The sequence below is a fragment of the Oenanthe melanoleuca genome, chromosome 3, assembly GCF_029582105.1.
Source record: "Oenanthe melanoleuca isolate GR-GAL-2019-014 chromosome 3, OMel1.0, whole genome shotgun sequence".
Taxonomy (NCBI): Eukaryota; Metazoa; Chordata; class Aves; order Passeriformes; family Muscicapidae; genus Oenanthe; species Oenanthe melanoleuca.
The window spans coordinates 37,009,184-37,081,272 of NC_079336.1; the positions used below are offsets into that span (position 1 = coordinate 37,009,184).

Here is a 72,089-nt window from a genome sequence, read left to right on the forward strand (position 1 = left end):
TGGTGTTTGTGTTCCTAAGTCACTATTACGTGTGATGGAGCCCTATTTTCCTGGCAATGGCTGAACACCTGCCAGCCAAATGAAAGCGATGAATTAATTCCTTGTTTTACTTCACTTGTGTGCATGGCTTTTGCTTTACTTGTCAAACCATCTTTATCTCAGGCCACGAGTTTTTTCACTTTTGCTCTTGTGATTTTTTCCCCCTTCCCACCCAGGGTGAGTGGGTGAGTGGCCATGTGGGGCTGACTTGCTGCATGGGGTTAAACTATGACATATATACAGTTCAATAAATCATTTAATAAACCCAGACATGAGCTGCATGACAGAAAATGAGTATGAGCTTTAATAAAGCTTGTTTATATTTGGAGTTTGAAGATCTATATATGTCCTAAGATGGCAGCCAGGTTATCCATCTGTGCATTACTGAAGTCAAATAATCAAAGCTTTCATTGCACTAAATCGTCTGTGCAGCCAGACTTTACTGTTTCAAAATTATCTTTTGATATTTGTAAAGAAGCAGGTGTATAGTTAGCCAAATTGAACTCGTTATTGTATTTTTCCTGCTACTGAAAACTTCCAATGAAAAATGGAACCTCACATTGCCACTGTTGTTTGTAGCATAAAAGAAAGGTTGTCTTTAGCTTCTGCTCATGAAAAATATGGGATGCAGTAGTAAAAGGCTCTGGGAAGAAAAATTCGAAGATATAAGATAAGGTGGCAGAGATTCACAAAACTTCAAAGGAGGAGCTCTGGCTTAAGAATTACTAGTGGAAGGAAAATAGAGATTTTCATGATTTGGAGACACATAGGACTATTGAAAATAGAAGGAAAGGCTACATGCACAGACTATTCCCTCTTCTAATCTGTTATTGAAGCGTGACATTTCTGAATCACTTACAACACACTCTGTTAGTGAAATTACTCAGATACATGGAAGAAATATGAGAAATTAGAATTACCGCAAATTACTGCAAATATTTTCCCCACTGGATCACTCAGCCAGCATAAAGAAAACATCACACCACAATTCCTTCAATTTTCTCAGAACTCAAGGAGAACCATGGGAGCTATTTAATTTACTTGTTTATATCTACAGTATGAGACATTCATTCCAAATCTTTTCATTCACATATGAGGTGAAATCCAGCCTCTGCTGAAATCAATGAGACTTTTGCTATTGATTTCAATGAAACCACACTTATGATCAGTTTTTGTACTCCCTCTCATGGCTTAGAGAGATTCTTTACAAAAACCAGGCAAACTACACCACAGGAATCCAATTAATTACAGCCATTTTTCATATGGCAGAGGGAAGAAATGTTTTGATTCAATGGGAAGATGGTGATGTTTACCTAGTTCAACAATTTGCCTTGAGTCAATCTGCAGTGTTCATACACAAGTGTTCTTCTGTTCACACTTCTGTTGTTACAGTTGACAATGAGAATATATTTATTTTATTGATTTGGTTATTTATTTCATTATGGCAACTCTTCATAGTCCATTTTCACTGCTTAGGAGAAAAGAATAAAGCACACATGAAATGCTAGTGCAGGAAAGATCAGTGAAACCATTTTTACAGCATTGCAATTATATGTAATTACAAAATGACTACATAACAGGATAATATTTAATATTAATAATAAATTAATATAAATAAAAATAAATACATTGTTAGTATTAAATATTTATTTATTTAACATCTAGTCGCATATTTTTTCCTAATTTATGCCCATATAGCTGACAGGGTATAAGGATGGGCAATTTCCTCAGCACACTGACTGTCTCAATGTATCAACGTATTGAACATCCTACTCTAATGTAAAATTGAAAAACCACTCTTAGGGTGGAGAGGTGCCATACACAACATGGCACACAGATTCAAGCTCCAGGCTTTATCCAGTCATTACATGCCCATCTCTGACTTGAATCCTAAGTGGCAGGTAACAAGTAACATTGCAACATGTGTGCAAGTAAAGCAAGCAAGGTAGCAAAGCCAGTGAGATAACAAGCGCCATCAAGAGCAAGATAGTTCTAACAGAATCTGCAAACTGCAAAATCAGCTAAAAACAAGTTAGACTGAAAAACAAGAAGCATCAGGCATGTGCTGAAAATAGAGGTAAAACATTCAAACGTGAGGAAAAGTACAGAAACCTTCACCAAAAGACCACCAGAAGACTGATGACCACCACAGAAGGAACTGACACAGCACAGAAGCTAAAATCTGTTATAAAACCATGACACAGCTTTGTGCAAATACGAGTATGCTAATGAGATGTTGTAATTGTGACAGTTTGCGGAAGGACTTTTAAAACGGAACTGAAAGCTAAAGAGGATTGATTGAGTTTTTGGCTGAAAGAAGCCCCTCGCTCCCAGCACTGAATAAACAAATACCTGCTCTGTAGCCATTTGACTATAGAGCTTTATTTTCTTGCCCAGTTCGGGCATCAGTCTAGAGAAGGGCAGCAGAGCAGGTGAAGGGCCTGGAGCACATGTTCCATGAGGAGCAGTTGAGGGAGCTGGGCCTGCTTAGCCGGGGGAAGGCCAGGGGTGAAAGGAGGGTGTAGCCATGTGGGGAGGTCAGCTTCTTCTCCAGGGCAGCCAGTGACAGGGTGAGATGGCATAAGCGTTAAGCGGCACGAAAGGGGATTCAGGTTGGACATTAGGAGGCATTTCTTCACAGAAAGGGTGATCAGGCATTGGAACCGACTGCCCAGGGAGGTGATGGAGCCACCATCCCTGGACGTGTTTAAAGAGACTGAGGTGTTTGGTCATAGCTTGGAGCCGATGATCTCATCCTAAACTGACTCTGTGACTACCATTTCGCAGCTGAAACCAACAATCCACAGGTGCTTGACTTTCGATTAAAAAAGCACAGAAGCCACAACAGCAAACACACTCCGAAAGCCCAGCAGCCGCGCAGGTGGCTGGTTCGCAGTGGAAAAGCCGGGAGCGCGGCACGTCCCTCCCCACAGGACAAACGGGCCCGGCCGCCGCCGCCCGCCTCGCGCATGCGCCCCGCCCGGCGCACGCGCCGCCGCCGCCCCGCCCCGGCGCAGCCCGCGCGGCCCCGGCCCGGCGCGCGCGGCTCCGGCAGGGGCACCCCGCGCGCGCGCCCGGCGGCTGCGGCCCTGCCTCCCGCGGGTGAGTAACGGCGCTGGGCCCGAGCCCGCCGGCCCCGGGCACGGGGAGAGGGCTCTCGGGGCTGGGAGAGGCCGGGAGAGCGGGGAACGGCGCCCGCCCCGCCCGCAGCCGCTGTCAGAGGGGCCGCGGCGGTCCCGGCGGTGCCGTCCCTCCTGCGGACCCCTCGCCGCGCCTCCCGCCCGCGGATGATGCTGCTCTGTGACGGGGGCTGGCGCTTGAGTGGGAGAGAAGTGTGAGCGCTCGGAGCTCGGCGCCTTGCTCAGCGGAGGGAGCAGCGCAGGTTCCGCTCCTGTCAAGCAGCCTGGCTCTGACAGTCTGCCCCGGGGAGCTCCCGGTGAGCGCTGGCTAAAGGTCGCTTTATTCACATGGCCTGCAGCCGCCCAGGGTTAGGTGTGTGTTTCCACGGCCTTCCGAGGCGCGAGAAGGCTGGCATGCCGAAGGCAAATACTCTAATGCTGCAAGCTCTCTTACCACGTTTACAGCAAAGAACCCAGCATTGTGTTTTGTTACTGCTGCTGCCTTAAATCACGTTTTCTGGTTGTCAGGTTTCAGATAGCTTTTTCTAAATTGGGTAGACCAAAAGAAATCTTCCATTGGAAGTGTTTAAAAAGTTGTCTTTGTAGCATGTAACACAGCTGTGAAGTGTCTGTGTGCCATATGTCTGCATGCCATACCTAATGTCTTCTTACATCTTCAATGATTTTCAAGCTATTTTTTAAAAAAAGGCTTTAGAAAAAAAAAAGCTTTTCATATACAGAGAGTTTTTGAGAAATTCCTTGTTTTTTTCTAATACTAGAAATGCTCACGAGATTTCCACGCATATGGTCAGCCTCTGTTGCTTTTTATTCTTTGTTATATCCAGGTCAGAATGTGCTATGTAAATGTGATGCTTTAAACACTCTTACTGGTCCTTAGTTTAGCAAACCTCACCTGGTCAATCACTTGAAAACTGAATAAAGTTTCTGGGTGTGCATCTGCACTGAAGCTCCAGAATCAGGACTTTAAGGCCTAGGAGCTTCAGCTCTATCTAGAGCTGATCTGTCACTTCAGAGTTTTCAGTTTCTTTGAGCTGGGGAAGCTTAGTAGAAAGTAAGCTTAGATAACTTAGCTGAGAATCTTTGATCCCATCCATGAGCTACCAGCCTCAGTGTCTTCTGGATGAGCTTACACTTAATCAATAAAATCAGATTTTCAGACCTCTCCCCTATATTGCATTTCCATTTGTTATGGTTAAGGAACATCAGAGCAAATAAATTATAGTATTTGCTGGTTTTTTACTAAACTAGATAAATCTTTTTTATCTGAACCTAATTTCTTTGCATGGTATATTTCTCTTTTGGAATTTGTAAAACTAAAAAAAGCAACCCACTGGGCAGGACACTGAAACTTGAGTTGTCTGACCAAAATCATCTTGAGTAATTAAGCTCCATCACCCCTTTAAACAACTTTTTTTATTGCTTTTCCTTCTCTGACTAAAGAAACATTCTTATTTGGGAAAACATATAAGGGGGAAAAAAAGCTCATGATCTGTATATCTGTATGCTTTTTTCATCATATAGTGGAAAGGACAAACAAGGTTTCCCTGCACAGTAACTTAAGGGTATAAAAAGCAGTAGTGAGGGAGGGAAAAAAATTGCTGTCAGGTAAGAGTTTGAGACATTCAATTAAATTTGCAGAATAGTTAGGAAAATACTTCAGATTTTTTCTCAGACCCTTTTCTTTCTTCATGGAGAAGTTGTTTTAAGAAGAACAGCTGAAAATTTTGCCTACTGTGATGAATTTCATGCTATTTATTACCAAAACACCCAAATTAATTTGGAACAGAGATGATCATAATGGGATAGACTTATATGTATTTTGTGCTTTTAATTCTGTATAGTAGCTTACAAACTAAAAAGTAAAACAGCTGTGTCATATGTTTTGGGGTTTTTTGAGAAGAGAACTGGATGTTGAGGAAATACAGGCTTTAACTTTTTCCGGTAAATCTTCATATTTTTCTCATGTTATGAAGGAAATTACTATCTGGATTCATTAAGGAGAAACTCTGACCTGTTACAGATGGGTTTTTTTTCTTCTTTTAAAATTGATTGAGTAGGCAAGAGAAAGAGCCCAAACTGTTTACATTTTTGTCTGGTACACCTATATGTGTCAGAAAACATGGAATTTAAATCCAAAAGCTTCTGAATCACTTAACTGCTTGTAAGATCTTAACCTTCAGAAAGCTGAAGTTATTCAGCCTGACTTTTTGCTGCTGTGAAAGTCAACTGCTGTTAGATCCAAGTGCACCCAGAAGTCCAAGGCAAGATATTTCCTAAGTCTAGAGGTGTGACATGTACCTCAGTAAATTGGAGTCAGACTCTAAAATTTGAATGTCCATGACAAATACAAAATCACAGTCTAATGACTGTTGAATCAGAAATATGTTTTTAATTTTATTCCACTTTAAAGGATAGACACAACTTCATGAAGCTGTTTCACAGCTACAGGTATTTCACAGGTATGTTTGCTCAGTCTGTTTCCCCAGTATTGCTGTTCTGCTGTGCCCCTAGCACTGATGAGGGTAATTTATCTGTCACTCTCTCTGCAAAGTAGATCTGAACAAGATTAAGTGACACATGAAGCACTGCCAACCTGTAGCTCTTCGATGCAGCTTTTACAGTATAGGTGTCTGTGCCAGGTCTAAATTATGTTATCATCATTGAGACTGATGGCTCCCCAAAACACAAGCCTTTACCATAGATATCACTTACTTGTTCTAGAAATTTTGCACTTTGTTGCTGAGCCTCTGGATAAGCTTAGCAGAAGTTCATAATATGATGTAGTAGACCAAGGTCTGTCTCAGTGCTAGTCAAATGATAGTAAGCATGCTGCTCATTTTTTAGTGTACTTGTGAATGTTCCATTTGAAAAATACTTGTTGAAATAATGTGGAGCACCAAGATTAATTCCTGAGACTTCAGACAAATGACTTAATGATAGTGAAATCTTGATCTAGACAGTAGGAATTGAGTAGCTGATAGGTCAACCAAGAATAAAAGGAACAGCTTCTTTGATATGGAGTAGGAAAACCCAAATGAAAAACCTTGTCAGCATTCCAATTATGGACATTGCAGTCATTAATTCTTTTTCATAGAAGAGATAAAAAGAGGTAGTTTATCTCTGGCAGTCCTATATGTTGTTTAATGAAGATCAGTGGCATCTGGGTTAAATTAAATGGTATACATTAATGCATTAGTCAGATGAATAATATTGTTTCCTTAAAAAAATACTCTTCAGAAAACTTCAGTTTATCTAATCTGAAAATTGAGGTAAATTACCAGGTAGGGGTAGCATAATATACTAGAAGGAAGACTGAAAAGGTAATGGATAATAGCAGGAGCAATTTGAGTGTATTTAAAATTAATTTCTTATTAAAGTAAGATGTTCTGTACTCCAAACATCTCTGACAGAATTCCAAAATCATGGGATGGATTGTTAGCCATAGAAAAAGAACCCTGTAATTTGACATAAAGCGATGTGAAATCCTCTAAGCATGTATGTTGTAAAATCATTTTCCCTGACAATAGCCAAACCTATGGTTTCAGAATCCAGTTGAGCAAAATGAACAACATCATTTTCATAGTCTTGCCTTGCTCCATCTATTCTTTGTTGGCTTTAGTGCTGTGATACTCAGTCAACTGAGTCCACTCTCTAACAAGGTAAAAGTGCATTGGGATTTTTGTGTTGTTTATTTTTCAAATGTTAACTGGGTTTTGCTTTTAAAGTAAATGCCTGACCTTACTGTGAAAACTAAATGAATCCCAGAAGTAAGAATAGACAGTAGGATGAGTGGATTAATATTGAAAATGAAAGCAGACGTTCCCTTTCTGGCAGTGTAATAGTCCTAATCCAATTCAGGCTCTATTGTTAAAAAGCATATTCTAAAATTTCTTATCTAAAATTATCATAGCAGTAGCAAGCAGCTTATTGTGACAACTGAGTTCTATGTTAATGCATTATAACATTGTTAGGAAACTAAAGTCAAATTATTTATAAGTATTTTGAAGTTAGCTGTGTATATCTCAGTAATTAAAATAAGATTCTAAAATTTGGAGGTCAGTGAAAGAAATGTGAATCAAAGCTATGCTATGTCTAATGATCCTTGTATCAGAAATTTATTCTTAGGTTTTCTAGTTTAGTGTTGTCAGTTTTATGCATAATCTTGTTCCACATAATTCTGTGGTAACCTAAATTTTGTTAATCCTTTTCTCTGGTTCTCTTGTGATAATGTTGTACAGGAATTAAAGTTATAAAAAAAGTAATCAGGCCTTCCGTTATACTGATTTTTTTTTGTTTTTTTTCCCCCTACTTTCATGGTTCAAATCTTGTTGTGTACCATTGGTCTTGTTTTGAATTTAGCCCTGGAACACTAATGAAGTGTCAGGCAGCTGTGACATTGTACTTACTGGCCGCCAGCAGCTAACTTGCAGGCTCTCTGCTTGAGGTACATCCTTAATGCTATGCTGAATTTTGCATTCATGATTCAGGAAAAAAATTAGATCTGTGAAGTTGTAAATGCTGAAAGCATCATGGTTTCAAAGTTAATTTGCCCGGGTATTTTGTTAATATATTGCTTAACAACACAAAGTGGTTGGTCTGAAGCCAGTAAATAGGTTAATAAATGAAATCTGCATTCTCAACAAGGTGTAGTTCTGTCATACCCCACTTTGTTTTTACTCTTCTTCTGCGATGTTATTCTCCTTTTATGGCTTCTGCATTTTTCATCTTTATTATTTCTACCTGAATCGCACTTACAAAACAATAGTTCTGCAATAATGTAACCAGAATTTCCATTTCATGGGATTTATCTGGGTTAGGATAAAAAGTAAGTTCAAAAGTAAAATACTGTATAAAATATTTGAGTCCTTGGTGGTAGAACCTCAGAATGTGACACGTTCTCAAAGAAAGCAATGAGGTTTTGTTTGTGTACCCCACTCTCCACAATTTCTGTTAGTTCTGCGGTCATTGTATCATCACATTTGTCTCTGTGGTATTTTTATTATGTGGAGATTTTATGAAGCATTTCATACTGCTGAATACTAGGTAATAAGAAATCTGACTTGAAAATATTTGTCTTTTGATCAGTTACAGCCAAAATCCTGTTGGGATTCTGAACTATGACATCATGGCAAGATTTCGCAGAAGAACATGCATCATTTTGTTGCTTTTTATTTTGTTTATTTGCTCCATAATGATGGCTTTGAAGACCCTGAGACCTGATAGAGCTGGCTTTGGGGATCCATTTGGACTTGGTTTGTTGCCAGAGCTTCAACAACGGACCGTGCTCTTAGACAGTAAACAGAATTTGCTAAATAGGGCTCAAGGAGATACTGTAACACGTGTCAGTAATTTGCATAGTATTGCTGTCAATACTATGAAAGCATCTATGTCTTCTGTAAAAAAGCTGGAAGAGGAGCTGTCTTCTCCTAATTACAACTTTCACATATTCTACTATACTTGGTATGGGAATCCACAGTTTGATGGTAAATATATTCACTGGAACCATCCGTTGTTGCCACATTGGGATCCCAAAATTGCAAACAATTATCCAAAGGGAAGGCATAATCCTCCTGAGGACATTGGGGCCAACTTTTATCCAGAACTTGGATCTTACAGTTCCAAAGACCCTACTGTCATAGAAGCCCACATGAAACAAATGCGTTCAGCTTCAACTGGTAATGAATGTTAGCGTTTCATCATGTTGTTCATTTATCCAGCCTTACATTTGTGAATGAGCACAACTGAGCTATCCTCCTGTTTTTCTGTCTAATTCAGGAAATGTGTGAAACTAGTAAATGTCTTTATATCTCTGAGTTTTAACCCCCAACTGAAACCTACATCTTCAAAGCTGTGTCTAATGAGTGTAACAGCACAGAAGCATAAGAATGGTATTTTTAATACTGTAGGTACATGTTTTTCATGACTTTCTGCTAAACACTGTTAACATAAATGAAAATACAGAAGGCTTGACTAGATTATATTTCTGTGTATTTTATTTTTGGAGATGAATACTTCAGTTTAAAGAACAGGTTTCAGTTAATCATGCTGACATAGTTAAGGAGCAGTCTGTTCAAATATGAATGGAGTTTTTTTCTCTGAATGCTGTGTGCGCAGTAACAATTAGGTATTAATTAATTAATGTCCAAAAGTAGCTTCTTAAAATAAAAATTGGTGTTCTCTTTTTGTAAATAAGATTAACTGTATACATAAGAATATTCAATATATTCCTAGTTGTTGGCCTTTATGGTCCTTTTTATGTCAATCTTCTATAAAATAAGCAGTCATACAGGCTAATAGTAAACTCTGAACAGCTTCTGTAAAATGTAATTAGAGCAACATGACCAAAGCTCATAGCATTACTGATACTGCTAATCACCTTGTATTGAATCTCCTTCATTCAGCTAATCATTCAGGTTTAATGTAGTTGTTATTTTTTGATTAGTGATGTTTACTTGTTTAGTGTTTACTTCTTGGTTGTTGTGATCTTGTGGGTTTTAACCTAACCTTCATTTTGTACAAGGGTTAATACAAACCTAGGAAATTTCTCGCCCTCTTCAGTAATATAACTCCATCCAGAGGAGTAACAAGACTGTTGCAGAGACATCTCAGATATAAGTTGCCAATAAGCACTGTTTGAGTCTTATCTAAAACAAAATAATGTGTGGTAGTGTGATGAAGACAAGAAGAATATGTGATGTTTCTCATCCTCTTAATGCTGGTGGAAAGGGTGCCAATTACTAGGAAAAATGCTTTGCATAATCAAGTTTTTTCATAACTTCAGTTAATTTTCCATTTAAAACTCAGCAATGTGAATGAGTAGTTCAGGCTTCCTGTGATACTCTTCATAACATAACTGATATTGATAAAGAGTCACCTTTTTTCCTGCTGTTATTCTGACTTAAGGATTTAAGTACAATTGAATTTGTTCTCTTCCATCTAGATTTGACTAACATTATTCATCAACTTTTTTTTAAGAATTATACTTTGTAAATTTTTTGTGTACTGTGAGGCTGACTATTTACAGTTTCTTCTTTTTCTCTCTTAGCCATTGTCTCATCCATTACTCTATTTTACAGCCACATAATCATTTTTTCTAGCCATTTTTGAGCTTTGTCAAGGATCTTAAGAAAAAATAAAATGTAAGTGGTTCTTTCAGCAAAGAGTGTTTAATGATTGAAGGCATATAAGAGATTTGGGCAACAGGAATCTCATGCAGTGCTTCCCTGTATTCTTCTTATACTTTACAATTCTTATTAATTAATTTCCTAATATTTTACAGGTGAATACAGCAAATTTTATTCATGAGATTGCTTGGGGAAATTTAGTTTTTTGCACCAGCATTTTTTTTTTTGTGATAGTCCACTTCTGTTTCTAGTGACTATTCTGGTTTTAAACATTTATGACACTGTTTTTAGTGTCAAGTCCATCTTTTTTTTCTTGAAGTGGCACATAACTTTTTCTTTTTTTAACCACAGGAAAGAAAACATGTAGTAGTCTTCCTCAGGAAATGACCAATGCAAATGTGAATTCAGGTCTTTGATCAACTATTCTGTCTCCTGAACTTTTATGTATTTCCTAAAGGTGTGAAAGAGGGTCTTGTCAGATGTATTCAAGATACCCAGATTTTTTTGCTCTTCTGCTTGTCCTTTACACCTTACTCATTTGCATTTAGTCCTTTTCTTCTGTGTAAAATAAAAGATAATCTGATAAAATGCAGTAAAATATTGTATTTTACTTTCCTTGAGCAGACTGTCACTTGTGACTAGCTGTTATTTATGATTTTCTGTTTGATAAAATGCAGAGATAATATATCTAAGGGTAGTTGAACTCCCCTCTGTGTGTATTGAGCACAAATTTCTGGTTTGAATATTTGTGTGATTATGTATTAACTGTAATATTTGGTTTCTTTTTCCTAATTTTGGAATTTTTTGTTGAAAATTATTAGTCAGAAATGTTAGTAAATTAGTCAGTAATTAGACAGTAAAATAGGTGGAATTTAGAATACAGACTTCCATAGCTCGGTGAATTTATTCATTTACTGAAATCATTACCTAGTTAAAAAGAACCACGTTGACTTATTCTTCTGTAGGCTCTGAATAGCATTTCTAGCAAAATATTTCTACATCAATATTTTATGTATTTCTTTCAGACTTAGCTTCTTTTTGATCTAAAAGATCTAATCTGTTTATATGACACCATTTTATTTTAGAAGGAAAGGGCTTAGCCTTTCTGAAGAGTGTTTTCTTTTGCTTTCTTGAAGAGCATCAGAAAAATTTACAATATGAGGACATGTTATTGGTTGTATTTTTTCTCCACAGCACTGGTAACATCCTTACAATTATTGAGAATTACTCAAGCATTTTGGAAGATGATAAATTTAAAAACTAATTTCACATGCTTGGAAGAGTGGATTACACCATAGTAACTGTACCAGCAAGAAAGAAGTTTGAAGTGACTATTGAAGTCACTGCTTCTAGTACTAAATGGTTGTTTTGCATTTGAGCCAGAGGTACAAAGAAGAAATGTGATGGGGAATAAACTTCTGTAACATAAGAATCTCCTTCATCACATGCACAGCTCTCATCCCTTGAGTGTTCTGTAACTTGTGTATCTTGATATTCTCTGTCTGTATCGTGGTGTAGCTATAATGCCTGAGTGAGGAGCAATCTTTTCCTCTTTACAGCCTGAAGGTTGGAATGCAGTGCTGAAAAGTGGGAGGAAACACCTCTTAAGTGTTAGGCTTAGGACACTGAGTACAGATTTGTTCCCTTGACAGATAATCTAACCACTGTTTGTTTTGCAGTCCTACAAAGAGAGAAGTTAAAATCCACTGTGAGAATACTGAGATTAAAAAGTAATTTGAGATTCTGATTTTTTGTAGATTTCACATCAGTAATTGTAACTCATTACAATGTTACAGTATACCTCTGATATGTTAAACAACATGATTTAAAACTCAAGTTTTGTATTTTCAGGTGTAATAGTGCTTTCATGGTACCCACCAGGTATGGCTGATGAAAATGGAGAACCAACTGATGATTTAGTGCCAATTGTTTTGGACTATGCACACAAATATAACCTAAAGGTAAAATATTTCTAGATACATATAACAGGACCAATTAGGAAAGTAGACCTTGCTATTATACTTTGTTTCCTTTTGGTCATGGAAATCTTTGATTTGCACTGAACTTCGGTAGGACCTGAGTAATATTGCCTTATAAGCAGAATAAATATTGTAATCTGATTTAGCTTGCAGAATCTAAGGCATAGTATTGTGGATGTTTATTTTTTAAAATTTCTTTTCAGGAAGCGGATTTTGAAATAAAACATTATGCTATTTTCCAGTGAGTTTTGGGAGTTGAGGGAAGTATTACATATTCCAAAATACTGTGAAATACAGTGAGCTATAAGCTAAGGACCTTTGAGAAAAAAAGGACTTATCTTCATTTTGCATTATTTCATAAATTGCTAGCACCTGATTGTAGAGGTCAGGAGCGAACATCTATGAGGAATAAAGACTGATTTGGAATATCTAGTTTGAGTTAATGTCTTTATTCCAGAAGGTACCAGGAACACTTGCCTTGGACTGTAAGGTTAGAGACATGCTGCTCAGATTTTAGGGTTACTTCCAGGCATGACAAGATAGAAAGGCTAAGTTATTGACTTCTTAAAATAGGTGAAATATCAGTTAAAGATTACATGAATTGATCAGTAGAATCTTAAATTGTGCTTTGGTTTTGTTTATTTTTTAGAATAAAACTTGTATTTCCCTTTTGTGATAATGAAAATGTGTATTTCATTTTAATTTCTCCCAAGTAATAGATTTTTTAAGTAGCTGCTTGCGTTTCATCCCTGGAGTGTGCTGTCTGTCCTGTGTACTGAAAACACAACCTGTTCATCTGCTTGGGTTTTAGTTGGTTGTGCAAGCTGCAGATTCTCAGTGAAATTTCTTGTCACTGGGGTAACTGTAGATTCTTTAGCAAGCAGTAAGAAAATAGGATGATTAAATCAGATACAGAAGTAGTTTTGAAACTGTTAAAAATACTGTGTGATTTGCATTATATGACATAGGTTGCACTCTGTCTAATAATTTCTTAAAAGACAGAAGAAGATATTATCCTTTCCCAAAATTTTCAGACTATCGAATAGAGTTTGCTCTCACCTAGAAAAACTTGTTAACATTCAAGTCTCAAAGGAGTCAAGGCCAAATGAAATAAGCTACTAAGGAAAATACAATAGAGTGTAATAGTATGATAATGATTGCAATATGGATGAAACTGCTGTTACCACTTGGAAGAATTACTGGAATACAGATAGGTGGTATAAATATTACAGATGTTACCTTCACTGTGATGGTTTTAAGCATTCTTGCACAAGTAAGTTATTACAATAAGTGTTAGTAGTCTCAGTAGACCAAAGCCAATATACAAAATACGTTTCGGTTATGTCTGCTAAGCAGAAGCCTGGGAGAAGATATGCCCTTTTGATTTGCCTGGTTTTGATTGTTGGAAATGAAAGATAAAATTATAGTGCTCCTCAGCCTCTACTGTCAGTCTTAGTGATTTAGTCTAATGCTATTTTTCTATAGTTTCTATTTAATAGAGAGAGAGATTGGCTCTGCAATGGAAATTTCTACTGTTGCAGAGTTGTCAAAGACTTTATTAAATACATTCTGCTCTAAAATTGCTTCTGAAAAAGTTGTTGCTTTGATTAATGTAATGTATTCTTCCATGATTGTCTATTTGAAAACAAATTCATTTTTACATTGGAATTCACACATACTGGTTAATCAATTCCATGAGCTCCAAGCTTGACATTCAGAGCAATAGCAGTATATTATATTAGATTTAGTTCCAAGAGCTTGTTGCTGTTGGTAAATCTAAAAAATTTTAAATTAAAGTTTTCATTTCCCATATCTCAAAATGTATTTTGACTCTGAAAACTATTATTGGAGCATTATCTTTAGCAAATTTTAATACATTAGTTAGAAATTAAATATTAAAATGTTGCATTAGTTTATTCATTCTAAGTTTTAAGTTTTGTAGCTTTTTAAATTTTCTGAAGCATGATTACCACTTGCTCTAGTCTAGGATAAACAAAAGCAGTGTTCTGTTTTAATGTAAAAAACCTAAGTATTTAATGCCAAACTTCCTGAAATCTGAAGCTTCTGATGTCAGTAGTGCAGGAATTGTTCTAGGGTTGGATTATTTTCAGTAGAGACTGATGAAATGTTTGGTCTGTAAATAATTATATTTTTTGTGACTGATACTTGCTTCATATAATACCCAGTGCCCATATATTCAGTAGTGTTTTATGTTTCTGTTGCTCTTACGTTTTCATCTTTCAGGTCACTTTTCATATCGAACCTTACAAAGACAGAGATGATCGCAGCATGTACCACAATGTCAAGTACATCATTGACAAGTGAGTTTTTTCAGAATGGTTTCCTTGGGGTTTCTTACATGCTGGTTTAGAGGACTTCTGTGTGTGAACTAAAGCTTATAAAAATATGTAAGAATGCCTGCTGGGACTGAAGAGAACTGAAAGGAACTTTGTTCATATTTCAGTGCTGCAAAACTCAGTCTGTTTTTTAAATACTGAAGTGTGAATTTTACATAGATTATCAAATTTAAATTGCTTTCTGTGTTCTTTAAAATCACAAGTCATACTTCAGATTAGCAACATGATCCATAAATTAAATTAAATGTACATTTTGATAGTGAAAAACCAGCAGATAGGGCTTTATTGTGCTGACCTCCAATGATTTTAATTGGTCTTGACAAATTCTGTACAGCTACTGGTTGTTTTGCTTATCGGTGCTGCTTAGACTGTCTTTAATTCATCCTGAATTAGAGAATTGTCCTTCAGAGGAAACTGATAACTGTAGCGCAGTTTGAGTTTGTCACAGTTTAACCTCAGCCAGCAACTAGGTATCACCAGCTGCCACTTACTTCCCCTCTCATCCCCCAGCACTGGGGAAATGAATCGGAAAAAATGGATAGACTTTGTGGGTTGAGATGAGAGCAATTTAATGACTGAAACAAAATAGTATTATAATAAGTACACCAATAGTATTATTAGGAATATTAATGGAAAGGAAAAGGAGAGAGAGTAACAGAACCCGAGATAAATTGCTAACTACATACAAAGCAAAACCCAGCTCAGACCTGGGCAATGTTCAGTCCCCTTCTAGGTAGCTCCTTCAGTTTATATATGGGCATGACATTCTGGGTGTGGCATATCTCTTTGGCCAGCTCAGGTCAACTGTCCTGGCCTTGCTTCCTCCCAGCTTTTTGTGCAGCTCCTCGCTGGCAGAGAAGGAGGCACTGAGAAATCCTCGACTTAGGGTAAGCACTACTTAGCAGCAGACAAAACATGAGTATGTTATCAATTTTATTCTCATGCTAAATAAAAAAAATAAAAAAACCCCAAAAACACAGCACTGGAGCAGCTACTAAGAACATTAAATCTGTCCCTGCCAAACCTAGGACAATTACTAATTTGTAGTAATTTAAAGGTTCTTTGAAGAGTCATTTGATAAAGTCATCTTTGAAGAGTCGTTTGATACTTCAGCAAAGACTGGACTGAAAGTGGGTATGTGCCGGTTTCAAAGTCCATGTCCTGTTTTTAAATTAATTTTTGGGAAAAGTCTTCAGCTCAGATTGTGCAACAGTATTTTCCAAATAACAAATTATGTTTTAACAATATTGTTTGCTTTATAGATATGGAAGCCATCCAGCCTTTTACAGGCATAAGACCAGCACAGGCAGACTTCTTCCTATGTTTTATGTTTATGACTCTTATGTAACAATTCCTGAAATATGGGCAAATCTATTAACTGTCTCTGGATCCCAGAGTATTCGGAATACTCCCTATGATGCATTATTCATTGCACTTCTTGTAGAAGAAAGACATAAGCATGACATTCACAGAAGTGGTTTTGATGGAATGTACACGTACTTTGCCACCAATGGCTTCTCCTACGGCTCGTCTCATCATAATTGGGCAGGTTTAAAAGCCTTTTGTGATAGTAACAACTTAATGTTTATTCCAAGTGTGGGGCCAGGTTATATTGATACCAGCATCCGACCGTGGAACAACCACAACACCCGGAACCGTGTCAATGGCAAGTACTATGAGACTGCCTTCAGTGCAGCCCTTCTGGTGCGGCCAGAAATTATTTCCATTACATCTTTTAATGAATGGCACGAGGGAACTCAGATTGAAAAAGCTGTCCCTAAACGGACTGGACAAGTGGTTTACCTTGATTATAAACCCCATAAACCAAATGTTTACCTAGAGCTTACTCAGAAGTGGTCTGAGAAGTACAGAAAAGAACAAGAGCAGTGGCTTATGTGAGCTGTCCCAGCTGCAGTTGTTTCCTAATGCATTGACTGTACTGAGCAAGAAATTGAAAGCTGAAGAATCTGTTATTAAATGTCTTTATTGTATCTTTTGAATGTATATGCACTACTACTGAATTTTAATTTTGAAAAGTAAAAAGATTATAAGAATATTGGCAATTTTGTCTTAACTGGATATTTTAGTTCAAAAATATTCAGGGAAAGCTGTTTGTTGTTCAGTTGTTTTTGGTTTTTTTAACTTTGTAACTTGCATGCTGAATTTTCAGAACATCTGCATGGGATAACGCTACATGACCAAAGTGAACAAAAAACTGGCACAGTTTCTTCCTTTATTCCTGTAGTTATGTTTCTAATCAAACTGATGCTGTTATCTAAATCCTCATAGTTTCTTGCAGGATGCATGTCTGAAGTGTGTGGAATAATCTACATTTATGCTTTTTGATGCTTTGCATACAGAGTTCTTGACATATGACTAGCTTGTGGTAAAAGCACTGAAGAGTTATGTGTGATGCAATACCACTGGGTTTTGTTTTAAAAAAAAAAGTATTTGAAAGTAAGTTCCAAAGAACTGCTGAAAGATTTCTAGTTTACTTACATTTTTTTCTGTTTGCTACGTGGTGTAGACTTTTACAGATTACTGGATACCAACCAGGAACATTGCTTTCTCTATTACTTTGAATTTAAAAAAAAAATAAAAGTTTTAATTAGAGTGGAAAATATTTTTGAGGGGGGGAAAAAAAGCCTCTAAAGATTCAAAAAGTTTAATTGTCTGCTCATGGACTGCATACACAAACCTGGTGTGCTTTTGTAAATTTTTAAAGTTTCTAAACCCAGTATCTTACTAGTCCTACAATAAATTAATTGTAGGAAATACTTTTTTTGTTTCTGACTTAGGAGCAACCTAGTTTGGTAGCAATGAGAACAGCTACCCATTTGTTTAATTTGAAATCTGAGATTTCTCTTTTTCATCTAGTCCATTTAGTTGTTCCAGGGTTCAGAATTGTAGATACTAAAATCTTGCTGTTACTCAGATAAGCATCCTACCAATGCTACCTGTAAGACTGTGGTATGGCTGGAAATGACTGTTTTCAGTCCTAAAATCTCACCTGTCAAATGTTGTGATTATTAACTGGCATTTTTTATGAGGTCTGAAAGGTTCAATCACACAGACATACCTCTTCAGCAATATATATTTTGGGATTTTCATAGAACTTCTTAACAAAGCCATGAACTTTGGAATAGTAGAAATTGCAGTACTTTGTTTAATTGCAGCAAGCGTTTAATCCTAGCACAAGTGGATTATTTGTTAGTTGATTATTTTATTTTTTTAATCTACATATAAGGTTCTGATCCTGTGTTTTAGTTAATATGCTCAGACTGTTGTGACCACTAATAGCAGCTAGAATTCCATTGAATTCAGCAAAACACATGAAAATTACATTCTTTACTCAGATCTCACTGTAGTCTGTCCATTAAGTGTAAGGTGAATGTGAGGACTTCTGTTAAAACAGAAACCAAACTAGTATATTTTTTTCCAGAAAACTTTGTCATTCCAAATAAATAGAAACCAGTTACCACTATAAATTTCTAGTCTTTCTGGTATGAAAAAGGTTTGGTTTTTATATCTCACTTATTTTCAGTTTAGTTTTTTTGTCATTTCTTTGTGGTGTTCCAAGTGGTGAGGTGTTATCCAATGCCCTCAGCTGCTTGAAAAAATACAGAAATTGGATGGCAGATATATAACCTGGCTTGCTGAAGTGTGCCTCTAGAGTTACTGGAGTCTTATTAATCCATCTTCATATTTTTTGCGTTTTCCTACTGCATTTCTACAAGGTCTGGAATGCTTCCAACAGACATGTTTGCTAGTGCTTATTTTGTTTTGCTGTACTCACGTGGGTAAACTGACATAGACGTAGGTATGACCACAGTCAAAAAATAATGTCTGAGACATATAAAGCACTTGTTAGATTTTCACCACTACCAAGTTAACTTGTCCCTTTTTTTAAGGAATCTGATATTACTTACTTTACTATAAATCCTTTAAATAGCTATACATAACTCATTTTTATAATTTGTTGTATATTTATGCTTTTACAGCCCAGAGTCCATATATTTATTTTAAATATGAGGGAGCAATTAAATGTTTTGCATATGTTATTAAAAAATCTTCTGAAGTCAAACCTTTTGAAAGGACAAGTCTCTGTTTTCCCTTTGCTTAAACTTTTGTCACCCACTGGTCTTTTCTCACTGTAGTTGTCTGAGCACTTTACTGGTCTTGACTACTTTGCACTGACCTTTCAGCCCTTACTTTCTCCTAGTGACGTTTTTTTTTCTCTGTGACTGTGAAAATCATTTGTTGTGTATAGAAACATTTGAAATCTGTTGTATGGTATTGTACAACTGAGGTGATCTGTCTTGTTTAAAATGCAATTTATGGTAACAATGTAATGAATCTTCATTACTCTGAAAGTCTTTTGGAATTGCTGTAAAGGTATCATTTAACCCTTGCCATGAAGTGGTTCGGGCCATGGCAGACGGATGTCTAATGGGACCTTCAGAAGAATTTACAGAATTTCTCTAGAAAAGAATGAAAATTAAGTGCCTAGAAATTCATCACCTCTGAACACTTACTGTATTTTTGTGTGCTTGATCGGATTTAAAATATAAATATGCAACCTCACATAATATTTCAGAGTTGAGAATCTAATTTGATGATCCTAAGGAAAGCTGATGGAATAGCACCTACTAGAACTACCCCACCTGCCTGACCAATACTTTCTCTGTACTTAAAACAAACCAATGTGCTGCTTCTTGTTATAGGGAGGGGAGAGTTTTACATATGGATTGTTGCTGCAGTCATGATACTTATTTGAAATTTGAGTAAAAATAGCTCTGTGGGAAAGGATTTGTACAAATGCAAAAGCATAAGGTGGTTACGAGGGCACAGTTACTGGGGCAAGGGAGAAGAAAAGTGGATGTATTTAAGAAGGTGCTTGCTCCAGGCTTTGAGATTGCAGTGGGGAAAAAAGGAGACTCCAGTATGCACCAAAATTGAGAGGCAGGGAAGAACATTTGTAATGATTTTGAGATATGAAATAGATTTAAGGAATATTCACTTTGGTGTCCCACCAGTTTTACTTCTTAGCCAGCCAGAAAAAAAGTACTGTAATGACGATTTTTAATATTTTTACACTAAATGCATTTGACTCATCATAAGTTGTTTCATAGTGCTTTGAGTGATATGGGAAGTTTTAAAAGAGATTGTGCCACCTTAGGGCTCTGCAAATACAGAAATACCTGGAGTAATCAATCACATGCTACTACTGACTGGGTATTGCCAGGGGGTAAATGGTTTCTAGACAAGTAGCAAGTCCTTGAGGTAAAAAGAGAATATACTTTTAAAAGAAAATCTATAGGTTCATTTCTGCTTCTGTGAGTTATGATCAAGTAAATTGTTTCAGTTCTGTGAGCTGTCTCAGAACTGAACTTAGTACATCAACTCTGAAATAAGAATGTGTATTAAATCTTGTATAGTAGTGCATGTTTGTCAGATCTATAATCTTGTACTGAATTTTGTGGGCAAACACGTGCTGATGCTGTTAGTATTTTAGTGGCAAGCTGTAGATTATAGTGAATAGAGTTTCTGCACTGATGTTCATCATATTTTCCTAGTGCACTTCTTTTGAGGTGCCAATGATTTGTCTCTTAAGAGGTTGTTGAAGCAGAAGGTTCTTCAGTGAAAATATTTTTGTTATGAGATTTGATATGTATATGCTCTGCATAGTTTGAATTAACACATTTCACACATGGTTCTTAGATTCAATTGAAAACATGTCTCAGGAGTGTTTTCAGTTTTATCTTGCCAGTGAATGTAGTTCTGGGTACATGGATAAGGACTTACTGGGATTTAGGCCACTTCTTTTTGCAAATCCCATGAACATAAAAAGAGGAAATAAAGAATTCTTTAGATTTAAAGATTTTGCCACTGAATATAAGATGAAAATTTGTCTCGAAGTCCTACAAGTACGTGTCTTCATCCTTCTACTTTGTCAAGTTTGTGTCAATGTTTTGTTTCTTTTTATCTTTTACTTTTGACCAGCATGTAAAAGGTTCTATAAATTTCTAAGGTGACTGTATTTCTAAGATTTCATAGTTGGAATATTCAGTAAAAAGAATCTACAAGATTAGTGGCACGGCAGAAAAGCCTTATGTGAATTTGATATTGTATAGGTGAATTTGTTGTGAATGGATAGTGTATCTTTGATATGCATTGAACATGAATAAAAAATACCTTTCTTTTAATACCCTACATGGCTGTGACAGAGATGAATTCGCTTACATAAAAATGAAAAATGTGTGTGTATTTAGATACGTACACATACCTGAAGTCATTATTTTTAAATACATAATTGTTAGAAAATTACAAACTGGATTCTGCTACTTTTAAGTAAGCAATGATTTTAATTCCCTATGATATTTACAGAAGACCTTTTTGAATATTTTAATGAACAATAAATATATGCCAGAAAATTATGATTTTTAAAGGAATGATAGTGGGATCTCTTCATAATATGAGTTTTGAAGGTTAATTTTTATTTTTCTATTACTATGTGTACATAGAATTTATTAGACTGAAAACAGCAGGCTTATCACAATTTTTTAAAATAGGAAACACTCTTGGAGTTTTTAGGCCTAATTTTATTATATCTTATTAAGCTGCTGAGTTTACTACTTCATGGTGTTGCAAGTGTCTTCTGAGTCCTGAAGTACAAGTGTATGTTAACAAAGTAAATTAAGAGGGAATGGGCACACAAATAATTAATCTTGCAGGAGAATGGTTTACAACTGATTACTACCGAGGGGTGAATGAAGCATTTGTTGCATTCTGATAGTATGTTGTGCTCTTCAGGTATAAAAGGTTTGGAAGGTAAGTGTTGCCATTTTATTTTTCACGGCAGAGTGAAATTACCTAGTTGGTCTTTAAAAAATGTATTTTGTCATTTCAACAGACTAACTGCACTGGTATGAAAGAAATTAAAGCTATTCACACATACAGTATTGTGTATTCTCTTCATACAGTTATCATACAGTATAATGATCTTACAGAAAGATGCAATTTCTATTTTGTATATTCCATTATTGCTAATATTCAAAGCTGGCTTAGTGCATACAAAAATGAGGAAGTTTTTAAAAATTAATTTAGATCTTAGAATATGTGTATGCAAATATGTGCACACACAATATTTTCTTCATGTCTTTGTGAAAAATGCTACTGCCCTTGTATGGATAGAAAAAATCTAGAGCAGTTTTAGTCAGTTCTCAGGTCTTGTCTTTGTTCATGGAGTGATTCAGAGTGGCTCACTTCTTGATCCTAGCAGTTAAGTAGTGTGGATAGTCAGAAATAATCAGAGTATTCAAGTTAATTTTCAATGGTCTTTTTTCTAAAGTTATGGGTAAAAATCTACTGAACTTTTCCAAATTAGAGAAGCTTAGAAATGGTAATTGAAACTGTTTTCAACATAGATTATAATATAGCAAAAGTATAACTAGCAAACTAAAGTCCATGTTGGAGAAAAGAAATGTTTTATTAGATAATCTTGATGCCTGCTATTGCATTCAGAGCTGGTATACCACTTTTAGAAAACAATTTTGTTTTTAAATTTGGTCTCTGCTTAGAATATTTAAGACATTTTTATTTATTTATTTATAATAAATAAAAGCTTGAAAAGGTGTATTGCTAGCTCTCCATAGAACCAACACCAAACACAGGTGTTTTTTTTTTTATTTTTGAGGGGGATATGTTTGTTTGTTTGTTTGTTTGTTTTAGTCCTTGAAAATGAGCACTATGTATCTGACAGCCAGACCCTGTCTTCAGAGTTGGTTTTATAGCCTGAAGTCATTGCTGTGGAAACAGCATGATCTCTCAAGATTAATTTCTCAAACTGCAGTGTGATTCAACAAAGAACCAGACATAATTTCAGTTGATTTTTAGATTACTAGTGAAAATTAGGATGTTGATTTGTTGCGATTTTAATGGAAGTTTCTTGGAAAATTCTAATATACTGTGGTAGAAAATACTTTTATCACAGAGATTGATAGTTCATTAAGATCAGATAGCCAGTTAAAGTTTGAGAAGTATTATTTTAAATAATAATATGTATTGTATTTCAATACATATTGTATTTCAATATATATATGTATTTCAATAACACAGTATTTCATAATACCATTGCCACTATTCAAAGTAATTTAATGACAGTGAACACTTATTTTAAAGGGGAAACTGAAGAAGAACTACAGAGGGCTTCTAAAGAAGCCGTTAACCTCAGGCAACAATGCTAATCAATGAGAAACAATATTAAGATTTTTCAGGGGAGAAAGAAGTAGGCAGCCATTTACTTTGTGAAAAGCTCTGCAGTCCTTATTTTGTCTCATGCGATTAGTGGTGAGTACTCCAATTTTATTCCAGGTCAGTGAAGAACCTTCTTTCAAAAAATAAAATTCTGAAAACACAAATGGTAAGTTTTATTACTTATACTCTTCTTGATTACTTACTCACTTGCAATTTCTTGCATACATTTGTACTTTTATGAAAACATTGGAGAAAAAGTACAAATCAGAATTTTAAAACTCCATTGCAGTAACATGACATAGAAAAAGATAAGGTGTATAGAAGGGAGGAAAGTAGTTAAGAGATGTCAAAACTATAAAATGTCTGGAGGCTTTATGCAGCATAACCATATTGAGATTATTATCAATCAAAAGATTTTGAAGAGACCTGGAAGAAGTTCACGTAGTTAAACAACAGAATAAAGAAAAGTATTAGAAATAAAAGATACTTTAAAATGCAGATTCTCTCCAAAGGATCAACAGAAAAGAGCTAAGTTCTGGCATTCATTCTAAAGCTAAAAAAAACCCAAACAATTCCCCTGCTAGGCTCGAAGGAACAACTTCCTAGACCTAAAATAAATAAAACCATAATTAATCTTCCCCCTATCCATCCCTCAGAAGTAAATACAGCAAACCATGGTAGACAAGACATAATACAATATTATGGAAAAAATACCTAAGCAACAATTTTTAAGAACTATATACTAGAGTGTTCTTTAAATGTTTCTAAAACATTTCACAAGTAGACAGAAAGTTGGTATTGTGCTAAAAGTGCTGGCAGGTAGCAGAGCAGTAAAAGGATCTTTCAAAGCTTTGATAAAACTGTAGTAGAGAAGTTTAAAGTGTTTTGTATCTATGTTTATTACAGGTTAGAGATCTTCGCGCTGGATCCAGTATCCATTGCTAGTTAATCAAGAAATATCCTAAGTTAAAATGTCATACGAGTGGTCTTGTGAATCAATCAATATAACAAACAGCAATAAATCACCGTGTCACAATAGTACTCATTCAGTACTCAAGTATGAAATTCTTAAAAATGTATATTTCGTTGTTTAAGTTAATGGTAGACACATGAAAGAACAAGGACAAATGTGGTATCCATTTTCAAAAGACTTCTTGGAGGGATGCTTGGAATGGTAAACAAGTCTGAAATCCATCCTCGATTCAAAAAATTTATAAGAATATACATTTAAGATAGATGTATTGGGCAATATCAATGTAGTTTTCCAAAGCAAAGTCATGCACCAAAAATCCATTACATTTTTGAAATTGTAATTAGAAATGTGGTCAAGGACAATAAAGCTTCCAGCAAAGTACTTGGCCTTCAAGAGATACTAAATTTTTAGGTAAGTAGATGGAAGAATTTTCAATACATTACTTGCCATTAAAAGTTAAGAAACAGATAATAAAAATACTAACTTTTTAAAGCAACAGGTAGGTACTTGTTAGGTCTCAGAGAAATCTGTTGTGGCATTAGTGCTGTTCAGAAAGTAATTTAAAAATATATGTACTAGTATCTAGAGATAATAAAAATTTAAAACCTAATTATGTAATAGTAACAAATTGGATGATAAAAGATCTGGAAAAATATGGAATAAAATGCATGTGTAGTGTCAGTACATAATATACATGCACAAAGCTGTACTATATTATAGTGGTCTACTGCTTAAAACAGATTTGGCTGTCCATTTGTTTAGTACTATGAAAAAAATAAACTCAAAGATAGTAAACAACAAATATATTATTAGGAAACACAATTGAAAACATAACTTTTCAATTGTATGAATGTGCATCATGCTTGTGTCTGGAATACAGGTTATCTATCTCCTTTTTAAAAAAGATCTGAAAAGATGCATGGAAAGACTCCAGAAATCAGAGTAAGAGAGATTTGATCCAAGGAAAATGTACATTAAAGATACTCAGCTTCAAGAAAAGCTGTTCCTCAGAATGTGCCGGTGGATCACTGAAGGTCATATAGAAAATCAATAGAGAACAGTAACAATTTTCTGGTTTTTATGCCAAAGAAAGGTCATCTAATTAAATTTTCAGATAATGTATTAAAACATAGAGTAAGAAATTGGGAATTTTTCACTCAATATAGTAAAACTATCAAATGTACTGCTACAGGATATTGTAGAAATTGAAAGTATAATAGGTACAAAGTCACAATAGCATTGATCAGACTTCCTAAGCAGGGTGGTCCAGGTGCAACTTTTGCTTCAAAAAAATCTCAACTCATTTTCAGAAAGCAAGAGAAAGTATTTTTGGAAATAAATGAGTTCTGTTGAATGTAATGCTTTAGATATTTTGCCAGACACTTTGACTTGCATGTGAAAATCAAAAACGTCTTCACCAGTTTCTGAAATTAAGAGGGATATTCATATTAGAAAGCAAGAAGCTGATTTAGTGGCAACTAATTAATATTTTAGTTTTCTTCTTTTTGTAAGGTTGAATCTAGCTGGCTTTAAAATCTGGACCATCATAGGAGTAAGCACGCATGCTATACTGAACTAATGCCATTTATTCTTAAAGCTATTAAAGGATTGTGGTGTTGCTGCTTATGTGTCGTGAAAACTGAACCCCAGAGGGTCTGGAGACAGACCCCACATATTGCAGAAAAGTTCAGACTACCTCTGTGTAGCTTCTTCAGCCTGGTGGTACAGATGATCAGTTTGGTTTCAGCAAGTTTTGGAGTTAAGCAGAGAAACTCTTTGGTATTAGGGGCCTTTGATTATAGATGTAAAAAAGGATAGAACCAGAACATTAATGATAGGACTTCCAGTGGATCCAGCACAGAAGCATGTAATTTGCTTTGTAACCCCACAAATTTCAGTTTAGAAGTGGGGAAATCGATAAAAGTTAATGACTCCTTATAAAGCATGAATGTTTATCTATTGACTTTCACCTAGAACTTTATTTCATTATAAAATTAAGTTTCATAAAGTCTTTTTTTCAGAATCTGTGCAATTCTGCAAGTTGGTCTGTGATTAATCCTAATTCATGAAAAGAGTAAATAAATTCTTTAATCATTATGTCCAAACTTTTTGGACTGCTCACTGCTAGTTACTATTTATGATAAAGCTAGATAAGGGTCTGTGGAATCACTTCTGGAAGATTTTAGTGTAAAGTAAAACATGGTTTAAATTGTCTTCAGCTACATTTCAGGTGAAAAACTGGATTAAATTAATTCAGTGGGAGTAGAAATATGTTAGATCTTCAATGTAACACAGCATTACATGAGAAATTCATGTTGTGAAGTAGCCAATTATAAGTGGAATGCTTTCAACCATATTTATTATTCATCCAAAGGGTTTTTTAATTTTTCTACAAAAACTAATAATTAGACTATCAATTTTAGCAATGTATTGTTTAGCAAATGGGTTATCCTGAGTTAAAATATTTATTTCTTCGTTATAGAGGTCTATATAGTTTCTTTTATTTGTATCAGGAAGGAAAGAGGGATTGCACATCCCATAGATGCATTTTGAATATGTGTAATACATAGGAGTATAGGGGGATAAAAAGGGCTTGTTGATAATTTTATGTAGATCGGTTCATACTTTTATCTCTCTCCAAATGTTATGCTTAAACAAATTTTCTCCACAGTAGCATACTACTAAATATTGTAAAACCAAATCTGTTCAGTAAACACATCGACAATTCATGATGCTAAAAAAATGTGCTATTTTCAATTATATTCATGTTGTCCTCTACATTTTTTGCCAAATGTTATTGTTCTATGTTCACTTAGATCTTTTTTGTAATTTGGAATCTTAAGTATATTTCTGTGCCAATTCTGTATTAATGAAAAATACATAAAAACTTACCATTCTGAGATAAATTGAAATATATAAAAAACCTCTTAGACCTATCTTGCTAATTTTTAATACTTAGCACGATTATAAAAGTTTTTTTCTTTGCCAGTATTCAACCTTCAGTGAAGACAAGAAAGTGAACAAGTGAAGAATGCAAAATATAGGGGGGTTTTCCTTTTTTTTCTGCCAGTTTTTGAAACCTACAAAGTAAGACTGTCATATGATACAGAATTCATGTGTTCATAGTTGAGATTTCATAAAATTTTAACCTGTAGCAAGTACAGAGCATCAGAATAATATGGCTTATTTGTGATTTTTTAACTTTGGTTTAGGCCCTAAACAGGTTTACCAAAATCTATTAAAATAAAGAGAAGCCAGAATATGGATGATACGAATGCTTAACATGCTGTGTACATAGAAGCATGATAGCAACAGCTAAGAAGCATTTTAAATGAGAACAAACATAAATAGAACATACAGGGTCAGTAACATCTATATGTAATGTGAATCTAATGCCAGAGATATGTTAGTGTAAGTTATATGGAAAATTTTGAGCGTAGTTCTGAAATGTTGGGGTTGTTTTATTATTAATCCCAAATCATGACATTATAGAAATGTTATGCTGTTCATAAATGTTTCCCATAAGCCCTTCCCCCTCTCTCTCCATCGTTGCAGGTGCATATTTTATTGCACCACAGATGCAGAAAAATAGCTATGTGATATCTTTTGGTGAGATTCTTAGAGGAAGGATAGTTTTTTTTTATTATTTGCAGAAGACTCAAGATACAAGATTCAGTTCCTAGCTGTGTTACAGTAACTTGCTGGCCTCAGGCAATTGCCTAAGTCCCCAGAGTGTAAAACAGAAGTAGTATTCCATATCTATTATGATCTGGCTGTCTGATTTATTCAGTTCTCAAAAGTATTTTTTTCAGGCAAAGACAGTTGCTTACGACAATTTGTGTGCAAAGCACAGCGGGTACCCTATCACTGTCACAGGCTTATCTAGATGCTGCTAAAACAAGCTATCTTCAGAAGCTAAAATCTCAGACAGAGCTTTCTTCTGGAGGTGCCTGATGTTTCTGTTTTCTGCATAGAGCAGTTAAAGCTTAGCTTTACATTCAGCTGCACAAGAGTTGCCCTTCTTTTCCTAAAGCAGGAGAAAAAAGATATTATCAGAAGAATTTTTATCATCAGATACTATTATTGATTATACCATCTGGGCTGTTGAGAGAATGACATCTAAATATTGCAGTTCTCTTAGATGAGAAAGAAATGAAGGACCCTGAGGTCCTCAGGGAATGCTGCAAATTGCATGTGCTGATTATGTGGGGAAAAGATTGTCCCAGAACCACTTCCTCTAGAACTGCAGCAACTATTTGAGGTGACTGAAGGCCTTGCTTTTTTCTTACTTTTCTGATTCATGCCCTTCTCCTATAATTCACAGGGTTTATGACATCTATTCTTCCTGCAGTTGGCACTCCTATCTCACTGCCCTGTGCCAACTCCCACGCTTGCTGCCTCCTGCTTACTTCACAGTTACCCCTCACTTAAGATTTTTTTTAAGTTTTCTAATAGTAGAATTGATTCAGTGAGAAGCAAAAGGGAGGGACTGCTGGAGTGAAAGAGATGATTTTTTATAAAAAGTCATAATAATAGCTTTTATTTTCTTTGGTGGAAAAGGGTCATTCAGCACTGTAAACTGAGAGTGGTGACAGGCATGGAGAGTAACCTCAGGACTGGACTGCAACATGACATCCAGGTGCTTAGCCACAAAACTAAATCATGTGGGTCCAATATGTAAAGTAAGAGGTTTTACTCTTAACACTTTGCTGTCTAACAAATCGGGTTTCAAAGGCAAGATGAAAAATGACTCTGAACTGCAAGTATCTTAAAACCAAAGTATTGTTTGCTCATTTTAAATTTCTGAATTAGCTTGCCAGTAAGAGCAAAGTTCTGAGCATAACTCCTTCCAGCATCCTCAGATGGCATTTAATGCATGAGCAAGACTTGCTCACAGGGTAGCGAATCAGATAAATATATTATGCACAAGAAATTGCACAGTGAAATTCATAAAGTCTGTAGTGAGGATCTAAGGAAGCAAATTAAAGAGGAACTAGGTTAAGGTTGAGACATGAACTGTCAGAAAAATGAAAGAACAGCAAATACAGCAAGAAGTACTGCTACTATCTATCCAGGTGTTCCCTTCGTAAAAATAACAATGGGCAAGTTACTGAGTGCACACACTCAGGAATCCAGAGTCAGCTGGGTTCAGGCAAGACTTATGCCATGGGGAGTAAAGAAATAAAAGCATGATAAAAACTGGGAAAACCTCCTTAGAAGTTTGCAGTTGACAGACTTTGGAAAGACCATGATTTTTTATGTGACTTCCATTTCCTTCTATGCTTTTCTCAAATTGCTAAATGGATGAGTCACTGTGGGTTGCACAAGAACAGTTGCACAAGAATAGGAGCAGTTTGTATGAAATGGGGAGCCCTTCTTGCAGTTTCAAGTATGTTTCTCCTTTCCTAGCTCAGGTTATGAATGCCTTGGTTGTTGGGCACTTTGTTTTTAGATGTCCTTAGCACATTGCTCTCTTTTCCATATGGTAAGCAGACATTCATTGGTTTTATGTAGGGTAACCAGAGTGAATTTCCTCATGGAGCTCTTAAATTAATGAGTTTTTAATATGTAACTATCGAGTACCTTTATGAACACATACTTATTCCCATAGACTTCTTGTGTTGATGTAGAGACACATTTAATTCTTTGCATCCCTTAGAACCCTTAATTGACCTCCTAATGATAGTCAACTGCTTCAGTTCTCTTTTGTTTTAAATGGGTTTAAATAATTTAAAATAATTTAAAAGTTCTGCTGGTTTTGTTACTGAGTCCACTTTAAACTTAGTCTGGGGATTTGGCTCACTTTTTAACCTCCCAGTCTCCCAGAGGAGAGAACTGCATACTGCAGGTTATCTTGTTCTATATGAAAAGTCCACTGCACCTGCTCAGAGCAGCTGTGGCTTTGTAACATCATGGTGTAAATGGCACTGATGAGGCAATGGACTTTATAAAGGCAATAACTTGGTCACCTGTTGAAAGCATTGGCTAATTTGTGAACCCCAGAAGCACCAAATGCAATGTGTGTGTGCAGGGTTGAGCTATTGCATGTGCCAGAATGAGTGGTATGCGGGGAAACAGCCAGACTTCAGCAGCACCGTGCAACCCACACAAATTCAGCAATTCCAGAGCTCCCAGGGCGTGCCAGTTCTTTACTGGTCCAAGGATTCAAGAAGAGAAAGGCCTGAGAGTGCTCAAAAAGGCAGCTAGGTGCTCTTATATCCACTTCCAAAACAGTTCCTGCAGGTGCTCTCAAGCAAAATGTGGCCAGCACCACCAATGGCTGCATAGCTGACTTAGGCCAGGAAGGTACAGAATGGGCTAGAAACCAGTGCAAACTGAAAGGCAGCTGTGATCAAGAACAAATGCTCCAACACCATTCCTAGGGTGACTGCAATAACATTTTTGTTTGTTAATTTCTTCTGGCAATCAATTAATGTCTCAAACTATAGTTTGTACAAATCTCAGCAATCTATTTAGAACTTAACATAGATATATTGCATTAAATTGCTCTTGTTAAATGGAATGCCAACAGTATTAATTACAAAATTATGCCATATCTAGAGCATTTTATGTAATGTTTTGCTAATACTCCATTAATTTATATTTTTGCCTTGTAATGTAGAACAATTTTACTAAATTATTTATATTCTTTTTCCTAATAATTTGTATAACAAAAATTTTAAAACACATAGCTAGTTTATAACATTTTATCCAAATAAGCAAGAGTATCCATGATATAAATTGTAGGATCGATATAGGAGTTCAGACAATACTTGGACCATTAAAAATATTTGGGGCATCTTAATTAATATAATTTCACAGGCAAAATATACCGATTTTTTTTCTAACAAATGTTTCAAGAGTTCTCTTAGTATTTTTAATTTAATAGAATGCAGAGAAGGGCATAAATTTAGTTTAGCAGAACCTTTCAAAATATTATCTGTCATTGCACATGATTAAAAATCGAATATTAGCAAAAAGGCAAATAAAAATTCAAAGCATAAGTATAACCTATTCCAGAAATAAATTGTATGTATTTCTGTTTAAGTGCATCATCAGTAATATTTAACTGAATTGTCCAGGACAATCAAAACAAGAAGGTTTTACAGATACTGTTGCACACCTCTACCAGCTTTTCCTGAAGCAATGTTTGGATTTGGAGGGAGAGGATAGAGAAAAAGTGATGTGTCACTGTGTAATGCATGTACTCAGTACAAAGTAGGATTAGAGAAAGGGTGATGTTTCACTGTAATGCTGCCTTTGTGTAATGCATGTACTCAGTGCTTAGTATCTCATACCTATGAGATACTGAAATTTTTTCTCATTACTTGGCTGTAAGCTGTGTTCCCAATGTTAAGGTATTTCCTGATCTTTCATGCCCTTTCATCTAGAATACTCAAAATATTTGGGACAGAGAGAAATACATAATAATAAATAATACACAAAACATACCTGTATGTGTATATGTTTGATGCCACGTTCTTCAAATTTTTTACATGCTTTTAGAAGACAAAATTCATATTGGCTTTTATTAAGCCTTTCTACCAAGCAAATAGCACTTTGAGAGGCTATTTGATATAGGACATGAGGAATTAGCCTGATGATTTAGTCAACTACCCTGTTCCTGACCCTGTCACCAGTCTTCAGCATGGCTTTTGAAAAGCCATGTTTCCACTTTGTTCTTCCAGCTTTGGCCTGGCATTTGAGGCTAAGAATATTGTTTGTTCTTTTTACAGCACTGCAAGCTCTACAGGTGACCAATGCTTTGTGAATCCTTTGTCGACCATATTTTGTCATATATGGAAATCTTCTAGCCTTTATGTCCCAGCTCAGATGATAAATAATAAATTTATGAATTCATGTAATTTTCATTTTACATATCTAAAAATGGTGTTATGGAGAAACTAGAAAACCTTGTTGGCCTGATGCTTTGCATGATTACTGGTGAAAGCAGACAGCTTTAGGGGAAGGTTTAGAACAAAGTACATTCCATGAATAAGTCATTCCAAATATATTGCATTTTCCTGAGCCAGAAAGGGCTTGGCTGATGCTGAGGAATAGAGAAATGAGAATGGAATAAGGAGAACAAAGGCAAAGGAGAATACAGAACACACAGAAAATGTGAAGATAAGTGGACAAGAACAACAGAAAATAAACCCAAAATCAGGCTTATATTTTAAACTAAGTGTTAAGCTTTTCATTTCTGATCTAATGGCTCATTTTTGCAAGTCTTTTTTATGTCTTTGAAATTGATTACTTAATTAAAATTTCATCCTAGTAATAGGTTGAGGTTGCTTCTTGATTATTTACCAGTGCTAATCCTATCCTTTTCTAATATACTAAGTGGCTTTTGGCCTCAGAAATTAGCCTGAAAATTATTATCTAATGAATGGGAAACTTCCTCAAGCTATCATTACATTATTTATAAATCTTTAGGCTACACTAATAACTGTCCTGTTTTACCTTGTGAAGGAAATAAAAACAGATATATGAGATTTTGCTACTTAGATCACTCTGTCAGTCAAAGGCAGAGAGAAATTTCTGGGAGAATCTTGCAATGCAGCCTTGTGGTACCTAAAGGGATCTTACAGGTAGCCTGTAAGGCTTTTATAGGCTGGAAAGGGCTTGCTTGCAGTGGTAGGACAAGGGAGAATGGCCCTAGGCTGAAGGGGGGTAGATTTTGATTAGATACTAAGAAGAACATCTGCAATATGAGGGTGGTGTGACACTAGAATAATTTGCCCAAAGAATTTGTGGACTCCCCATTCCTAGAGGTGTTCAAGACTAGACAGTGTGACTTTCAGGAAAGTCATCTCTCTATAATTAACAAAATGCTCATAACCTAGTCAATATGAGCTACAGATTTATTTTTCCCATGTGTGGCCTTTCTGACAGAAGTGAATGTGAAGACAAGGTGTCTAAATTTCTCTCATATTTTGTAATGGATTGCATTTGCTTTGTCACACCTTTAGAAGATATGTCTGCAATAGAATTTTCATAATGTCATGGGTCTTGCTTTGTTTGTATTCAATTCACATCCATGATAATCCTTTAGGATATAGTACTGCAAGGTGCTGAGAAAAACTGGGGAATTACTGAGCAATGTCAGTTCTCATAGAAACCAGTGAAGTTAAGGGCAATTTGCTACCTAAGGAGACCTTTAGTACTTCAGAGTTAGTTAATCCATTTGTCTATTAAAATAAAAGGATAAGACTGGGGAGGAAAGCATCTTACCTGTGGCTCCCCTGAGGTGTATCTCTGCTGCACTCACAAGACTGCAGGCTGGCTACTTTGGCACAAAGCTCTGGCTAGGCTGCAAAACCTGTCCTGGAGGGAAAACAGTACCTGCCAGCAGGGTTCACATGTTGGACATGTGACAGAGTTTCAGAAAACATCTGCCAAATCCAATCACTGATAGAAGGTAGTTTCTGAATCTGACAAAGCACAGTCGTGAACTGAATCCAAGTGTTGGGCCAGTTGAGACTTGGGCCACCCTAAGTATAAGTAAAAAATCTTCAATCTGGACGAGCAAAATTTCTTTTGTATTTCATCTTAAGAAGCCCCATGTGCACTGTAGTGTCTTGTTCTGCTGCCCCTGCTCCCAAAGTAGTCAGCCAAGCCTGGATCCATAAAACTTTATAATAGGCACCTCACTTAGCCTTGCTTTCCTGCACCTTCTCTACAGACAATGAAGAAATATTAAAATCTGACATTTCCAAATTGACCTTGAAGGCTTTGCTGTGTAAGTAAAATAAATTATATTAGGGATCAGTTCTGGATTCTGCTGCTGCTAACCTATGCTGTTGATGTCTTAGGATGGACCTGGCACTGTTTTAGGCAATGCTAATGTCCATTTCATGTCTTCAACAGCTTCTGGGCATAGTTCAAGCTTCAACACCATCAAAAGATAATTTCCAAATGGAAGTTTTGATGTGCCTCTGTTGTCAATGGTGACAGTGTTCAGTAGTGTGTCTGCAGGATGTTCTCTGTCAGCCAGCAGCAGCAACAGATGAAGACTGGGAGTATATTTTATTTGCTGATGAAAAAAGCTTTCCATTCTAATGCAAAGCACAGGTGGAAGAAGTGATACCAGATGTTATTTAAATATGTTGTAATTTCAGCATTCATACATGAAGAAAGATCCCTAGCCCCTAGTATCTTCTAAACATTTGGTTTCCAAACACATTCTTGTGTTTCCTTGGAGGCTTTTTTAATTGTCGAATTATTGACATGGACTGGGTTGAGAGCAAAGGTATTCGTCACTTAACTTAAAACTAAGTCTTGTGAATTCAAGCACTGATAGTGGATAGTGGTGCCCTGTGTTTGGATACTGACTGTAAAGGTTGCATTTGGATGGTCTAGAGACCTTCTCTAACCAGGGAAGTCTTCATTTTTCAAACCCAAGAATCACTTTTTGTGAGAATTAATGTCGGGTGGACGGTCATCAGGACAGACTCAGGAGCTCTCTATATTCTGATCTTGAAGTTTGTATTTTATTGCTAGGGTGTGGGTATAAGGGTCCTGCTAAGGGCTGGCTGCTGCAACTCAGAGCAGGACGGAGAGAGAAGTATGAGAGGGAGATAGTGTAAGAGAGAATAAGAGAGAGGAATAGAGAATAAGAGAGAGAGAGAATAGAGCAAACAGAGGAATAGAGAAAGAGAGGAATAGAGTAGAGAGCAATTTCCAGTTTACAATACAATAGGTATTCTTCTATGTTGAATATTCTAATTTTCACTAACCAATCTACTACAAAAATACTAATTTCCTAATATTTGCATGCAACCTATAAGAATCACTATATTACCATGTTTTATGGCTTTCTTATCTATAAACCTTATCTCTAAACTTTTCCTGCCGTACTTGGAACAGGATGTCTGTTGGCTCCTTGGTATTTGTGGCATTTGGCATTATCAAAACAAAGGAAGAGGCCTCAAACCTTCACATGGTTGCTCTCAGCCCCACAGTCGAAAACTGCTATCATTTCTATTTCACTTATGGTTTCAAAGTCTTTAGCTAAGCACTCATATTTATAAGGTTTTTCTATTTCCTCGTTCCCAACAACTTTTCACTGAGAAGTGAGAGGTTGAACTCAAACTAAGGGAGAGCCACAATCCCTTTGAAAGTGGTATTGACTACTGAGTTTCACGGCCAAGTGTGGCCCCAAATACTTTCAGTTTCAGGTGCAGTACAAGGGACCCTGACCTTCTGAAATGTGATTAGATAGAGACAGCAAATGGCACAACCAAGTCACACGCTTTATGTTCAGTGTTTCCCAAGCACATCTCCAATATTGCAGAATTTTTTCACTTAATCCTTTGTTTCTGGGAGTAACCCTTATCTTTGCAAGAAATCTGAATTATCTCCAGAGATTACTAATACATTTGTTAATATTCAGATAGCATTTTGAATCCTTCTCTGCTCTTTTACATCAAAGGAGGTTAACTCTTCTATGTATAACCTCATTAGTTTTGTTAGTTTTAAGTATATGCTAGCCTTATTCTTGGCTTTGGGAAAAGCTGAGCAACATTTGCAGAATCATGTTTAATGAAGCTTTGGCATTTAAGGGTATTGCAAATGCAAATATCATTGTATGAAAGTAATATTTGAGTGTTATAGGAGTTGAATCCTGAAATATATTTAAATATAATAGTATGACACTTGGGCTTTTCCTTGAAGTTTACCAATATCTGCTAAATGTTTGGGAAAAGAGAGCGGAGGGGAGAGGAGGGAAGGAGAGGAAAAGGAAAAAAGGAAAAGGAAAAGGGAAAAAAAATTAGTATGCAGGAATAAATGAAAATGGTCTACTTTTGCACCTAAAGTATAGAAGCTCTTTTTGTTTGTTTATTCATTTTTGTAAAAGTAAAAAAGTCTTGTCTTGTTTACAGTCAAATGCAGAACAAATGCAGAGAAAGGAAAATAAATTCATGTGAGTAGCATATCCAGCCTGTCCTGGATGCTAAAGGATACATGTACAGTTTCCTTGTAATATATGAATTTGAAATCACAATATAATGTATGACTGTAGGATTATAATAATCCAACATGATAATGCTACAACATATATGTAGGGGAGCATCTTTTCAAACCCAGGAATGAGTGATATATAAAGCATAAAGGAACATAAAGGTTTGAATTCACTAGATATTTTAAGCTGGCTCCTGAGTTATTTTATTCTTTTTTTAGTCTTACAGTAGCATTTGAAATGCCATTGTGCTCTGCTTCAAAGTCAAGTTAGTGCTGCTGTCTATAAGCACATTCCTTTCACCATTTTCGAATATGGGGTCAGCCAATTTTGTTGGGGGCAAGGCTCTGAGGAAGGATTAGCAGGAGTGCTCTGATGACCTTGTCTATACATGCATGCATTCTCTAGAACATGTCACTTCTCATTTGTCCCAGTTGCACTGCTCAAATGCAGTATCTTCCCACTGTAACATGAGTGAATGCAGATGTCAGGACTGCTGGCCATGATCATTGTTCCAATCACAGAAATTTGCACCTCTTCTTGAACAGCTGTAGTATTTAGGATGATCTGGCAGTTTCCAGCTCCCTGTTATGAATTATTTTCCTGTTCACTGTCAAGTGTGTGTGTGTGCAGGTGTCTGTCTGTTATGATGGGACAGCTAATGGATCACTGTTTGGAAATTACTGCTCAGGCTAAGCTTGCACGGCCATCATAGCTAAAGATAACATTTAGTTCTCCTCACACTGCCTGCATGGCCCAAATACATTTTCAAAGTGTCAGTCTTGATTTCTGTCTTTCTCTCTGCCCTTCCTAATCTCTGATGCATGTAGTGGATACCATGAAATGGATTTTTCTTGCATTTGAATTTCACTGATTTCCTAAATCCTGTTTGCCTGGAGACAGAATGACAATGTGATTTCCTCCTTTTCCACTTGGCTCTCAGAGGTAGTGCTCAGGACAATGCTATATGTAGCCACTTAAGCATGACCAGAAGTACTCCTCACTGTGGCTAGTTCTTCCCTTCATCTTATTTTCCTTTCATATTTTTATAAAAACTTCTCTACGGTTTCTTGTGCCCATTCATTTCTTTCTGCTTTGTGTCCTGAGCCACTGCTTAGTTTCTCTTGCCTATCAAGAGCAGAAAGGGAGGCTGTAGCACAGAGCTGCTGCCAGCTCAGACAGCTGTATTGACTGAGGGTGTGAAAAGCTCATCCCACCAAACTGACATCATGCTGCTCCCACAGCTCCTGTGAACTGCTGTTTGTTTATTTTCCTAATTTATGTCAGAGGCATAAAAAGGCAGAAGAGATTTTCCTGGGTTTGGATCAGAGCTGGAGATGGAGCCAGGTTTCTTCATGTCATTGTGGATGCAGGGTCTTCACCCCTGAAATTTGTCATATGGACAGAGGTTTTGAAAAAAAAATCCAGAAACAGGATGCATGCTTTTACATCAAATATAAGCACCAGATTCGAAACTGGAATTTGAACTCCTTCTTTCTCCACTCAATGGGAAGCTTTGTCTTCAATCAATAAACACATTTTATCTCATTTTATTAACTCCTAGTCTCTCTGGTACATAGAGTTTTCCCTTTTTTATGTGACCAGATTAAGACAACCTTGGCATAGTTAAGTAATTCAGTGCCTAGACTGACTTGGTGTCCAACAAGGATCTATCAGGAGAGGTCAGTCCTCTCAGAACATTCCTAAGACACAGCAAAGGGATTATCCTGCTTCAAAAACATGGTTATGGCAAGTGCTTTCATTTGAGGGCAACTTTAGAGTGAAAATTGCTCTCCCTTTCAGAAAAGAGCCTACTAAACATTTGGCAAGGAATTGGGAGGATCAGATCTGCTGCCCTGTAACATACATCTTTCTAGAAAAACTTTCTTAGTATTGTGCTACATGTTATTTAAATTAATGAAGCATACTTTCTAATATCCCTCTTAATGTTATATCATGGAGAAAAAAAGCATCAAGATTCAATGACTTAAGAGAAAGAGAGGAATAACATTTAAAAGGGAGCATCTCAACCATGCCATTTACTGGTCCTTGCTTCTCTAACTGGTTATTTTGTCAAAGACAACATGGAGAGTAAATGTTACAGACAATCTGATCAAGCCAAAGAAGTGGCTTTGATCAGGGAATTGAGCTTTAAAGATAAATTTGTAAAAGTTCAGTGGCCTATTAAATTATTACAGGTGCAAAGCAGAGTTGGAAAGAAAGTAATTTCGGCATTGGGTACCAACCTTCACCTAAACCTTCACCTAAATCCAACTAAATGGAGTGATGTGTGGTTTGTAGTTTTTTTTTGTTGTTTTTTTTTTGTTTTGTTTTGTTTTTTGTTTTTTGGTTTTTTTTTGTTTTTTGTTTTTTTTTTTTTCCCTGATTCTTGTCCTGAGGCAGCCTAGGAAGATACATGGAAAAGCTGGATTTTTTCAGTACTTTTTCAAAAAGTGCATTTTGTCTGTGATTGTTTTGGCACTGTGGGGATTACTAGTGCTACCTTTATGCTGAGTCAGAGTTCATTCTTAGAAGGCCTTCCAACTGTCTAGTGCTTCAGGGCTGCTGTTGCATGTATTAATTTTTAGTGAACCCTTCCTCTAATTATAGCACAGCCACACAGCAGTTCTCTGAACTCTGTATTAAACTTTGTGTAAATCCTCATTTTTCTGTAGGAATATAGCTACCAGGAAACACAGGGGACACCCATGTCAGACTTTTGTACATTTCAGAAATTGAAAAACAGTGTGCTCCAAGAAGCCTGCATAAAATCTTGCACTTGGATTCAGCTGATGTTACCATGTCAGCATGAATTGCTGGAGGGAGGAAAGAACAGCAGTGCTTTTCTATTTCTAAGCACTCTCTTGTACATTTGTTTAGTTTATGCAGCATAGTTTCATTTCAATCTATGCAGTGTTATACTGTTGGCATGTTGCTTTCACTATTCACTTAATATAGAGAATATAAAACAGGGAAAGTAAACTGTGGCAAAGGGGACAGATGGAATTTTTCTTCTTATGTAAAAAACACAAAGTAATGAATATTTATGCAATCACTTTTTTACATGTGACATACAATGAATAGGTCTTTGTGTCTCTGTCATAGCCTCCTAAAATGCTACAATTTCACAGAGATTCTTATATAAATCAAATTATGCAGAATCTAATGTCTTCTCATTAGCAAAAGGGAAAGATGCCCCTTCTTGCAGGGAGTGGAAAAAAAATCCACACATATTTCATTAAAAATATTCAAGTTGTATTTTTTTAGACTAAAAAAAAAAAAAAAAAAAAAGAATGCCATAACAAAAACAAGTAGCTTAGGAAGGAAACAAAGCACACTTTCAACAACTGCCCTCGTCTACCCTCTATCAGTTCTCCTGCAGCAGCCATCATCCAAATAGCTGAAGGGCTGATTTTAAGCCTCTGCCTGTATCTCTTTTTTATCTGATTTCTGTATCAATTTGCAAAACCTGTGAAAGGAAATATAATCACACCAACTAAGAATAGAATTCACCAATCTGCAATATTTTCCCAAGAAGTTAGGGTCTTGTTTTGTAAACAGGTGGCAGAAATAATATGCAGTAAAGTTTTTGATCAAGTAGTTTGAACAATCAAATGTAGTGAAAAGTTCATTAAATATATCTTAATGAAAACATATGTTGTCAGAACAGAGCCTTCAAGTCAGTGTATCTTTGAATACCTCTGAAGCTCCATTGTACATACCAACTGTTTAAAATAAGAAGTAAGATATGCAGAAGTGAATTTTCAGTTGAGTCTAGTGAGACTACCATCAATCCCTTTTTTTGTCTCTACATTTGGGTGATATGAACATGAATGATTTTATTTTCTATCTAAAAATATGTTCAGAAGAAGTCAATTCCTAGACTATTGATTCAATTGAAATTCAGTAATTGAGTAAACAGTGGCTCATACTATATCCCCTGGAATATCTTAAGTATGGCTCAGGAGTGCTCTTGGAAAAGCTAAACTCCAAATTATTTCTGGACTGAATTCTTCCTCCTCGCTTACTTGTACTGCCTGTGAACCCACAAACCTAATGACCTATAGGTTATGTGAAAGCAGGTGTGACAGGTTCTTATCTAACATTTAAGTCATGAGACTCTGACTGAATTGAGCATAGTTCTTACAGTTTCTGCTCCCTGGCCATTTTCTGTTTGTCAAGTTACTGTATATGTGCATTTATTTTAGAACCTACTGTTCACTGTTTGGTTAAGTCATAATTGCTAAGCAAATACATCTTTCAGTTGCCATAACAATGAGCTATTGTTTTGAAAATTCGTACCGCCTAATTTATAAATCCAAGATTATTTCATCTGCTGTCTTTTCCAGCAGCACAATAGGCTTTGCCAATCATTGCACTAAATTTGCTTAGGAGATAAGAGTTAATATGAGCTCATTCAGCTTTGCCATCTATCATGCAGCAGCACTGAGTGTCCTCTTTATTATGCAATATAATTAAATGTTGTCCTTGAGGAGTTTATATATTGCTTATTTTCATTCTCCTGCCATAATGGGAAAATTGCTTCACCTTATAAGCTTGAAATAAGAAAGATGTGTGTTTATTTACTGTATTTTAAAATAGAAGAGATATATTCCTGGGGATAAAGACCTTGTAAATATATTTGCTTTTAATTGAACAAAAGAGGTGGCATCATCATACATACCTGAGGGGCCAAATGCTGGGAGTGCCTGGTGGGTCAGACCACCCCTGGAGAAGTGGTCCTGCACAGCCCTGCTCCTGTTCAGCTGCTGCAGCAGAGGCACCTCCAAGGCCAAGACAAGAAATGAAGCATCAGCAAGGTCCATGGCCAGGCACAGTCCTTGGTTTGTCCTCAGTGCAGCTGAAGGCACAGGCTCCAGCTGCAGCACAGCTCCCCGGTGTAGGGACCTTGGCTTCCCACTGCTCTTGCTCGCACATCGTCTCAGAGCTGGTCTGAGCACCCACAGGCAGAGCTCCAGGAAGGGCAGAGACACTGCAGAGCCTGTTGGTGCTCTCAGGGACCCAGCAAAGAGTAGAAACAAAGACTGCTGAGGCTGCCATAAAGTGCTGAAGTGATCCTGTATTTTGTGGCATCTCAGAATCATTCCCTCAGTGTTTCCATAGGAAAGTAGAGTGGGTACTAAAGAAGTATCATACTCTTCAGCTTCTCCTGAATAAGGCTGTAAAGCCAATGACAACATTAAACTCTACCTGTATGTAGAACTAAGAATGTCTATAGTTGTGTCCAAGACCACATTTCATAGAATCATGGAGTCATAGAATCAGAATGATGGAATCATAAAAACACAGAATCACAGAATGGCTTGAGTTGTAAAGGACTTTAAAGATCATCTAGTTCCAATCCCTCTGCTGTGGCAGGGACACCTTGCACTGGATCAGATTACTCAAAGTCCCATCCAACCTGGCCTTGAACACTTTCAGGGATAGGACATCCACAACTTCTCTGGGTAACCTGTTCCAGTGCCTCACCACCTTCACAGAAAATAATTCCTAATATCTAATCCACACCTGCTGTCTTTCAGTTCAATTTGAAGGACACCTATAGCCTTAACCTATAACTACATGCCCTTGTTAACAGTCCCTCTCCAGCTTTCCTGTTAAAACTCCTTTGGGTACTGGAAGATTTCCACAAGTTCTCCCTGGCACCTTCTGTTCTCCAGGCTGAGCAGCCCCAACTCTCTCAGCCAGTCTCCATAGGAGAAGTGCTCTAGCCTTGATCTTTGTTGTGGCCCTCCTCTGTCCTCAGCACAGTAGCTCCACATTTTTCATATGCTGGGGACATCAGGACTGGATGTGATTGTTATCTTAAAAGTTCACTGACTATTTGAGTTGCTTTGCTTTTAGAAAACCAGAGTTTAAACACACACTGTACTTTGTTGTTATTGCAAGCACGACCCATGTAGGACTAATACACTGTGCAAATACAAATTACTTACAGCCCAATTTTAATGTATTCTTCATCTTGTGTCAATACTGAGGTCTGTCCATATTTTTTACAAAGGCAGATTTGTATAAATATATATAATTTATTGTAGTTCCATACAACATGAATTTCCTGATTAAGAGCAGGGGGGAAATGAGCAGAGAATTGCACAATCATTAGTTTATTGAATGCTTTGAGAAAAATTATTATTATAGGGAATGATGTAGAAATACGAGGAAGTGTTTGCAGGAAAAACAAAAACAAAACCACACAAACAAAAGATCTGAAAAGCAGCAAGAGAATCAATATGAAGTCACAAATCCATGATGTATGAGAACTTCTGTTTCTCCAAGTGAAAGACTAAAAAGGGCAGAGCCTGCATGCATGAAGACAATTTCATTGCAATGCCCTATTCAATACTGATTGCAGCTTCTTGAGAGAGAATTTGGCCTCTTCACAAAGGTGCTCATTATGAGAAATATGTATAATGTATTATCAAATAGCAGGAACATAAAAATTAAAGGGAAAACCCTGCATTTTTAATTTTAATAGATTTTTCTTCCTCCTTTGTACTTCTTTATAAACTAGGTGGAGAATTTTAAGTGTCATTGAATATTTAGGGTCAATTTTTCTTTTAATGTGGGCCTGGGTTATCAAGCAAATGTTCTGGTCTGCAATATTTAGAGGCTGCTAATGGAATTTAGCCCCTGACACACCTATGTCAAACCAGGATGACAAAAAGCATGAAAATGTAAGTGCTGAAGCAATCTACAAGGATGTGCCATAGTCTCCTGGTCAATCTCAGATACTATTCAAGTCACATGACTTTAAGTGTTGAGGGCAATAATAAAAGTAATTTCTAGAACTTTACAAAGTCTTTCAAGTAAACACATATCTTTGAATTTTCTTGGTAAAGGGTTTGCAGTCTCTTAACAAAAAAATTGAGGGGAAAAAGTACTAATTGCTTCTGCTCTCTGGCAGAAGTAGAAAGGCTACAGACAAAGCTACAAGAGAAACTCCACAAAACTTGAGTCAGATTTTTCAGGTATTTAACAGGGAATTACAGGATTGCCATTCATATTACTCAGCCTAGGCCTGTTTCCTTCAATCATTCACTGCTTGGCTTTGTTCAAACCTGTCCTTTGAATCCATAATTTTGAGAGCTGTTTCACACATATCACCTCCTATCAGTAGGTGGGACAGAAGTGACAGGAGGAGCTCTGCTTTCCTTGATGGCTGACCTGGCAAGAAGCTAATGAGGGTGCTGCTTTCCACCACCTTCTCAAAATAGAAGCAGATTTGCAATTAATTATTGATAATATATTTTCCATCTTTCCAGAACAGTGCAGCCAAGCAGTGTTTTGTTTACTACAGATGTGTTATAAAATTACAATCTACTCTTCCTCAGGATTCAGGAGTGTCCAGAATCAAAATCCATATGGAACTTACCTTATTAGCATTATTCTGAGAATATATGTTTAAAGTGCCCAGCCATTTGTAGGTGTTGTTAGTCAACTAAGACTTTCACACAAGATTAGAATCATAAAATTTGCTGAATTTTATATGACAAAGATTTACATAGAGATTACCTCAAAACTGACTGGAAAATACATTATTTACACCTGTTCTTTAGACCTGTCAATTGGTGTTTTCACCTGCCTTGTGTTTTCTCCATAAGATGTCGACACAGAGCTGCTGTCCTTCAGAATGGTCTGCTTCATTTTTAGGTCACCCTTTTTATAGATATGCTAAGCACAGCCCCCAGCCAGGGTCAAAGTCTAACAGTAATTTAATTTTTTAATTTATATGTCTTTTTTCACCTTCCTGAAATATCGCCTCATTTTTAAGTGGTGTGTTTACAATGGACACAGTAGAGAATGTTCCTTCAAAATTTTAAGGAAATTTCTAATAATATCTATGAGTTAAAGGCTACAATCTTACCCTGACTTGAAATCTGAAGATTTGCATGGGGTTTGTTTGGTTTTTTGCTTCCTTTGTTTTTCCCTTATTGACTGAATACCTTCTTGCTGACAGCTTTGCACAAACTTTAAATCTCCCAGGACTCTTAGACATTAGCCACATTTTTGACACAAATTCCTCACTTCAGTAATTTCTTCAGGTGAAGTTTTTGAGCTCACAATTCTGTGAGAACTAATTAAATAATAATTTCTTGTACATCAGGAATTTAATGGAGGGTTACCATCAACTTTGCTGTATTGTTTTTCTGGTTTATTTCATGGGCAAATTGGAGCTCTAATTGATGGAGGGTCACTGTCAATTATGGGTTAGACAGCTTCTGCGCAGCTTCTTTAAAAACAAACAAACAAACAAACAAAAAAGCCTCAAAAGCTCACAAACTAAATCTTACTTTTCATCTCCCAAGAATGCAATTCGTAGGGTTAAGCCAAGAATAGTTAATTTTCTTTCTCAAGGATGATAGATATGTCATATGAACCAGAATCACAGTTGGCAATTGTACCTGGCTAGTTCTGTAGGTATCTATTTTTTAAGGTGTATTGGCAGCACTGTTTGTTGTGGTTTATAACAGCGCTGAAAAATGATGGCAGTGTCTGCATGAGAGAGGAAATGTCCCCTCAAAGTGGGGCTGACATTGATTCAAGAAAAATTTGTGAGCCTAAGATTATGGAAAACAGTGATTTCTTTCTCCTGATAGATGAAATGAAGTCATCACTAATTTCTTCTGTCAAGTAACATTGTTATTACAGGGCAGTGTCTGTACACCATTTTAAAGAATAACAAACTTTAGTTTTAGATTGGACTGGTCATTTCTTTCTGAATCCTTGTTCTAGTTTGTACATAATTAAATCAAGGACAATCTAAATATATCTGTTGTATGTGAGCTCCGATTCTGTTGACCTAATGATCATAACTGTATACCTATCCATACTGCTAGACACAGAAAATTCATAAAGGCTTCTTCAGATTGGACAGCCTAAATTTCATCTATTTCCACAAGGTACAAGGACAAATCTCAAGCCAATAAAACAAACTGGGAACCAAAATACCAAGGGGATTTATAAAACTATCAAGGTGAATTGATCATTAATGTTAGTTTTTGGTAAAATTCAGATAGTATCTGAATGTAATTTGTAGACAATATGTCATATGAAAAGGTATATTAACGCAATTCAAATCTAGTTAATTACGATTCAGGTTCATTAACTATAATTACTCAAAAAGATTAACATAACTGGGACCTGAAATTAATGATGGAATATTGTTTCTCTCATGTACTTGCTATCGTCAACTGAAGCTACTTCATCTGCAAGAGGAAGGCATCTGGGATTTCAAGTTATGTTTCCAAAATATTCACTTTCTGCTGGCTCCATACCTTCCTCCTCCATATCTCTATACCTTCCTTACATTTATAATGTTATTTTTCAGATATCTATGTATTTCTGTGTAGTTGGTGTGATCTCATCAGCAGTAAGAGCTCATTTGTGCAAAGGTAAAATTAATTTTCTCTCCTTTCCATGAATCCTTCTAAATTTATGAATACACTCAGGCAGTAGTGGCTGTTGTAGAAATGCTTTAGGCATTGCTGGATATTCAGCGTTTCCAAGATATCTCATCTAGGTTCTTAAAAAGGAAGGGAGGGTTTGGTAGTTATGCCCTCTGTCTATTTTATAGCCTGGCCAGTGGCAATGACATTCCCTTGCCAGAAAAACGGGAAAGTTACAACTTCTGTCAATAGGTGTTTGTATTTAAAATCTTTAACTGTTTTATGTAAAAGAAACTTATTGGTTTCTTTCATTTCAGCAGAAATAAAAACAAAACCAAAAAAATTCTTTGAACATCTTTGTCAATTTTACCAAATTCTATTCATATGAAGAAATCCTTATAGATAAGTTTATAGCTGTTTCCCAGTCAGACAAGTGCTAAGTCATTACTCATAAACCACCCAGGTTGGATTAGTCACTGTTTTAGTCTCAGGTATAATTTTTCCAGTGGCATAGGACTCAAGAAATCTGAGTATTAGCAACTTTTCTTTCATCTTTGCATAAATGGGTGAAACGATAAGGATTACGAGCTGAGATTCTTTTAGCTTCATGGTTGAGTCCATAATCCCTGTTATCACAGGCAAGCACAATAAATTTGAGAAGGCAGATAAAACCACTTACAGGGTTTTCATTGTTTTTTCCACCTCCACAGCCAGGAGCATCCACAGTCACTCTCATCAGGGCTGTAAGTGTTCCCTACCTAGCTACAATCCTTGCCTTCCAACAGTACAGAAGCTGGACAAAACACTCATAAGAGCATAATACACATTATTCCACCTTAAGAACAGATCTGGACTACACATTCAAGCAGTCTTTTCTATCTCCAATATTCATTAAACTGATAATAATTAAAAGCATCAGCTAATAAGTTAGGAACCCACTACCTTGCCTTACCTTGCTAGTTTTATACACCTTATGCCTGCATGGATTAGCTAGTACAGGTTAAGTTAGGATATAAATTTCAAATAAGAGAAAGCACTGTCTCTCAATATTCTTCCAGCACAGACTTTTGAATAAAGTTTTAGCATGAAAGGAGACTGTCAAAAGCATAGATCTGAGCTGGGCATCGTTAGCTTAAAGCAGAACAGCTTCACTTGACCAGGGTGCCATGGAAAGCTTTCTGTTGTATACATTGTTATTGAGCTTGCTATTAATTTTCTTGGGCCTTATATGTGCCATGGAAGTTTTCCCCAAGGTTCCTGCTGACAGTTTTCCGGAAAAGCACTTGGGAATCAGCAGTTCATTATCCATCTTCCATTATCTGTAATATGATAAAAGTGCACTTCACCTTTCCAAGCATAACTATTCTCCCTAAAACCAAGTAACAATATTCTGTCATTCTCCGTGGAGATCTCCAGAAAGGAGCCAGTAAGGCACGCCAGCCTTACAAATACTAAGAGCAATTGGTGGATCCCTTGAATCATACAAATTAGGTAGGTATTGCACTCATAAGCACATTTTTCTCCTGTAGAATGTGATGTGTCAGGTTTCATTTGTTCTACATTATATCTTCATCCTAGATAGAGAAAGTAAAGTCCAGTGCTGAAAACACTTTTTTCATTCAAGTTTCAGCAATTGGAAGAGAAAGGAATATTGGGGTATTGAAACTTCACTATCTCCAATACCCATTTTGTATAATAGAAAACTTCTGCTTTCAGAGAATGCTTCCTCATAGCCTACTCCCAGGGTTGCATTGGCTACATTTCCAGAGCCTTTCAGCTACCTAAATTTTTAATGCACTTACAACAGGACTTACTCTACAGAAGGCTTATATTCAAAGAGTAGCATTGGAGAGAATCTGATGAAATAACTATTCTGACAAGCTGAGAGAACCTCTGACCATTTCTGTAAGATGCATTCTCCATGGTAAAGTGCTTAGAGAGCAGAGGAATCTGGCTGGCACTCAATGTACTTGCTTTAAAAAGTTCAAAAACACCACCCTAGAAAGATACTGAGCTAACAACTGAATAGAGCTAATATTGGAACAGAAACAACCTCTAAATAAACATCTTTCCATTGCAATTTATTGAACCAGTTAATTGTGGTTAAATATTTAGTAAAATGCATTTAATTGCTTTATTGTTGTTGTTAATAATAATAATAATAATAATAATAATAATAATAATAATAATAATAATAATAATAATAATAAATTAATTTTCTTATCTTGGTAGATAGAATTAAATCAGTCTTTTCCAGACAATCATTGTCACTGAGTGAACTCACAAATGGAGGGCAACAATCAGCCTTTGCATGGGCTGAGCTGACAATTGCCATCAAGTCTGTCACTGAAGTAGAATTACTGAGTTCTCAGGAATGGAGGCATGTTTTTTCCAACCCAGTGAAAGGACTGTTTGGGGGAGTGGTGACACTAAATGCATTCTCACTGGACAATAATCTCTTCTGGAAGGCAATAATCAAAACCCTTTGGCAAGCAGCAAGAAGGATCTTTAAGTGGCTTCTTAAAGAGAAGCCTGACTTGGTGAGTAAGGCTGCTCATGGCTAATCTATTTCTGAGCAAAAAAGTACAAGTCAAAAGTCTTCAAAGTCAAAAGACTCAACAGTCCTGCTTATCCTAGTTGGGTTGTCCCTCCAACACATGTTTTGGTGGTTGATCCCCATTGGGATCGGGGCTTGAGAACATGGACACAGGGCTCCTGTCTGCCCATAGAGGGCCTCATACACTCAGTTTTCCTGGTCAGGCAGCCTGTAGCAGATCCCCATTATGATGTCACTTTTCCCTGCCCTCCCTTTAGTCTTGGCCAGCAGCTCCCAGTCAGCTCCTCATCCATCCCGAGGTGAAGCTCTGTGCACTCCAGCTGGGCAATGACATAAAGAGCAACATGCTCCATGTCTCTTCTCCTTGTCCTTCCTAGAGAACCTGTATGCTTTTATTAAAACACTCCAGTCATAGGAGCCATCCCAGGACATCTCCCTGAAGCCGGTAAGATCACAGCCCTGCAGGCATATTCATGTCTGTAACTCCTGTTATTTATTCCCCACCCTGTGTGTGTTTCCACAGAGTCCCCCATTGAAGCTGAATTACTGGCTGCAGTGGTTGGAATGACCCTGAGATTATCTCACTTGATTACAGCATGGTGCTAGTAATTCCAAGGGCATGGGTTTGATTTCTCTTATGGGCAATTCACTTAGGAGCTGGACTTGATCCTTGTGAGTCTTCTACAAATCAGAATATTTTCTGATTCTGTGAATTTCTGAGCTTCTTTTCAGGTGCTCTCTTGCTTATGGTGATCTCTCTCCAGGCTCTAGGAATCTATTGCTGTCTCTGGCTTCAAACTGTTGGGTTTGGGATGATTGAGGTTGTGCTTCCTTGGTAACTTTAGTTTTGAGCCCTCTTGACCAGCTTGGCAAGTCTGTGACTGAAGATTGTGCATTGTCTTCTCTGACAGAGAACAGGTTTCTCAAAATGAGTCCCATGATCTAAGCAGCCAAATCCCTGGCTGTGTCACCAGTCCTGTAACCATTTGTTCATCTGCCAGATTCAACTGGTCCTCTCAAACACATTTCCCTTTGATTGAGAGGATTGATGAAAAACCTTCCTGTGTTCCAGCGTCCCTTACTGCTGCTCTTAGGGCTCTGTAATCCCTGATACTTGTCAGGGTGCTCCTGGCAGTATCCCTGGTGCCAACATGAAACAGCAGCACATGATAATCAGTATGAGACCTCAGTCTCAGTGACAACCCTGACACAAGCTCCTGGTAAGCAGCACTCCTCTCTGGGGGGCACACCAGGTTAGTAAATGGGCTCCTCTGCACCTCTGGGAATAGAATTGCCTACTACTATTCCCCATTCCCTTTTCTTTGTAGTGCTCATTGTTACACAGAGGGCAGATCAGGCTGCCTTCCCAGCTACAGCATCTCTCCTGAGCTCAGACAAGAAAGGTTGTGTTATATCCTCACCCCATGTCTCAACATAGCATTCTTTTGTATTTGTCACTTTAGAGTGAGTTGTGTAACAGTTACCATCATTAGATAAAGCCCTAAGGCATGAAAGATTTAGTAGAAGGACCTTCCATTCCATATGTATACAGAAAGAATCAACTTTCAGCAGCACACATACTGCCCAAAAATCCCCTTGATTAAATGTGTAGTCATAATTGCTTACAGATCAAAGTGCTAATCATCCTGGCTGACAGCACCAGAGATGCAAAGCTCTAATATTCCATCCAATATTCCCTTTGAAAAATGTCCTCTGACTATGAAATACAGTCTTGCTTTGCATTTGCTGCCTTAATGTTTTTGGAGGTTCATAGAGCTGTGTTTCTATCTTACAAGCTTTTCTTGGCAGATGTTTATCAATCAGCATCTTTTCATTAAGCTGGCAGCCACTGTAAAAGCCATTAAATCTCTGAGCAGTTCTGTCCTATGCAATCTGTCCTTCAGTGCAGGTCTTTGCAGAGGTGCTTGTCCTAAAAAGGTTCTTGTAAAACTCATGGCTCAAAGCTCTAATCCTGTAATGATCTCTGTCTAAAGATTCCTCAACTAGCGAAGAATTTATTATTTTGACATTTCCATGTAGGTAGGTATCAGGAAAATAGGAACTAATGATAAATTAAGTGATCTGGGATTCAGAGCCACTATCAAGGAAGGAAAGATACTAACGTATTTTTTCATGTTTAGAGTGAAAAAAGAGGACTTTAGCTACTCTGAGGTATGTTCATGCCAATAAGAAGCTGATGATATCTATGATAGGTACCCTGCATACTGGCAGGGTACTGTATTTTTCAGTACTCCATTCAAAGATTTGGTTTCTAAACAAGAGTGAAAGGCACAGCACTAAATCAGGTATGAGCAAAGCTTGGAGCTTCTGGAGGACACTGCCATGACCAGGCTCATGGGCTTTATTTGCTTGAATTCTTGTTACAGGTATTTCGTGATAAGAAGTTGAAAGGTTTTTCCACAGCAAGGATCAAGCCAGGAGAAAATGAAAATATGAAAATATTAGAATATTCTTAGAATGAGAAAAAGAAATAATATCTTTTCTTAGACCAGCTGACAGAGCTTGTAAAAAGCCTGAGCCTTTCCTCCAGATGTGAAGCAAGAGCTTCCATTGTCTGATAAGCACAAATGAAGCAGGAGCATGCAGCTTGCAAGAAAAGAGGTGATAGGATCATTAGGTCCCAGTCTAGGAAGGAGCAAGAAATATCACCTAAATTATGAGAAACTTTGAGAAATTACTTCAGGATCAGAAGAGAAGGAAGAAATTTTATTTATTTTATTGACAAAACAATATCTCTTTGGGTCTGTGTTGGGTCTATGACTTTAAGTATCTGGTAGAATTATGAGTTTTAGTTCCCCAGTTGATCTTTTGAAAGTATTTTATAAGTTTCCTCTGAATATCAGACTGAATTGTCAAAGATGAAGTAGGTGGCCTGTGGAAAAGTTTTTCCCAGTGGTAGCTGTATTTTTACATCCTGCATTGATTGCATGTATGAATTCTTTTTAGTGCACAGTGGGTGTGTTGTTTTATCCAAGTAATTTGAAGGATGCTGTTTTGTGCACTACATGAAAGTGCAGAATATCCTTGTTTAGGTGTTTGCTGGGAGCACAAACACTGTGATCTATGTTGCTATGCATTATTAAATAGGATAACCAGAGATAAGCATACTTGCCTCAAGAAAACTCGCTCCCCAGAAGTAATGATTTACAGATACTCCAGTGTATTTGATCTGCAAAGGGCACTCAAAAAACCACCTTCATCATTCTGAAGACGATACTCACCAAAAATCATTACTCTTCTAAGCAAATAAATCAGACCTGAATAATGTCATGACTTGCTACAATATTAACTAAACAAAATCCAGCAGACCCCACTGACTGTACATTTTGGCATAGACCAAACATTTGCTAAGCAAATTTCAGTGTATATTTGGCTTAAAAATGGAGTATGCACTAGGTTTGAGCTTTTTCTATGCTGCACTCTATGAAATCAAATCATTCAATATGTACAGTCTATTCTGGAAGACAACTCATCCAGAATATTCTCTGCCTCAGTTACCCCCACTACTCTCCTGAGCTTTCAAGTACTCTTCCACAGCATATCAAACTTTATCAAAGACAAGCTTTCCATAGACTAGCATACAACATGCAAGTGAAAACATTGACAACACATATCCAGAGGCACCGTAATAAATGTCCCACCAGACTGAACCTAGATTTCTCTATTCAGATAGCTCTAACTCCCACCTCTTCCTTTTTCATGCTATTTTCCTTCCAAACAGTCCATCCATGTTTACCCTTTCCCCAAAGGCCCCATTTTTATTGATACTTATTCAGTATATCATTCTCAAAATTCCTACTTTTGTCAGCATCTCTATCAAACTAGTGCTATCCTTGTGTTCTCTATACTTTTCATATCAGTGTCTTGCTTACAGCATCCCATGCAAGAACATAGGAGCAGGAATCAGTAGTTGTGGCTACAGGCTTAGCAGATCAGTGAGCATATGATGGGATTAATTGGGTTTTATGCTACAGTGCATAAATACTCACTTGAAGAAGTTGTCCTTGGCCATCTAACATCTTTTTGATCCAATGTTTGAGTGATTTTTTTACCATGTATGGTTTACCTTTAATCTCACACAACATTTGCAACATAGCTCCTTTAGTACTGACCTTTCTTATTGTAGTCATTTTAGCTGGAATCCTGCCGAGCACATTGTGCCTCATAATTAAATAAGATAAAGAAGATTTTTTAGCTTCAATTCAATGAGAAGCATTGGAAGGATAATAAAAAGCCTCACAGAATCAGAGTGAAGAGAAAAATATAACAAGGTTTTTACTAGAATTGCAAATAAACTGTATTCAGATAGAATTTAGTAGATGACAATCAAGGAAGATGGCTGTTCAAAACATTGGAGGAAGGAAGGACATTGCCTCTAGTTGTTATTGCAATGCACAGAAGACACTGAATGGGTAGGTTACCTACAGGAACTTTATTAAACAACACAGACTAGAATGTTTCAGCAGGACATGTCCCATGCAAGTTACCTTTCTCTTGTCATACCATCTATCCTGCACTGTATGATGTCCACAGAGGAGCAGGAGAGCTGGTGAGGGGTAGAGAACAAGTGTTATGAGGAGCAGATGAGGGACCTGGGGTTTTTGGAGCAGAGAAAATGAGGCTCAAGCAGGGCCTCACCTCTCTGTGCAGCTAAATGAAAGGATGTGGTGATGAGGTCAGGGTTGTTCTCTTTTCCATGGTCACAGCAGATGAGATAAGAAAGAACAGCCTCATATGGTATCAGGAGACGTTTAGATTGGATATTAGGAAAAATGTCTTCACCAAAAGAGTTGTAAAAAGTTGGAACAGGCTGCCTAGGGAAGTGATCTCTGGAAGTATTTAAAAAATGCTAAGGGATATATTCCAGTGGTGGACTTGATGTCCTAGATTAATGGCTGGATTTGATAATCTTTTCCAGCCTAAATGAATGTATGAGTCTATTGTTACCCATATATCAGTGCTTAAAATCCTCTCATCACATGGAATGGTGAATAAAAAGATCTCTTTATTACACTAGCTGCAATAACCTGCTTCCTAGATACTCACTTCTGCAAGTACTCTCTGATGCAGACTAGGAGAGCATGGCCTGCTGCCCTGCCCATGCAGGGGAACCCTCTTTCCCACGTATTCAGGAGGAAGTAGCACCTTGAAATTTAGTAGTAAATGCAGTGAAAGGACAATGAACAAGAGAGAAAGCTGGGTAAAGGGAGAGATTTCCCTTGCCTTGTTACTCCATGCAACTGTTGCCTCTTTCTTGGGTTTCTGTTGGGGGAAATTTTCAGCAGAAATTTTGAGCTTCACAATGCAGTGAAGCCAAATTAGGATGTTGCTGCAATTTACAGCTGAGAGGCCAGCAGGGATGTGAGCTTTCTGGACAGTTAGTGGCATTTCTTGTTCAGCAGCACTGTTTGTCTCTCCACAGACATAAAAATAATCCAGAGAGTGTACTGCAATTGTGCTGTTACATAAGCTCCTGTACAAGGTGTGATTGAGATATCTTTATATTAAGGTTAGTAACCAGACTTAGAAACATGAACTCCTCTCGGCTTTCTGCCCAACACAAAAAGGCAAAATTAAGTACTTTGGAAAATTGTTCACTCTTAGTATTTCTTGTTTGTAAGTGGATAAATGCACAAACTGCCACTGAACTACTAAATTCTAATGCTTTCTGTATTTCAATCTATCTTCCTTCTGCAGCTCTCTTTAGTGCTGGATGGAAATCCAAGAGTCACAGCTTCAGCTTACACTCCAGTTATAAAGAGCAGAACATTTATAATATTAATTACTTTTCTCATTCCAGTGTTTTTATGAGTTTAGATTGAGTCCTTTGACATTTGCTTGCATGTGTCTATCAGAAACCATAAATAAATTCAATGTTACTGAGACCTTTATTTCTGACTGTTCTGGATTTGAAATAAAAACAGTCCAACACATAACATATTGACAAGGGAGAACAATTAGTTTTTCAACCAATCCTCTATAGGAAAATCAAAATTATTTTTTAAGGGGGAAGCCTGTTGCCAAGTGTCATTTTGTTGCAGTTTGATGAAAGTCTGACTGATACTGCAAATGAGATCAAGCAGAATCTATCTATTTAGTTATCATAATAAATGTACAATAGTTTATAATATTATTTCTACTGGAAGACAATTCCATAATCTCTCCCCTCTAATGGCTAGGAATATAACATTTTCATTTTCAGTCTAAGTATATGGTTTATATATGCCTTGTTCTTGCACCAATATTTCCTTTGTTTAGATAACCATTTCTCCCTCAGTCCTGATAGCCTCACAAAATGTCTAGACAAAGCAAAAAGTTGTGCGTGGATTTGTCTTGCTCTCAGACTTGCTTTGAGTCCAAAGAAGCCACATTCTAACTTCTTGTTATTGTTTGTCTGAGAGGATCTTCCCATTCTTTCTTGCATCCCTTACTTTTTCCCATTGTATCTTTCACTAAAATGAGGTCAGGGTTTTCTGCCACCTTGCATTAATTATAGCCTCTGCTATTTCTCTTCCATTAAATGCCAGCCTCAGAATAAATGGGAAGTTAAAGCCTGAAATTCATTTTCTCTGAACTTTTCTGGTAACTATCTAGTCTCTGTTGCATATTCAATGACAGAAGAGTAAATTGTCCAGAACTGGCAAACAGAATCACAATTTTTCTGTAGAAAAGAGGAAACTGCTGCATAGTAACTAGCCAAGCTTCCCTAGTTTGGGTCTGTCACCATTTCTGGCCTCCACAAAGTTCTTTCACACAAATTCATTTTTGCATCAATTTGTAGGTAATTCCACATACTGGTACATAGTCAAGCAGGAAGTAAATCCTGAGGACAAAACCAACATCTTATTGAGAAACTCCCAAATTCTGGGGAGTTGTTTGAAACTGAACTTTCGGTGGAGATCAGCATTTCTTGGGGACAAAGCAACCTGATCAAATTATTGTATAATCGATTTCATTTAGGCTTATTCTACCTAAAGAATTACTCCAAATGCCACGTGTAGGGATCAAGGCCTGGTCTTTCTTTTGGCCATCAGGATCATGTGATTCAAAGGATGTGGCTCTGTCTGTTTATTTCCTGATTAAAAGTTTGATTTGACTATGTAATCAGGCTTTGTTTTCTACATAATTTTGGCCTTCTAAATTACAAAGATTAATCAGAACTGAAATACTAAAAAATGGAAATGAAGATAAATAACTACCTGTATAAAATCTTTGTTCCTAATATACCTTTAAATTTTTATCTGTTGGATTACACAATGAAAAAAATTTTTAGATGAGAACAAATAGAAAAAAAATATGTATTTCTTCCCATTCTTGGTGTAGAATTGATGACCCATTATGATATATTTTACACGTTTTGAAATTTCAGCTGATGCACACATTCTTCCCTACTTCACAATCTGTTCTTTCTTTTGACTTTTGTCTGTTATAAAGGTCAACTAATTCATTTTGTCCACAAGCTGAGGAAATAAATTTTACCATTACAATTTGCTAAATTTGTATGATACGAGTTTACCTGTATGTCTACTATATATTTTGTGTAATGGCCTTTCCATATAAGCAGTTTAAAAAGACATTCTCTAAAATGAAATTTGTATCCCAGAGTATCATTTTCATATCTGCTACCACTGCTCTCATTCACATGGTACTGGTGGGTTTTTTGACTTTTTTTTCTTAGTCTTCTTTGCATTATCTTTATTTTTTATATCAGGCTTAAAGTACAAATATAAAATTTGAAGATTGTTGGTGACTGTGTGTGAGATGCTACAGATCCAGTAACACTGGAAATGTTATAGAATGTTTATCATAAAAGCTGTTGGATGGTTGGATGTCAAAGATGCAAAACAGCAATGGCACTGAAAAGAAAAACAAGTTATAGAAATTCAGCGAGAGATTCCGAGCGGATCTGTAACAAATGAGGCAGAAAGCATCATCTGTCATAAGAAAAAAGCACTTGAAAGGACAAGGGTCTTGCAAAGTGCTGATTAAATGTAATATGCTACGTGACAATGCACAAATGTGAAATGCTTCAGTGAAGAAGATGAAAAACAGGTCTTCCACTGCATCAGAAAAGCAGATCATTCTTGCTAAGGTCCATTATTGTTAAACTTGTTTGCATTTGTGTAATAAAACATTAAGAAGAAAAAAGTAGGCAAATAATACCATGAGAGAGATGATCCAGATTCCAAATGTTCTAAAAGACTAAAAGCTCTGAACTACTTGCATTCACCAAAAACAATCTCTTTTTCAGTCCCACTTACTAACAAGTCAGTGAACCTAGCTCTGTCTGACAAGTACCATGAAAGATGCTAAATAAAAGGTTCAACCATGAACTACACCCCTCACAAACTGAAGGTCAGTTTGAAGTAATGCTTCATTTTATCCATACCAACCCAGGAAAATTTATTTTGTATGCAGGATAAATTTGGCATACTTTATCTAGTGCTGCAAAATAAAGAGTTGGAACCAAAACAAATGCCCACACAGTTTTATAAGGAGCTGATTTACAGACAGGAGTTGCCATTAAAGTACAGATAAGTTCTGGTATTCTCTACCTTCATTTCTGAATCAGCACTCAATAAACTTTCATGCTGAAGGTTTAATCAAATTCATTAGCTAGGACTGGAAAATTGATAATATTATTTTGTCATGAGAGCTTCTACAGTCACTTATGAATAAAGTCATCCATGAAAGCATCTGACATTTATCCAGAAGTTAATAACTGCCAGTGTGAAGTTCATTGAATACTAAAAGAGGTGGAAGAGAGTGTCATTCATTGTTCTGCAGCCTGAAATACCATTAGTTAACTTTTTGAAGATTAAACAGATATTAAGAAGATCCATAGTTTTGTTTTTCCCAAACCAGTCTCCAATGCTGCAGAAAGTCTGCAATGCTTGCAATACAGATCTAGATAGATCTAGAATCACAGAATATCTCTAAATAGAAGGGACCCATATGGATCATCAACTCCCTGTTTCTCACCTAAAACTAAACCCTGCTGTCCAGACACTCAGCTCCATTACCTCTTGTCCTGTCTCTGATCACCAGAGAGAGGAGCTCAGCACACCTCTGCTCCACTTGCCTGTTTGAGAAAGTTAGTAATGCAACCTGGTCACCCTTCAACCTTCTCTTCCCCAGCCTGAATAAATCAAATTACCTCCATCTCTCCTCTTAAGTCTTGTCATCAATGTCTTTCACCATCTTTGTTGCCCTCCTCTGGACACACTCAAATAGTTTGCTGTTTTTCTTATATTGAAGAATCAAAAATTACACAAAGTATTTGAGGTGGGGTTGCACCAGAGCAGCGTAGAGTGGGGAGAAAGCAGAGGGAGATGATGCCCTAACTATGGTTCATAGATCAAAGAAGGAGTATCTGTTCAGATCTTTTCTTGCTTCTATCAAAAATAGTCCAGGATGGATTACATTTTACATTCTGATCTATTTGTTTTGTCTCAGTCAGACAAGATAGAACAGACTACCTGCCTGCTCTCAGTATCCCAGCACAAAGGTGCCTTTTATCCTTCTCCACTGTGAACCAAAGCTACACAATGCAACTGTATGTTTGACAATGATGAAGGAATAGCGTGAGACCTCTAGAATATATCTTCATTCTCCACACTTCATTCTCAGAATTAATAGCTTGTGCAACATATGCAATTTCATATCTGAGATGTTACTTTTTGAAAACTGTGCTAAGAATCTAGATGAATTATCTACTCAAGGGTAATGGGTAGATATATCAATGCTGAAGTTAGGCTTCATCAAGCCATACATGGGGCACAACTCTAGATGTATGGAAATAATTTTTTCCTTGGTTACAAGATGATTACCTTGTTGATGGATTTCATGCCTTGGAAAAGGCATTCTAATTCATCAGCAGTGATGGCATCTGCAAAATAAATGTTAATGTTGTAATTTAAAATTGTTTATTTTCATGAATCATATGAATTTCTGTTATTGCATGAACTACTGACAAGACAAAACATTCTATCTTCTTACATTTTTATCAGGCTGGGATTAGAGTAGCCTTGAGAGAACAACACTGATTACCCTATTGCATCTCAGCTACATTGGATTTTGTACGTAAATTAAACTAAGCATAATACATATTCAGTGATAACTGCTGTTCCGTTTCCTAAATATAGGTGTGTCTCAATTTAGCTGGGATATTCAAGCTCTTTGTGAGAATCTCAGTATTTCTATGAAACAGTTTATACTGATAGTCAGACTTTGGGAGGTATGAGAATATTCATTTTACAGCTGTTGGTGGCTAGACAGTACCAACATGGTATCTGATATGTGATTCTTCATAAAAATCTGAAGAGAAAGATGAAAAATATTTTTATTCAGTTGCTTGGTATATGAAAATCAATACAGATATTGAAGCCTTGCTTGAAATGCTTTTGGGTAACTTGTTGATGTTAGGAAGTGTGCATTCTGAGCAGAGCCATCAGGACTATGTATTTCTCTATGTGTTTCTGCAAAACTATTGGCAGAAATGTGGAAATGCTTCCTGCCATAGACTTCTACCTCACAGTGATTAATGAATGACAAGTATTAAAGTTAAAACATAAAAGAAAGCAAACTACTTCTATCTTCTATGTAGAGAGGGCAAACCTTTAAAGGGTAGCCTCAAAGTTTTCTAAACTTTTTGGACTCTGGTTTGTTTCTAACATTATGTCCAGTACACATTCCTGATTATGTGTCCATTGACTTTTGGCCTTCAATAACATGTCTCCAATCAAGCAAATTTTGCCTAGCCTTTTGCTATGTGGTACCACAAGAGTAAGACTGAGAAAATAAAACATACATTTGGATTTTTTTGCTTGCAACAGAGTTTTTATCTTCTAATATAGTTATAAAATGGAAAAAAATTGTCAGTGATAAATCATGGCATATAAATCTTGCTACTACCATAAAGCCTAAAGCAAGACAGAAAAACAATGCATTACTGCTAGGTTTTTGTGTGGGACAGACATTAGAGATTAAATTACTTGTATTAAATGAAAGTGTACAGGCTGTGGACAGATTCAGTCAGGCAAAAAGATTGACATAGGGAGCAGCTGCAGCAGAAATAGTAAAAGAAAATCTGAACAAGGAAAAGCTACTGGGAAACACTTGAAACACTATGTCTTTTAATTAATAAGAGAATCAATCCCTTTCCACTGCAATTCTGTGGAATATCAACTTTAGAAGAGTTGTTTGAAATCTTGAGGGAAAAAGATGAGTAATCAATACATAAAATATGGTTTTTTTCTTCTTTAATGTTATGTAAAATGGAAATACCGGTATTTTCATTCTCATATTGGACATTGATCTAGTGGCACAAAGGGAGCCAGCAGAGAAGCACGTCTGTAGTTTCTAAAGGCTCAGATGTAGCTGATGAGTGGTCATGTCTGAGGGAATATCAAACCAGCATTGTTGCCAGAGCTACAGGTGATGTGAGCAGAGGTTCCAGAGAACTTGAAATGAGACAGAGAATACTGTTACCTGAGCAAACTGCTAATGTACAGAGCCAGACAAAAAGTATATGGGTTAAAAAGAACAAATGCACTTACATGTTTTCCCTGGCTTTCTTTATGGAATCACAGGATCAAGGAATCACAGACTGGTTTAAGCTGGAAGGAAGCTCTGGAGACACCCAGGTCCAGCTCCCCTGCTCAGGCAGGGACACATTAAGTCAGTAGCCCATGACTATACCTGGACAATTTTTTAGTATCTCCAAGGATGAGGACTCCACAACTTCTCCAGCCAGCCTGTTCCAGTTCTCACTCATCCTTATAGTGACAAGGGTGTTTCCTGATGTTCAGAGGGAGCCTCTTGGGTTTCCATTTGTGCCTGCTGCCTTTGGCCCTGTCACTGGGTACCAACAAAAAGGGCCTGTCCTTCATGCTCCTCCCCTTCAGGTCTTTGTGTGCATGGATGGGATCCCCCTGATTTTTCTCTGCTCCATACTGAGCAGTCCCAGCTCTCTCAGCCTTTACTCACAGGTGAGATGATCCAGCTCCATAATAGTCTAACTAGCTTTACTGGACTAAGTCCAGTAAGACTGCATCCCTCTTGTACTGGGGAGCCAGGACTGGATTCTGAATTGTATATTTACTATAAAATTCAAACTTTTTATCTGAGTATACTTGATAAAATTAGTAACAGACAGGGCATTCCTTCAAAGCATTTCCTTTGCTAAGTGTGGATTACAATACAACAAGTTTCAACAGGTTTCCCAGCCTCTGGGCTACGTGGTTTAAATAATGCCATCTGAGTAGCAGGAGAGGTTTTTGAAATTTTCTGTGCATCTGGGGAAAGTACATAGCTTGATAAATAAATAAAGTTTTATGTTGTTGTTTTCCTTGATGTGGGAAGTTCACAGGTGTTCATTTCAATCAGCAAACTGGCATCATGATTAAAGCACAACGTGTGCTCTTTTATTTGGCTAGAGGTAGAAATGCTGGGGAATGGTGTCACACAATGATATAAATATTGCAGAATAAGTAATCTGAGAATTCTTTAGAAGGCTGCCTTTATGTATGTATTGGGGATTTTCAAAAGAAATACAAGTTGGAGGAAGCATTTGTTGATGCTCTCAGTCTGCTGCCATTATTGCCTCAGTAAAACTCTCACTGGCTGATGAACAAGTGCAAAAAGCAATGCTTTTGGAAATCACAATTACAGGTATATACTATTTCAAATACTTTGTGGACTGTGAACTTAAATTAAAAACAAAATATCTTGTTTCATCAGAGCAAATTAAGAGAATCATTTTCATTTCCAAAACATTCAAGATGGACCCTTAGACCCCAGTGGTTCCACATGAGAGAAGAATTTTTGAGACAGAGATTGTCGAATGACAAATTTTGTGTGGGAGGTGGGAGCAGAGCACTGAGTGTCTAGGAAGGTGTTCTGAGGTATTTTAATATAAAGTGTAGTTTTTACAGAATTTAATTTTTGTCCACAGTAGATATACATTTTCCAAAGACAGAACACCTTCTAGAGATCAAAGAATGCATAAGAGCATACAGAAAATTAGCTTCATTAGCTATCAGAAATCTTAAAATATTGCTTAAAAACTCCTGTTTGTGGATACATGCCAATAGCAGGGAATACCCCTCACTTCAAGGTAAAATAAATTTGGGATAAAGATGCCTAAATGTGTTATGATGTACCAGTGTTTACCTGAACATGATTCAAAAACCATGTATTCAACACCAGGATGGGTCTGTTGAAATAGGAATGAGATATCTTGCAGAACCAATGTATCAATTTTGCTGGTAATACAATACCTGCATTGATGACTACATAGCTTTTATAAAGTTTTCCTTTGACCAGTAAGATATGGTAACATTGCTGCACAGAATCACCTTACACTGTACAGTTCATCATCTAATCTGCAGCTAAAGCTCAGATAATCACACAAATTCAGGCACTTAAGATGGGAGTCTGCCTGAATCTTGTGTGTCCCACTGTGCATGAGTTTCACAGAATCATGGAATCAAAGAATCATAGAATAGCTTGGGTTGGAAGGGACCTGAAAGATCCTCCTGGAAGAGTATCCCTGCTCCTCTTGTGTGTCACTGGATCACCTCTCTGATCAACCTGTTCTCTCAGGGTAGTCTGCAGAGAAGCTCATGCACCTGGGACTTCAAAGGTTTCTTTAACTATTTACCCAGTGAAGGTGTTTAAACATGAAAGTGTCAGTGACACTCCCATTCTGACTTCCTTCTAGCATTCTTTTTTATTCCTAGCATAGTCATTGGGGTTTCACGTATGTAAATGAAATCTCAAGAGAACTTTTTAATAATTTTGTATTGGCACTTACTGAGTTAAGCAATCCAGGAGAAACTATTTGTTTTATAATCCATGAATAAAAATCCCCTTTTAGAAATATTTATGCCTTATTATCTCAGGCATTAGATGCAATATTTACCTATCATATATCAGAATGAAAGTGAATTACTATGAAAATAAGACTGCTGTGGTGTTTTCATACTGTCTGGTCATTGCCTCTGCAAGAAGAAATAGAAACAGCATGCATGACACCCTGAGTGCCTTGGCAGACACTCACTAAAACTACTCAGACTCTGAGAGAACATGAAAACTGTTAAAGTATTGTTTGTGTTTACTCTTAAACTAGAAATTACAATACAGTTCATCTTTAGAAACAGTTATATACTTGGCAACTTGGAAAGGTATTTGGAAATTGATATATTTAATAAAATGAGACCCTTTTTTAATTCTCTTTTTCTGCTGTTTCAGTGAAGGTTTAGATGGCTCCTATTTACTGCTGTCTTTGAGATACAGTACAGAGAACTTTAACATCCTGCTGCTGGTTTTTCATTCAACCACACAGCACTACAGCTATTGGCTTTCTCCTGTTATTGTTTATCTTCTATGGTTGTTGTGCATTCACCTAGATGATCTTTTCAGATTTCCTCTTTCCATCAGAGAATGAAAGTAGCATTTTCTATAACTGTTTTTTCAAGGAAAAGAAGGGCCTATTTCTCATTAGATAATAAATTACGTAATCGTCTGATTTCTTCCATAATGCATAGCATCCTCTTTTCAGACAAGAAAAAAATAATAATTCTGGAAAAATAATTAGAAATTAAATTGCTTCTGAGCATTTTTCTTTCAATGAAAACCTCTCTCACCCTTAGTTTCCTGCTAGACATATCTAATCATCAGCTGTCACTAAGTAATTGAATATCCTTGAGTTTGAACTGTTACAGGGACAATGATATATGTCTGTTCGTGTTACTTTTGGCTTCACAAAGAGATGGCTCATATGTAATTGCCCCAGGTGGTTCAGCATTCAAGCTCACTTTGCCTGTCAGCTATATATATGAAGATAAACACACACATTAAAGCAGTGAAATCAATGAGAGCAGAACATACTGTAGATTATAATATATGAATATATGTATGTATAATGTATGCAGTATTTTCTGTTCTGTTTTGACATACATTCACCTCTTTTGGATAACTCATTGTGGTAGTTTGAACCTGGCTGGATGAAAAGTGCCCAGCAAAACTGCTCTATCATTTTTCTAACAAGGCGGGGAGAAAAAACAGCAAAAAGCTCATGGGGAGAGGGAGTGATCAGCGAGCATTTTCCATCCTGGGCAAAAGAGAGCTGACTTGGGAAAAAATTAATTTAACTTATTATCAAAAAAATCAGCATAGGGTAATGAGAAACAATAGCCCTCATGAGGCTGCTCTTAACTAGTTAGTTCCAGGCAGAGATGCTTTCAGCTTATTGGTAGGTTAGAGGTGCTCATCTCTCCCCAGACTTTTTTTTTTTTTTTTAAATTCTGATACATAATAAAATGTGATGGATTTCTCACTGACAAAATTAGTAGTTGTAGTGTTGAGAAGATGTTCTTCCTAGGATCTATTTCTTAGTGCTAAAATACATCATGGGATTTAATTGACCTAATGCCCTAACCCACAGATTTAATATGCTTCTACATGTAAATTTCCTGGGCCAAAGTTCATGTTATTTCAGCTCCTACATCACAAGGACAAAAGTTAACATGGTGATTAAAGAGACAACCCAGATTTGCAAATTTAAACTTATCAGTGATAGCATGACTGTATGGATATAATTTTTGTCCAACAGTAGACCAGAAAGAAATGTCCCTCTGCGTGGTACATATGGTTAGCTGGGAAAATGGAGACATATTGCTGAGAGGGGAGGAGAAAACTAGCCAGGTGAAAGTATATCACAGGCTATGGAAGAAGACTGCTGTGATACAAGAAAACTTTAATTCATCTAGTTAGCCTGATCACTACACTGTAATCACTAGCAACTTGGAACTCCTATTTCCAAATTCTGACTCCTAATGTTTAAATTATCTAGGCTACTACAAAAAAAATCACATCATCTCTTCTACACAGAGAGATGCAGATAAAGGAAAAAAAAATTGCAGATTATTTAAAGACAGACAAATAATAAATTGCTAATAGAGTCCTGAATCTCTTCTTTGACAGGCATGACATTTTAGGCACCTAGGGAGAAGGCAGACTAGTCATGACTTCACTCATGAGCAATGTTATCCTCTGCTGCTGCTCACATTTTATATAATATCTTGGTGACTCACCAGTGAGTTAAACAGATTACTATCTTCTGCAGCCTGCAACTTAGGCACAAATGTTCCATCTACACCTTATGTGCATAAATCTGTCCTTTATGGGATATCTCCCCGTAGAGGTAGGGAATTTTCTCTTATCAGTGTTTTTCATGCATTTTTATTTTAACACCAACATAGTAGACCTTATTTTGTTTATTCTCACTTCCTGTTTAACTTTGTAGTGTTGCTTTTACCAGCTTGTGCTGACAGTCTTTAAATCATTGGTGCTTTCCATTAAATCAGATTTCCATGATGCAAGGCAAGATCCTGGATCAAGTTGCTACTGATATGCCTTTCAGTATTCTGATGAAATTATTGAGGCCACTTGCATGCTGAAAGTAATCTAAATGAGCAACTGTAGGAACAAAGTTAAAATTTTACCCATGTTCAACAAATAGAAAATAGGAGAATACTATTAGGGATGTAAAATAGAGTTAACTACATTCACATTGTGAGGTCAAATGAGTCCTTCTACGCCATTTATTTTGATTCTTTTCCATCTATGAATTTAGTTGTCCAATGAACACATGCACAATGTAACAGCTTGTGCAATGCCTGAAATAAGAAATCTGATCTTTAGATATATTTGCATTGAATGAAACATATTTTAAAAGTTATATATTCTGTATGCAGATACAGAGAGGAATGGCAAAACAATTTTAGGCATTTTGTGTTGGAGTCAGGAAGGTTAATTTGTACAAGTGTGCAAAGTTTGGCCAGCAAAGTTTATTCAAGGAAATCCCCTGAAAATTTAAATCTGAAAATATCTTTTTGGTCAAGTTAAATTTAAAATAGGCACTTGATAATGTTTTGAAAGATATGATTGCACAAGCCATTTTTACTCACTAAACTGAGGGTTTTGTTTATAAGTACATTTAAACACACTGCAGTATATGCCTTAAGGATTTGGAACAAAATACTCGAGTTATGGTTATTTGATTTAGTTCTGTGTCTATAGCACAATATATAATAAATTGTTTAAAAATTATTGCAATAAGAAAGAAAAAAAATCTTAGAGCAATGAATTTGGCATAGGTTTCAGAGAACTGTGGAGCAGAACTGTGGAGCAACTGTCTTATGGTGCACAGAATTTGGTGAGGAGATGCTTCAAGTCTACTTTTATTTTTGACTGCAGTCACCCAACAGTGAAATAAATTTTTGAGTTTTCTTTTTAAACCATTGGGGTACATTCTCTTTCTATAGTTTTCCAGAGTGTTTGATTCCAAGATCAGAACACCTTAGTGTAAAAAGTAAAGGGATTAATTTGCCATGAAGATTTTGCTTTCATCCACAGAGGCAAAATGGGAGTATCAACTCTACCCTACTAAGCCCAAAATCTGCACATAACACATAACCTCTGGAACATGATGGAAGTAGCATGTGAGAATAACAAGTTGAAGCCCTTTCCAGGCTTTGCCAGGAAAGAAGAATTGCAGTAAGTCAAGCCCTGCTACCTGTACTGAAGACAGGCATTTATCAGCTGAAGACATTGACATTCCATGCCAGGTGTAAGACAGACTTACTGAAGATAGTATTAATCACTGAGCATCAGACTGAGCACCTGTTTATGAATCTGCAAAATTCTCCTCTTAGGCAGGCTCAGTTTATTTGGTAGAATAGATGCATTCTATCAAAGGAATCAGTTTGGTGTTTACTAAGTATCCATTCTTTAGTGGTGACAGCTTTATTTTAGAATAATTCTAAATGTCTTTTCTCATGCTATGGAAACATCAACTACCAGTACATGTTATGTTTCTTGATCTCACCTAGAACTGTGATCTATAGCACTAACTCTGTACAAATAAAAATACATAACTGTGCTTTAAGGAAAAAAAAACAAAAAAAAACCAAAAACTACTCTGAACTGAATTTCAGTGGCAGCTTGGAACTAAATTTTCATGTATATATTCAAAAGATCATAGTATGCATTCTTAATGGAAATTTAATATTTTATTTCCAACTATCTTGGTGTTTCTGCTTAGGACTGGACTGCAACAGAAGACAAATACAGCTGCTGAAGAATGGAGTGACTGATGTATAAGAAAAGAGACACATGGTGGAAGGCATAAAAATAATATCTAGCACAGAGTGCAGCCTTGATCTTGACGATTTTTGACCATCCTCACCTGAATCAGCATTTGCTCAACAATCTCCAGTGGTGTAATGCTTATTAATTCTGGATGAAGCTTTCAAAAATCCCTTGAATGTTAAAGAGTTAACTGAGAAAGTTTAATCAGCACAATGATTTATTGCACTAATGATGTAGGTTATCAACTGATATCTTAATTGTCTGAAGTATTCATCTACCCAAGCACCACGTCAGTTTTTTTCATTCCCACAATTGTTCATTTCTTTCTAATGCTGTCTTAGACAGAGTAATGATTCATTTGGAAGAGATCCAAGAAAAACATTATTTAAATCACTTGATCCGTTTACTAAGTTGTTGAAAAATTAACAAGAGCATTGTTTAATACATCATTTTTTTTAGTAGCATGGATTGAGTTACAGAACTTTTGTAAAAGCCTGACTACGTAAGAACATAGAGAAATAAATTTTTCAGCAGAAGGCACAAAAACAGTGAGGAATGTGGTCTGTGTGAAAGTTAATTTTCTGAGGAGCTGGCTGAAAAAAAATCTGATCACATAAGCTTTTTTTTCCCCTTAAAGGAAAAACTAAAGAAAAAGATGACTATGTAAACATTTAAAACTGGAATACGTCTCCAAGTGATTCTAAGACCAAACATTTCAATTTCATCTTAGATAAGTTAAGCAAAGCAAAGAAATGGAAATGAAGAAATATATTTGGCAACCCTTCCCAAAACCAGACATGAGAAGAAACAGTCCCTCACATTTTACTCAAGAGCACTCACCTACAGCACATATAGCTCAAATTTATTTCTCTCCTCTGCCTCAGGGAATATAACTTTCCATGCAGAGCGCCTCAGCTGCTCGAGAACTCACTGAGCAGGGTAGGCTACTCTCCATCAATTACTCTCAGGCTGCTCAATTTATTCTAAAATATTTACAATTTATTTTGATCAGTGTCTGGAAACTAAGTGTTTTCACTTGCTATCTCTTTACCTAAATCCCTTGAGTAGCATCCCAGACAGCTCTTCTGATTCTTTTTCTCTCTAACTGAATTAATCTTCAATTATTCCATGCAAGGTGGAACAGTACAAGAATAAGAAATGAATTGGCCATGGCTCGGTCACTAGTATGTGATAATTTAGTTCAAATGTGTCTTTCCTCTTAACACAGAAGGACTTTGGCTCAAAGGAACTCAGTTTTTTTGAGAATTTTATAGTACTGGCTTAGGAGATAAGCAAAAGAGTAGAGACTCCCTCAGCCTCTCTTGTTGGAGGCCCTATAACACAAAAGAGATAGGTTCATATTCCTTTTGGAATAAAAATATGAAGCAGAATTTCTCATAGGTATTCAAATGATTCAATAATCAGAGAGAGTAGGAAAGCCTCACACACTGCAGGTTGGTCATAGAAACACAGTCTTGAAAAAAGGAAACCACCTAGATAGTGACCATGCAAACAGATTGAGGAGGCCAGACCAGGCAATTCACATTTTTCAAGGAATAGTCTGCTTGCAATATAGACTTGAAATAAAATATCCTCTTTCAGTCTATATTTTCCTCAATAATTACATACCAGTCTTGTTCTAAATTTTTCTTCTCAAGGTCAATAATTTATTTGTCTAAATATCTGAGAAATTATCATTTCACACTCAAATGGGTATTTTGAAAATAAAATGTCTTATTAAGGACATCTTGATTATAGCCACTCACAACCAAGGGATATAGAGCCAAAGGGAAACTTCCATAACTGTCAAGAGGTTTTTGAGGGAGATTACTTCCATTTCAGGGTAAGAAAATTAATAAAAATATATTTTAAAGTGATTTTGTTTTCAGTATTTATTAACTATCCTATAGTATGAATAGCTTCAACACTTCTCTTCAGTATAAATGTGCACAGATTCTTATAGACATAATTTATTTCATTCAAAATATACTTCTAGAGGTAGAAGGTAAATAAATAAATAAAGGGGAGGGAATGGCATATACCAACAAAGTGATAAAGGTGGAGAATAAAGTCTTAGCAGTACATGATTAAAGAGGCTTCACTCACAAAAAACCCCAGATGTCTTTAGTGTTTCTATACACTATCCCTAATGATGAGTAACAATATACTTTTTACAAAACTAATCCATGAAAACTGCTATTAGTGTCTATTAATCTGAACCTGGACAGCTAGACCTTATTCCCTACAGATTTGCCCCAGAATGAAAGTAATTGCATTAGCTTCCTGCAATAGCATCCTGATACCTATTTTTGGGCCCCATTGTTTATTTCTATCTATTCTTGCAGTGAATCAATATTTAATTTTCAATTCCTCCCACAAAGAAAAAAACAAACTGGAAAACGCGTTATCATAAAATGTCATTCCCATTAAAAAAAATCAGGTATTCTTCATATAACAGGACACTAAAAAATTACAATGTTTCCACATTGTCAAAGATAAACTACAATTGCAAGATCATTTCCCACTAGATGCTTGATGTGGTTGTTTTTCCCAAGGAGTTTACAACTTTCTTGTTATTTAAAACATACAAAGAAGACAGATTTTATAAATCTGCCCATAGACAGAAGTATCAATACAGTGCAGATGCAAGATGGATTTTCTCTCTGGCATGCAATCTTTTATGATTTATTTGACATAGGCTGGACAAAGAACATTTCCATATCTATACTAACACATTTCCATATGTTAGTTTTTGTGTTCCCTGAGAACCTATACCTGAAAACAAAAATATTAGATTCAGCAAAAGGCCAAAAAGTCTAAACCACAGTTTTTCTATTTAAACCCAATCCACATTTTATTTACATAATGATTATATCTCATAAAATAATGTCAGTTTTAGGAAATGATAGATGTATCAGTCAGGGCTTCTCTCTCACCCACATTAAAGGTAAAGTAACAAGAACCTCTCTCATTGTGATACATTCATTCATACATGCCTCTAATAATTGAGTGATTCTTCCTTTGACTCTTGGTAACAATATTGATTCCATCAAATGTTGCCTCCATGTCCAAAGCCACTTGTTCTGATTTTCTAAATATTTAGGACAGAAAGACAGACTGTAAACAGCTGACTCTGAGCTGAAATGTCATTTTAGCATCCCCAGCTTAAAAGACCCTCTTTGAAGAAATTACATTACAGGAAAGCAAGCTGTCTAGGCCAGCAACAAACCAGAAAACTGTTGTTTCCACATATACTTAATATAGCACATCTTTCATGATGTGACAGAATACTGTAAACATAGGGATTGGGTTTTGTTTGTGGGGAACTTTGCTGGAGAGCGTGGAGCCCAGCTCATCAGATCTGTAACACCAATAAAATTGCTTGCTCTCACTGGGGATTTCAGGCTGAAATTAATCAGGTTCTTTGAAAAAAAAATAAAAAAATAAAAAATTAAAGGGCAGTATCTCTATTCCCTAGATTTTCAGCAAACTACCCTGAGAAACTATCTGTTGGCAAATGTAGAGCTGGAACACAATAAGCTTCCCTCTTTCTTTATTTGTGACTTTAGCTAGCACTGCTGGAACAGTAACTTTCTCTGCCTTCCAAGGCAACCACAAGGGCAGATTAATTATTCTACCTCCGGGCTTCAGATTTCTAACATTTAATAGTGCCGCATAATTAATGCAGGTGGTATTTACACATCATTAGATTTTATAAAGGTTTTACCTTTCTCCTGAAGCTACCATCCAGCTTATTTGTATGAATTATACCCCTTGCCCCCCCTGCTTTACTTCTGGGTTTCCTTATCCTGTTTAGCCTTGTAAAACCATTCTCTGCTGAGCACTTAGCATCATTTATTAACTCAGGCTTTTTCTTTCTCCACCACTCAGAGTTTAACTTTTAGATCTCAAATAGGGCTTGGGGGCCTCCTCATAACTTCCTTTCTTGTATTGTTACACTCCAACCCTTCCCCATCTCCCCCCACAACCCACATATTTTCCAGAGAAACTCTGAGTCACAGAATCTGCTGAGACCTCAAGCAATCCCCTGGTCCATGCACTACCCTCTTGTTTAGAAAGATCCAAACAGCTCAGATAAATGCTTTTGTCAAACATTGAACTGTCAGAGTCAAAATGAGTAAGGCTGCAACCATCCGGGACAGAAAAAAAAGGATATTTCAGTGAAGACATTTTGAGCTGAAAAAAGCTCACACAGGCATTTTCTGTACTTGACAGGATCGATAGAAACAAACTGATTATTTTCAGCCTTTTGCTAGGATTTATTTCAGGTATCTTGGATGTTTGTAAGGAACTAGTGGTAGAAAAAAACAAATCTAAATATGTCAAAATTCTTCATAGGGGCTGGATGAACTGGTGAAGAACAGTCTATTGAAATGAACAATAAAATTTTCCATCTCCCAGAGGATGCCTGGAAGGAGCTGTTCCTTTCCCACATTGTTTAGCCTTCTGATGGACAGGATAATTTCTCTGTCCACCACAGCAACTCTGTGACCCCTCTTGACACATCATTCTTTTTGTCTTTTCTAACAAAGACAAACTGGAGATCTTCTCCATCAAGACCCTTTGCAGATATCTTCACTTTACCTATGAAGCCTTCACTCATGGCTGAAATATCAGGTTTCACTTCCAGTTAGTTTGAGGACTCAGCTTCACTAATATTTGGCTTTGAAAAAAACCCCAAACCAACAAAAACCCTACAAACTTGGATCTTTTTATCCAAACTCATGCCTCAGATTTACTTCTCATAACATCAGCAAAGCTGTTTATTATCCTTTTTTCACAGTGCCTGCAAGCTTAACAATACTGAAATTGCTATCCTTGACTTTGAGAACAAAGTTATTGTATGCTGAGTTATTTTCTTAACTCCTCTTTTTTTAGTGCTAGTTCATCTCTTGCCCTGACCTTACACATACTTAGAAAACTGTTGAAGGTAGGGATTGTACCTTCTTGTTCTATAGTGTCTATACATAATAAAAGTCATGATCCATGACTACTTCTGGTGTAGGAAACTCTCAGAGTTTAGATAAAAATCTACTTCTAGATCCACCTGTTAATTTCTATCTAAATATCCGTTTATATGCATCTATTACATAGCTAATGAGTCTATGTTAACATTAATATAATCCTTAAAATTATTAGGAAAAACAAGCAAGGTGACAGGGCTTTCAAATTCCACAGAAATCCAGCAATTCTGGTCAGGATTACTGCTGGAGAAAAAGGCAGATGACTCAGCTTCTTTATATCTCAACTAGAGCAATGAAAATACAAGTTAAAAAGAAAAATGACAGCCTCATCTTGATTTATTTGATAATGCTAAGTCTATATTCATACCACAAATGCCAGAGGGTACAAACTTCTGCAGCAGAAGCTGAACTAATTTCTTTTACTTAGCACGGCACTGACTAACTGAAAACTTTTAAATTCTGCTCTTCACAGAGTTTCCAGTACTGTTACAGTGCTGCTTGCAAGAGTTCCAAAATGCTCAAAGGGATCTACGGATCTGGACATCTTTTCTAGTCTCAGAGGTGCTGTAGGTAGTCAATTAAAACTGCTTCTGGAAATACAGATACTGGAAGCATTGTCTTCAGGTGGAAAGGTAGCCTACCAAAGGAAACCCTATTTGTCCTGACCCAGCCTAGTCAAACAGGGACATTAAAAAAATGACATTGAGAAAATGACACAATATCTTCCTGAACATTGACTCACAAGATCAGAAATAGAAAAATTATTCACCTTATCCGAAAGGAAATATATATAAATTGATTAATTGTAGCACGACTCTTAACCCAAGAGAGAAAAAGCCATCATGCCCTAGGAGATACCATGAAATCACAGCTCATCTCAGGCAATAACCTGAATCACAGAATTACAGAATGGGTCATGTTGAAAGGGACTGCAGTGGGTGACCTGGTTCCACTTCTCTACTCCAGCAGGGTCATCCTACAGCATAGGATTGTGTCCAGACAGCTCTGGAATATTCCAGGAGGAATCCTGGAAATGCAGCCTAGTTGGAAGCAGTGATTGGGTGTGACAGCCACTGGACCCATACAGAGTGTTCTTTCACACACATCAGCACATGTACTGTACACTACACATT

General features: G+C 36.6%; 1 protein-coding gene across 2 annotated transcripts; it reads left to right on the forward strand.

The window, feature by feature from the left end:
* The first annotated feature begins 3,056 nt into the window (after positions 1 to 3,056).
* On the forward strand, positions 3,057 to 20,852 carry MANEA (mannosidase endo-alpha). 2 transcript variants are annotated; one of them, XM_056487597.1, is made up of 5 exons: positions 3,057 to 3,141; positions 8,265 to 8,854; positions 12,155 to 12,264; positions 14,527 to 14,603; positions 15,902 to 20,852. In XM_056487597.1, the coding sequence occupies exons 2-5, from the start codon at positions 8,305 to 8,307 to the stop codon at positions 16,536 to 16,538; spliced, it is 1,374 nt and encodes a 457-aa protein (XP_056343572.1). In that variant the 5' UTR covers positions 3,057 to 3,141; positions 8,265 to 8,304; the 3' UTR covers positions 16,539 to 20,852. The 2 variants fall into 2 exon arrangements, with proteins under 2 accessions (XP_056343572.1, XP_056343573.1); XM_056487598.1 differs by having other exon boundaries at positions 16,235 to 20,852.
* The last annotated feature ends 51,237 nt before the right edge of the window (positions 20,853 to 72,089 follow it).

What these genes read in the sequence shown, in the direction of transcription:
- MANEA (XM_056487597.1), top strand. Translation starts at nt 8,305, where the DNA reads ATGGCAAGATTTCGCAGAAGAACATGCATCATTTTGTTGCTTTTTATT. An exon ending in AATGCGTTCAGCTTCAACTG is followed by an intron (nt 8,855 to 12,154) that starts GTAATGAATGTT and finishes TTGTATTTTCAG; the next exon opens with GTGTAATAGTGCTTTCATGG. An exon ending in GTCAAGTACATCATTGACAA is followed by an intron (nt 14,604 to 15,901) that starts GTGAGTTTTTTC and finishes TTTGCTTTATAG; the next exon opens with ATATGGAAGCCATCCAGCCT.